This window comes from Phoenix dactylifera, unplaced genomic scaffold (assembly GCF_009389715.1).
Source record: "Phoenix dactylifera cultivar Barhee BC4 unplaced genomic scaffold, palm_55x_up_171113_PBpolish2nd_filt_p 000407F, whole genome shotgun sequence".
Taxonomy (NCBI): domain Eukaryota; kingdom Viridiplantae; phylum Streptophyta; class Magnoliopsida; order Arecales; family Arecaceae; genus Phoenix; species Phoenix dactylifera.
In genome coordinates this window covers 81,949-152,086 of record NW_024067848.1, presented here as the reverse complement: position 1 = coordinate 152,086, position 70,138 = coordinate 81,949, and the positions used below count along the sequence as shown (strand labels likewise).

General features: G+C 43.7%; 6 protein-coding genes across 8 annotated transcripts; 2 read left to right on the top strand and 4 right to left on the bottom strand.

Moving 5' to 3' along the window:
* Positions 1 to 7,767: 7,767 nt before the first annotated feature.
* Positions 7,768 to 9,790, top strand: LOC103720187 (7-deoxyloganetin glucosyltransferase-like). The gene is made up of 2 exons (XM_008809786.4): positions 7,768 to 8,570; positions 8,695 to 9,790. The coding sequence occupies exons 1-2, from the start codon at positions 8,075 to 8,077 to the stop codon at positions 9,630 to 9,632; spliced, it is 1,434 nt and encodes a 477-aa protein (XP_008808008.2). The 5' UTR covers positions 7,768 to 8,074; the 3' UTR covers positions 9,633 to 9,790.
* A 3,267-nt stretch (positions 9,791 to 13,057) lies between these two features.
* On the bottom strand, positions 13,058 to 20,974 carry LOC103720186 (haloacid dehalogenase-like hydrolase domain-containing protein At4g39970). Of its 2 annotated transcripts, XR_003388078.2 has the most exons (14): positions 20,509 to 20,974; positions 20,335 to 20,428; positions 18,210 to 18,254; positions 18,045 to 18,095; positions 17,766 to 17,840; positions 17,618 to 17,651; positions 16,752 to 16,843; positions 14,354 to 14,399; positions 14,180 to 14,235; positions 14,011 to 14,070; positions 13,871 to 13,930; positions 13,733 to 13,779; positions 13,301 to 13,522; positions 13,058 to 13,222 (listed from the first exon to the last, which is right to left on the bottom strand). XR_003388078.2 is itself a non-coding variant. In XM_026809650.2 (13 exons), exons 1-13 carry the CDS (start codon positions 20,514 to 20,516, stop codon positions 13,474 to 13,476), a joined length of 717 nt encoding a protein of 238 aa, XP_026665451.2. In that variant the 5' UTR covers positions 20,517 to 20,974; the 3' UTR covers positions 13,058 to 13,473. The 2 variants fall into 2 exon arrangements, 1 of the variants encoding a protein (XP_026665451.2); XM_026809650.2 differs by having other exon boundaries at positions 13,058 to 13,522.
* Positions 20,975 to 25,178: 4,204 nt separating this feature from the next.
* On the bottom strand, positions 25,179 to 27,904 carry LOC120105967 (EPIDERMAL PATTERNING FACTOR-like protein 1). Its single transcript, XM_039118761.1, has 2 exons — positions 26,246 to 27,904; positions 25,179 to 26,140 (listed from the first exon to the last, which is right to left on the bottom strand). Exons 1-2 carry the CDS (start codon positions 26,348 to 26,350, stop codon positions 25,895 to 25,897), a joined length of 351 nt encoding a protein of 116 aa, XP_038974689.1. The 5' UTR covers positions 26,351 to 27,904; the 3' UTR covers positions 25,179 to 25,894.
* A 104-nt stretch (positions 27,905 to 28,008) lies between these two features.
* LOC103720184 (NADH:quinone reductase) lies at positions 28,009 to 52,026 on the bottom strand. 2 transcript variants are annotated; one of them, XM_008809781.4, is made up of 7 exons: positions 51,814 to 52,026; positions 50,344 to 50,556; positions 48,962 to 49,057; positions 32,617 to 32,762; positions 32,166 to 32,385; positions 30,615 to 30,829; positions 28,009 to 28,461 (listed from the first exon to the last, which is right to left on the bottom strand). In XM_008809781.4, the coding sequence occupies exons 1-6, from the start codon at positions 51,946 to 51,948 to the stop codon at positions 30,647 to 30,649; spliced, it is 993 nt and encodes a 330-aa protein (XP_008808003.3). In that variant the 5' UTR covers positions 51,949 to 52,026; the 3' UTR covers positions 28,009 to 28,461; positions 30,615 to 30,646. The 2 variants fall into 2 exon arrangements, with proteins under 2 accessions (XP_008808003.3, XP_038974688.1); XM_039118760.1 differs by lacking the exon at positions 28,009 to 28,461 and adding an exon at positions 29,521 to 29,789.
* A 7,212-nt stretch (positions 52,027 to 59,238) lies between these two features.
* LOC120105966 (protein PHOSPHATE-INDUCED 1-like) lies at positions 59,239 to 60,378 on the bottom strand. Its single transcript, XM_039118759.1, has one exon. The coding sequence runs from the start codon at positions 60,334 to 60,336 to the stop codon at positions 59,401 to 59,403; it is 936 nt and encodes a 311-aa protein (XP_038974687.1). The 5' UTR covers positions 60,337 to 60,378; the 3' UTR covers positions 59,239 to 59,400.
* Positions 60,379 to 66,840: 6,462 nt separating this feature from the next.
* On the top strand, positions 66,841 to 68,054 carry LOC103720188 (protein PHOSPHATE-INDUCED 1 homolog). The gene has a single exon (XM_017845952.3). It carries the CDS (start codon positions 66,962 to 66,964, stop codon positions 67,904 to 67,906), a length of 945 nt encoding a protein of 314 aa, XP_017701441.2. The 5' UTR covers positions 66,841 to 66,961; the 3' UTR covers positions 67,907 to 68,054.
* The last annotated feature ends 2,084 nt before the right edge of the window (positions 68,055 to 70,138 follow it).

The window sequence follows — 70,138 nt, the reverse complement described above, 5'->3', positions numbered from 1 at the left end:
TTTGACGAGTTACACGTAATTGTTTATGGGATCATTGACCATTTGACGTGGTCCCAAATGTGCTTTTGTGGACTTTTCTTCATAGTATACCTCGTTATTAGTTATGAATGGGACACATTGTCCTGCTCTAGTGGATTTACCTGGCATCTGATGTTATTGTAATCTGTTTTTTGCGAGCATATGATCATATTAAATTCAAGAGTTTTATAGAGAAATAATAGATTAACGTACTCGTCTTGTGTTGGGTAAAACAAGTTTAGAAAGAGAGGTGCCGTGACGAGTAAATTTATCAGTTATCATATACAAATGTTCCGTTGAAGAGTGGTAGCCCAGTTGGAACGGGGCGTTTGCTTCTAACCAAGTGGTTCCAGGTTCGAAACGCACGGGCGTCGATTAAATCTGGGGACCGGATGCCCCGCGCCTGGACACGGAGTCTGGAAGTGCTACTGGTCGGCTGGTAGCCTGGGTGGTGCCAGGTGTGACGTACTCACACGGGGTACTCGTGCCAGGGCCCAGTGGGGTAACTGAGCCGGGGCCACGGGTGGGGAGGGTATGAGTAAAATATGGCTGGGGTCTGGTGAGCTAGGCCTATACCAAACGGTCATTCTGCCCGCATCGAACATGCTCCTGGCGGGGTGGGGGCCCAGTGTGGGGCTGCTACGCGGGGGTGGGCTTACCTTCCCCCCTCTTCCCCTATTTTTTCATCAAAAAAAAAAAAAAAAAAAAAAAGAGTTTCTGTTTGTCCTAAATGGAATATTATTTTCCCAAGCTTAGAGCAATTGTCTAACATGTGTGTGATAGCTTTCGTGGGTGAATGAACTGCAGAAAAGAGAACAATAATAATCAAATCAAAAAATCATATTAAATTTTATGGTGACAGTATAGCTGCAATGATCTTGAGATTGACCCACTGCTTATGTGGTTATCTTTTAACCTGTTTTAAAACAAAAAAACAAAACTTATTACTTTTGTTAAGACTTTTATGTACGTCCGTTCTCATTATATCATTTTACAACTTACTGGTCAAGGTTGGATTATTCCTTTCAAGTGATAATGATCCCATGTCACATCCTTTTTCAATTATTATGGTCGCTATCAAGTTCTCATCCACTAATATTAAATTTTTTTTTCTTTTTACTTTTATTATTATTATTTTATTGCAATAATTAATGTGAATACGAATATAGTAGCATCGATCAATATCCGGATCAGCTTAGCAAGAATAATTTGAGAAAAAATTGGTTAACATGAACCGGGCCAGCCTTTATATTCTATAGTGTTAAAAATTTTATTTTCAATCGTAAAAATCCAAACAAAATTATCCAAACAGACACTTATATTTTTTTTTTCTTCTTTGAGAAATTTGTCTTGCTTGTGTCCCTCGTTTTGAACCTGAACTGCCTCACTCTACCATGCTCGAAGAGGTAGAGGTACCTTTTAAAGGCGTAAAGCCTCTTTCAACATGCTCGAAGAAGTAGAGGTAGCCTATGGATCACAAGCACTTGTGGTTCAGTACAGAAGCTCCAGTATATCTAGCTCCTTTGCAACCTCTAGTGTATAGCTCATGACTCCATCAGCTATGAAACAACTTGTGGGAGTTGCATCCATGGACATGCCAATCTTGTTATCCAATCTTGATCATAAGATTTCTAGATGGAAAGCCAAGCAATTCTCCCTAGTCGAGATACAAAGTACTGGGATGTTTTGCATCATGTCATAATTATTGGATAGAGGCAAACCTTCTGGATGACAGCAAATTTGATTCATGCTAGCTACAATCACAAAATATGGCAACATGATTACCAATTTTTAGTGCATTTGAAATTTGAAATTTGAATTTTAAACATCAGCCCTGCAATCGTGTTCCTCAATGTTGGGATATGCAAAATTATCATTTTCGTTGTATTTTAATTTGAATTGAAAATTTGTAATTTAAACCCAAATCAATTGGGTCAAACTTTCTATATGTATTCTTATATGTCTATAAATACAATCCAATACAACAGTGGTAAATATGACCACTATTCTCATTCTCAAAATTTTTCTATTCTTTCTCCATAATCTTCTTCTTTTTCTTAGTATTAGAGCAGTATTGGACTCACACCACTTGTGCCTAAGATCAAACATCCGAAGGTCATGGAAGGATTAATTATCATATTCAGCCACTTCATTAGAAACATCATCAGTTCCTTTGGTAATCACCAACATCACCGGTCTAACTCCTATTAAGCTTGATTCAAACAATTATCTTATATAGAGTTTCTCCCAATCCTAAGAGGTCATAAATTAATGGGTATCGTAGATGGGAGCACTTTTGCTCCTCTAGAAACCATCTTAGAAGGTGATAAAAGAATAGTTAATATTATCTTTGATAAGTGGTCTGAAAAAGATTAAATGGTGCTATCCTGGATTAATACTACCCTTTCAGAAACCGCCATTACATACACTGTGGGTGTCAAGTCTGCTGGGAAGACATGGGAAGCACTTGAGAGATGCTTTCGAACCATTACCCACTCCTATATCATTCATCTGAAGCAACAATTGGGTGAAATTAAGAAAGCTCCACCCTCAATGCAAGCTTATTTACACAAAATTAAACAAATCAAGGACCAAGTAGCTGCTAGTGGGGAACCTGTAAGTGATATAGATATTCTTATATACACCCTAAAAGGTCTTATAAAATCTTATAGACCATTCCAAACTGCAATTCGAACCCATGCAAAATATGCACCAGTCACTATATAAGAACTCCATAGCCTTCTTTCAGCAAAAGAGTTAAGTCTCGACAAGCCATCCAAACCCACACAACCCAATGCTACTACATTTACTATAAATCATAATGGGTTCAAAAATAAAATAATGGTCATTGTCTATTCAACAACAATCAACAATAATGCTCCAACAATTATCAATAGCAATAGTAAGCATTTGACACTCAAAGTTGATCTCGGCAACATCATAAAGGGCCTAACAATTAGGCAAAAAATAATGTAGCACCAATCTAACAAAACACTATATAGCCCACCTATCAAATATGTAACAAAGCTGGGCATACAACTTTGGATTGCTATCACCATCTTGATCTTGCCTTCTAAGGTTGACATCCTCCCCAGCAATTAGCTGCAATGATAGCCACACCACATCTCATGAATAAGTCTACATGGTACATGGATACCAAAGCTGCTCACCACATTACTTTTGATCTTAGAAATCTGATCATCGACTCTTTATACCATGGCTTAAAATATGTTTAAGTCAGAAATGGTGAAGGTTTGGTTATTAAACACACTGGATCTTCTCATGTCACTACTTCATCCCAATTATTTATATTAAAAGATATCCTCCAATGTTCAAATGTATCGGCCAATTTACTTTTAATCAAAAAATTTACTCATGATAATAAATAACTCCTTTACATTTGATGTTAATGGCTTTGTAGTACAGGACAACACTACGGGGAGGATGCTCCACCGTGGGTTACTTGAGAATGGACTCGACATCTTTCGCCCACTCCAACCATCAAATAAGAAGATCTCTTCAACATCATTTATCCTGCGTTGGGTCTCAGATGAGGTATGGCACTATCTGCTGGGGTGTTGCCCAGATAGACAACCCAAGAGGGGGGGTGAATTGGGTTTTAAAATAATTATTGCAATTAAATGGTTTGTGAATAACTAATTAATACTTTTTGCAAGTTGATTAATTAGATGCTATGTGCAGTGAATGAAATGAAAGTAAGAGACAACAAAGCAATCACGAACATAAGGAATTTATAGTGGTTCGGAGCTAACCCTTGCTCCTACGTCCACTCCCCAAGCCTCACTTCGGAATTCACTATAACCCCTCGGATTACAGCCAGTTGTTTTACAAGCTCACAACCTAACTTGTTGTTTTACGAGATCACAACAAACTCGGTCGGTTTTCCCAGGCTCACCGACTAGAACCACCCGATTGTTTTTCCGGGATCACAATCAAACCCTTACACGTTGGTTTCAACCTAGGCTCACCAACAAACCTTTACACCCTTGATTCAATCCCCTGATTGAATCAAGTAAGGACCAAACGGATTGAAAAACAAACAGAAAAATACAGCTTCTAAACAAGCAGATATTCAGCAAAATAAATAAGAGAGAAGTTAAGAGCCCTCAAACAAGTTTATGAAGATGTAGAGGAGGGCTTCTCGAACTCTGGGTCTCCTCTTGAATGTCTTGAGGACTTGAAGGCTGAAGGAGACTTCTTTAATGCTGGAAAGAGTTGGTAGGATGGAGTTTAATGCCCTCTTCCTTCTTTTCCGTGTATGCTCTTTGAAATCAAATGGTAGCTAGAGATTTCTTGTTTTCTTTGAATGGAATGTCGCTTCTCTACCTTGCTACAGTTCTCTGTGGCTATTTAAGCCATTCCCCACGGAAACTAGCCGTTAGACACAATCTTCTAGCCGTTCTGCACATTCTGCACATCCTGACAATGTTTCCGTTGGGATCGGAGTCGACTCGCGCGATCTGGAGTCGACTCGGCTGCAGCAGGAGTCGACTCATACTTTTCTGGGGTCGGCTCGGCAACTGTTTCGGATTTTGAATTAAAGTGCAGTCTCGACTGGGAGTCGACTCGACTTAACCCGGAGTCGGCTCCCCAATGTCCGGAGCTGACCTGGCACTTTTGGAGTCCACTCATTCCAAGGATCCATAGATGTATTCTTCAACTTTGCTCACTCGAGTCGACTCGGAAATTCTGGGAGTCGACTCGCCTCTCAGAGTCCGAACTCCCGATCTTCTGTCTTTTGACTCGTGCCGTCCTGGAGTCGACTCGAACTATTTCGGAGTCGACTCGGCTCTCAGTATCCGAAAAACAGTCTTCTGTCTTTTCGGGGTAGCGCTGTCTTGGAGTCGACTCGAACTGTCTTGGAGTCGACTCGCCTCTCAGAGACGAAAATGCTGTCTTCTGTCTTTTTGGGGTAGCGCTGCCTTGGAGTCGACTCGGACTTTGCGGGAGTCGACTCGGCTCTCAGTGTCCGAAAGTTGCTCTCTGACTTTTGCCTTGTATCACATTGGGAGTCGACTCTCACTTCCTTTGGAGTCGACCTGCCAACCATCGGAGTCGACTCGAGTTCCTCAGGAGTCGACTCGGCTCTCAGGGTCCAAAATAACTTCTCTGTCTTTCTGTCTGTAACTCCCTGGAGTCGACTCGTACTACCCTGGAGTCGACTCGGCAGTATCGGAGTCGACTCGCGTTCTTCAGGAGTCGACTCGTTGACAGATTTTGAGTTGGATCTTTCTGTTCGTCTGTCTGTTCTCAGTCGGAGTCGACTCGTAATGTACAGGAGTCGACTCGAGCCTGTGCCAGTGCTTCTGATACGCTTGGAGTCGACTTGTAATCTCCCGGAGTCGACTCGAGTCTCAGACTTTGGTTCAAATTGACTTCTTAACTTATCCAAAATGTCTTGAACCAAATCTAGAGACACTTAACCATAAATTTACAAGAATTTCACTGAAACACTAGATTGAATTCATTAGAACCATAAGATATACTCAAATGCTTTGAGCTCATCAAAATCAAATAGGGTTATAATCAATCACTCCACATGGGGCATCCATCTTCTTCTCTGCAATATTTAATCTTGTCTCAAATTTCTCCTTCAATAAAGTCATCCAAGAACGTTTGCCCATCTTGTCAACTTAGAAAGAGTCACAAAATTCTCTTTTCTCCTTCTAGTTCCAGGTCTTCGGAACTTTTGGGACTAATACATTGTGATATATGCGGCCCTACTCCTATTGCTTCGATTTCAAACCTTAAGTGTTATCTTATTTTTCTTGATGATTATAGTTGTTATACATGGTTATTTCTGCTTAAGTGCAAGTTTGATGTGTGCATCACATTTGTTCACTTCAAACAGCAAGTAGAAAATCTTTTTGAAACAAAAATCAAAATTTACATTCGAATGGGGGGTGCAAATTCACGGGATATGCATTGACTAATTTTCTTAAATTTCATGGTATTGATCATCATTTAAGCTGTCCATACACACTTGAACAAAATAGTGTTTCCAAATGAAAACATCGCCATATTGTTGAAACAGCCCTAAGTTTATTGGTCCACTCTAATTTACGTTTAAAATATTATCTTGAAGCTTTTTTAACAACTACATATCTTATTAACAGGCTACCTATTTTTTCCTACAACTCGCAAATCACCTAATAAAATTTTATTTGGAAAATCACCAAACTATACCCATCTCAAAGTCTTTGGATGTGCATGCTATCCGTATCTTTGCTCTTATCGATCTCATAAACTAGAATTTAGGTCATCTTGCTGTATTTTTCTTGTTTACAGTACCAATCAAAAGGAACATCGATGTCTTGATATTAAATCAAGTCATGTTTTTTTATCAAGACATGTGGTCTATGGTGAGTCTTTTTTTTTCCATATCGCAATGTTACCACTCTTCCCTCCACCTTATCTCTATCACTTTCAGATTTGCAAACATAGCCTCAGCCAGTGGAGCAACACAAAAATGCTACCCAATGTTCAAGCTCTACTTCAAATCTCCAGCCTGTTTTAAAATACAAAAATTTATGTCTGACTACGATGAGTTGCAAAGGGAGGTTACTAGGTATAAAAAAAATATTTCAACCTAACTCTGAATCACCAGTAGTTGACAATGGCTGTAGAAGTGTTGGACCACTTCTTTGTATGGTGGCACTAAGCTTGCCTAGAAAAAAATATTAATATTTTCTAAGGTTTGTAACTCCGATCTTTGCTTTTATTTTTCCTATATTTTACTTTACTTAATGTAATCAATTGGATTGCATCATCAATGCATGTTGATATATTTTGTAGACCCATCGTGCATCGCGGGTTACTTAGTAGTATAGCATGTAGATACAGGATCAAAATTTGTGTACTTCATATCTTAATCTCTTAATAGTCTCTCAAATTAGCTGGAACCTTGAACACCCCACACCCCCCCCCCCCCCCCCCCCACCCCGGGCAAAAAAAAAAAAAAGAAAAAACCTATTTTTTTTTCAAAAAAATATTTCTGTTTAGCACTCTCTCTCTCTCTCATCAACCTTCTTTTCGAATAGAATTCTTGCCAAATCCATAAAAATCAATCTCGAAGTTGGCAGGGGTTGGGGGTGTCTTGAGTCTCGAGCTCATTGGTGCGTATAATACTAATAGATATCTTCAACGAAAGATGCTATACGGCACCTTTGTATTCAACGCTCCATTCCTCCTCTGATGCCGTGCCGGCCGTTTGAGCAAATAGGGAGAAGACTTGCGAGCACTAGTCCCCTTTCTACCGTTTTGGGCAGAAGAACATGGAGATATCTTGTCCCTATTTGCTCATCTAAGCTTTACCCAACGATTAATATAGAATTGCATGTGATTGGAGATATCTGGTCCTTATTTGCTCATCTAAGCTTACCCAGCAATTAATAGAGAAATGCAAGTGATTGGCCGAGTACTAGCGCATGGGGCACTTACTCAAATGCCAACTTACTTAAAACGAAGGCTACATTAATTATTCTCAAGGGTTCAGTCTTTTACCAATATGCCAATAGCTAGCACTACTACTCGCATGTGGTGTACATTGAGTAATGCACCTCCACGTACGCCAACCTCGCGACTTTTTGTTTTTGTTTGATTAAAACCTAGCGACTCCTAAACAAATATATGTGCGATCGATGCCGGGAGTTTGTACGTAGTATGGTCTCTCATTTATTCTTTGGCCATTTCTTTCCATGGTCTTGATTTTTTCCCCTCCAAACATACATAAGATTATGACTCATGGTTTAAATAATAGATATTATTATAATGTCAAGATATCCGTAATTTTTGAAATTTTGGACATCCCCAATCTCAATTCACATGCGCAACACTATCTAAATAACTACAATCATAAAGGCGCTGTTCTAAGCAATTGTTGCCTATGGCTCCTCACTCATGAGAAAGAACTGAAAGCCATTGGACCACTCTTCTCTGCTTATAAAGCATTACATAGGCAAGGCCCAAGGTCCCTCAAACACACACACATACACACACACGGGGGAGGGAGGGGGGGAGGGAGGGGGAGAGAGAGATGGGTTCCGTAGCATTTGAGAAGCCTCATGTCGTCTGCATTCCTTACCCGGCCCAAGGCCATGTAACGCCAATGCTTAAGCTCGCCAAGCTCCTCCACTCCAAGGGCTTCCACATCACCTTCGTCAACACCGAGTTCAACCACTGCCGCCTCCTCAAGTCTCGAGGCCCCTCTGCTCTCGACGGTCTCCCCGACTTCCGCTTCGCCACCATCCCAGATGGCCTCCCCCCTTCCGACGCGGACGCGACCCAAGACATCCCTTCTCTTTGCTACTCCACCATGACTACCTGCCTTCCCCACTTCCGCCGCCTCCTCTCGATGCTCGATGGCCCCCCACTGACCTGCATCATCTCCGATGGTGTCATGAGCTTCACTTTGGATGCTGCGAAGGAGCTCGGAGTCCCTGAGGTCTTGTTCTGGACCACAAGTGCTTGTGGCTTCATGAGCTACCTCCACTACCGCCACCTTATCGAGAAAGGCCTTGTGCCGCTCAAAGGTAAACAACTCCGCACTGCAGCTAGAAGTTGGCCCTTGCTACGTACCTCTAATTGCTTTCTTTCTTTCTTTCTTTCTCTTTTTTTTCGTCCTTGTTTCTAAAATCTTTACATTCTTGCGAACAGATGCGAGTGATCTTACCAATGGATATCTCGACACACCATTGGACTGGATACCAGGATTGAAGAATATGCGGCTCAGGGACATTCCGAGCTTCATCCGAACAACGGATCCTGACGACACCATGATCAACTTCGCTTTGCATGAATGCGAGAGGACAGCCATGGCGTCGGCGATCATTCTAAATACCTTCGATGAATTGGAACAACCCGTCCTCGCTGCCATGGCAGCAGTACTCCCACCCATCTACACCATAGGACCGCTAACCTTGCTCGCTCGCCAGGTTCCTACAAGTCCAGTCGCCGCCTTGGGCTCGAACCTATGGAAGGAAGAGACGGCTTGTTTGAACTGGCTCGCCGGCAAAAATCCCAAGTCCGTAGTATACGTCAATTTTGGTAGCATAACGGTCATGACAAATCAACAACTGATAGAGTTTGCATGGGGACTGGCCAATACTGGCCATGAGTTCCTGTGGATAATTAGACCTGACCTTGTCAAGGGTGATGCTGCTGTGCTTCCACAGGAGTTCTTGGAGGAGACTAAGGAGAGGGGTCTCCTTGCAAGCTGGTGCCCCCAGGAGGAGATACTATCGAACCCGGCAATCGGAGGGTTCTTGACGCACAGCGGGTGGAATTCGACGGTGGAGAGCATATGCGAAGGGGTGCCGATGGTAAGCTGGCCGTTCTTCGCCGAGCAGCCGACAAACTGCCGGTACGTGTGCACCGAGTGGGGCATCGGCATGGAGATTGACAGCAATGTGAAGAGAGAGGTGGTGGAAGGGATGATAAGGGAGCTGATGAGGGGGGAGAAGGGGGAGGAGATGAAGGAGAGGGCGGTGGGGTGGAAGGAGAGCGCAGTTAGGGCGACCCGGCCTGGTGGGCCCTCTTCCCTCAATTTGGAGAGGTTGGTCACGGAGGTGCTTCTCTCAAAGAAAGGGGCCTAGGATCCACCAAAATGTGGGACCTTATCTTTGGTGAATTATTTAAGAGTTGTCTGTCGACGAGCTACATGTAATCGTTCACGGGGATCATTCACCATGTGAAGTGGTCCCAAATGTGCCGTTTTGGATTTTTCTTCAAAGTATTCCTCGTTCTTAGTTATGGATGGATGGGGCTGGAATCGAATCGAATATAAATCGGATACTAGCAAATCTATATGTATATTTATTTTATTTGATAAATACAGATATGAATCAAAGATATTATTAAGTAGATTATAGACCAAGATAATAGCATATTAATGTAGTTATTTATTTTTTAAAAAAATATAATTTTTATATAAAATTAAATAGGGTTATAAATAAAATCTGATATTCGGATACGGGTCGAATAGTTGTCTATCCATATCTGTATCTATTTTTGTCTGATGGATATGGATACGAGTATGGATATTAGTCGGATGCACAAATTTCTATCCATATCCAGATAAATTCGGATACGAAAATGAATTCGGATGAATATGATCTAATCCACTTTTACCCATGGGACATATTGTCATTGCATTCTGTTTGTTGCAATCGCATGATCATATTAAATTCTAAGTGTTTTGTAAAGAGATAGTAGATCAGTATACTCTTCTAGTGTTAGGTAAAACAAGTTAGAAAGAGAGATACCGGGATGAGTAAATATATCAGTTATCATATATATATAAATTTTCCGTTGAAGAGTTGCTGTTTGTCCGAAATGGGATATGATTTCCCCAACCTTAGAGCAACCGTCTAACATGTGATGTGATAACTTTCGTGTATGAATGAATTGCAGAGAGAACAATAATAATCAAATCGAAAATTCATATTAAATTTTATGGTGACGGCATAGTTACAATGATCTTTAGATTGACATGCTGCTAATGTGGTTATCTATTGACCTGTTTTAAAACAAAGGACGAAACTCAGTTACTTCTGTTAGACTTTTATGTACGTCCCTTCTCATTATATCATTTTACAAGTTACTAGTCAAGGTTGGATTGTTGCTCTCTACTTATGTGGTCCCATGTCAAGATCTCTTTCACTAATGTTAGGATCCCTTCCAACGAGTTATATGGGCAGTTTCAAGCAACCAGTTTGGAGGATGAGGGTTCAGTAAAGCTGTCAAACTCTCATTGACTGGTTTATAGGTCTTTTCAAGTGAAAAAATTGGATTAGAAACTTCGATAACAATTGTTTATCCTTAGTTGATCTCTTTAAATCTCAAGGTTCATGACAAGAAGTCATGACTTCTAGCCAATGATTAAAATCACATGAAGAGATGAAAGTCATAGAACAGTGGCTTTCTTCCCGGATTCTGGCAATCTGTTGCTACTGTGAACTATATTGTTTAACAAAACAAGAAGAAAAAAAAAAGCAACATTTGATTGCAGGAAATGCAAGTGATTTCTAAGGCTTCCATGCATGCGGCAGGAATTCGAGGATCCAAAACCAGCCGGTTCATTATCACCACACACAGTACCATTTACAAGGTGACAAGATCCTTACGGCACTTGTTAAATGGCTTATTTGTTTACTTTTATGATATTTTTGAGGAAACAAAAAAATTGATTTTGCTTGAAATATTTTTTTTTTTTTTGGTTAGAAGATGCTCGTAGCCTCTCCCACCTGCCCCTAAACCCAAACTGGATAATTTTTTTCTTTTCTTTTTCTTTTTTTTTTGATAGAACTGGATAAAAACCATTGAAAATTTTCATATTATTCTGAGGACCCACTCTATCCTCTACTTTTTGAGGCTCAATCCTATCAGTCTATCACCGATACGAATAAACAGTTGAGGAGATATAATTTTATATAGCAAGTAGCTATCAAGAGACATTGACAAATTACGCGAACCAACAACTTCATGGGCATTTATTCTCAGTATGGTGTGAATAAAAGCGGTTGGTAAGGGTAAGTGATGGATGAATGGCTATTAATTGGAGAAGAAACTTTTTGCCCTCTCTCGGAGGTGGCATGCGTTTCTGTTTGATAAAGTGAATAGTTCAGCTGCAGTCGATGTCGATCGGCAGCTGATCGACCTTCTCCTCATAATAGACGGTAGACAGTGAGGAGGTGATAATGCCAAATATCTCATGGGCGAGCGAGTATTGGAGGCATCTTCGATTTACTTCAATCTCTAGGGGTTAAGCCATGAGTTTGGATTGTATCTTTCATGCCAAAAATTGATCTTCTTTTCTACTACATCGATCATTGGATCACATTCTGCATAGATCTCAAATGATCATTGCGTGATCTAACAGTAGGCGTCTGAGTCTACATTGATCTTTGTTGGATCACATCCTGCTTAAATCTCGAAGTAGTCATTGCATGATCTAATAGTAGACCCTGTCTGATTATATGGAGGTTAAGAAATATTGGTAACCTCGTCCGCATGTTCCATAACAATGGCATCTACCCGAGTCTACCTTGGGAATTAAAGGAGGATATAACCAAATCCCAAAGAACTTTCCATTTCACACACCTCCTGAGAAGTAAAGGCAAGTTGATTGTGTAGCAAATATGGGAGAAAACATCACAAACATAATTGAAGTCACGACTTCAACTTGCAACAAACGATGGGGGAAAGGGAAAAAAAAAACCTTGGCATCAAGCAAACCGGTCAAAGTGGAAAACAAGGCGATCAAAGTCAAACAAGACGACCATAGTTAAAGTCACGACTTCAACTTGTAACAGAGGATGGAAAAACCCTCGGCATATGCAGACCCTTGGCCTTTACCCTTAAAGTCAGAGCGGAAAAGAAGGCGGTCAAAGTGGAAAACAAAACAGCATAGTTGAAGTCACTACTTCAATACTTGGTTATTTAATTAAAATTTATGAACTATCTACTAAAGCCTATTTTGCAAGCTATCTTGCCTATACACATGTAAGTTAGCTTTTCCTAATAGTAAATTTGAATATATATATATATATATATATATATATATATATATATATATATATATATATATATATATATATATATATACACACACAATTTTGCGAGCTATTTTGAGGACCCAGTCTATCCTCCTTTTTTTGGTCAAAAGTCTATCCTCCTTTTGAGGCTCAATCCTAGTCTATAACTGATACCAATAACCAAACAGTCGAAGAGAACTAGCCGGTCCAAGTGGAAAACAGACCATAACTTCAACTTGGAACATGAGTTGGAAAAAACCATTGGCCTTTTTTTTTGTAATAAAAACCATCGGCCTTCAATTGGATATGGATAGATAGACAGACATATAAGAAAGATCGAAAGAGAGAAAGATAGATAAATTGGCCACCAGGACTTCAATCTCTCTCCACAACACTTGCCGGAGAGAAGTCCTGCCTTCAATCTAATTTCACATGATACCACATAAATGATATCAAAAAAGAATTGTGTCAAACACACTCCCAGCAAAGATCAACCAACACTTCATGTATCGATAGTAAATAATTCAGTGAAAAATAGTCCAGATTTGCAAACTAGCAGACTCTCACTTTTCTGTCTGCCTTTAGCCAAGGATAACAAGGGTGAATGCAAAAAAGGAAAAAAAAACGCAGGCTCAGTTCCAAGGAAGCCCCTATATTATACATAGAGAATTATAAAGTGAAAAATCGTACATAATAGGAAAACCAATGGGATGTGAAATAAAAATTACTATATACACTATATCAAGCTTCCGATTAGCTTGGAAGATTCAACGAAGCAACCTCGAGATCCATGACAGAAATCAGCAAATCCTCCAAGGAACTAAAATTCCATTTGTTCCTCAGCCTTCTTGCATCGCCACAAGTAGTTGAGGGTACATAATGTGAAAGTAACATGGACTTACTAGTTAGCAACCATAGCACTTTCAAGCAATAATTTAAGATCCTGTAGCCTGCAAAGATATTAAGTTATTTTGTGACTACAAGAGTCAAATAAAAGGACAATAACTACTCGCTCAGATGGCTGGCACCTCTCTCCCAAGGGCTTGCCCTTGGGAAAGGCCCAGGGTTCAGCTCTATTGGTCGCTTATTACCACTGTATTGCTAAAAAAGTGTCAAACAAATGAACAAACTGGACTCTTGGACATTTTGGGGATGCATACCTCACATTACTCAAGTCAGGGTAGGTTGCAATAGCATCTTCAAAATCCTAAGGACAAAAAGGAATTATCATACCACCTTGAACACGAATTTGTATGACCATGGGACAGAAGAATTATCATAAGGAAAAAGAATCGCACCTGTTTAGCAGTAGATGGTGTGTAAGTTATTAGACATGGCATTCCTGCTCCAGTTGCTGCCTGTGAAAGTTAAAAATTCTGATCAAATCCACTAATAATAAAGTTTCAAACTGCATTGAATTATAAAGCCAAAGACATACTTGTAGCCCGATGACACTATCCTCCACCACCAAACAGTTCTTCCCTACCACACCAAGTTTCTGGTTGGTAAACGTTCAGTGTTTCAGTATAACAGCTAGTGATATAAACCAAGCAATATTCATTGATGAAAGCCCTTAAGAAGAATGATACATATGTATTTTTAACTACCTTTGCAGCTGTTAAATAAATTGATGGATCAGGCTTCTTTGCTTTGACATCATCACCTGCAAGCACAAAGGATTATTGATAGCATTGAGAATGCATTACACGACTTCATCCTATAACAGAGGCATGCACCCCACATTCTGACACAGTTTAGTCAAATAAGTGAGCAAAACTTACACGTACTCAACCAAGTTTGCCATTGACTGTATTTGCTCTTATCAAACTGCTTTGAACAAATTGTTGTCAAATTTGTGTTGGGATGTATATATTTGTAAATGATGTTCTCTTGCTATTCTTATATTAGCTTGTATCAGTTAATATTTTTCAGAACGGGTTTTTTGTTGCAAAAATGTGTGACATTAAACAAAGACAGTGCATGAGGAAAATTATAAATTTCAAAAAGCAGTTAAATTGTGGATTTGTAAATTCGTGATTTTTAAAATTTGTCTGACTGTCTGAAATTCATCCAACGATGGAATTAATTGTACAATAACTTCAAAAATATACAACATCACAGTATATCATGATTTTATTTGTCAAAATAACCAAACACTTCTAAAGTGAACAGTAGGCGGTAGTGAGCTATATTTATGAAAGACAACAGATGATGCCAGTTGCAAAAGCATATGTTTGTAATTTGTAGAAGAAGATCAAAAAGAGAACTGAAAATAAAAGCAAAGAATTGATTCTCAGATTTTCTGCGATGTCATTCTGTTATAAAAGGCCGCGAAATAGGGGCTGCAAATTCCCAAAACATACGATAAAAGGTTATCAGATCCACTAGACATGCCAGACCACAAATCAGATAGTTCAACTGTTGTAAAAAGAGTTCTGGGATTAATATTTTGCTAGTTAATCAACAAAATATAAAAAGAAAGCCAAGGTCAAAAATGGCAGGGGATTTGAGACATGTTTGCAAAGTTGTCCGTTAACATAGACACAGTCTGGATGATGCATAGGGGTGCTTAAATGTCTTCTGCCAAGATAAAAACTCACTTCACTAGTTCATTACTAGCTGATTTTGCAAACACTTTGAAACCAGTGGAAGACTTCAAAATCAGCAGCTTGCTTACCTAATTCCCTTTAAGTAAATCAAGCAGATGAAGAAGGAAAACAAAGAACAAGCGGAAACCTGTTCCTATCTGTTTGAAGATTTTCTCATATAACTTTTATTTTCTAGTTTTTGGGGAATAAGCTTGAGCTTATAAAAATATTAAAAAAAAATTAAAAAGAGAGGATAAATGAATCAAATCCTAAGGTGCCTGTATGAAAGCTCCCAACAGAGAAAGCATCGATACAGAAATTGCAAACGGGTTCCAAACAGGTATGGAATTAAAAGACACTACTATTGATTATTGAGTTCCCAATGAATGGGAACCAACATAGATGAAATCATAAGATATGTTTTGCATTAAAAACTAATCACAAGAAAAATCAATAAAATAAAAGACCACTGCAAACCAACACTTCCCCCATAACAGATCATAAATGTCAAACTTGCTCAAAAAGGTGACAGAAATTGCAGGCAACATAAAGGTCAATCCATAGATTTAAAAAGAGCATTCAATTGAAAAGAGGATTATATGTTCTGGGCAAAAATAAATGCTAAAGAAAGCTTCTCACGATCCACAGGTAAATCCACCTCAAGATCCAGTGGTGCATAAAGTTAGATGCAACATAAATGCCAGCTTGGTTCAAACAGACAGCATGAGAAATGGTATAGAAAATCCAAGCTCAGAAACAAAATGTGACCAGAATAGACCACTTGTTTTCTTACTATTTGAAAGTAACAAGTTGACAATAGGAAACTACAGAACCAAAAGGATGATTGTCTAACCCAAAGGTCCAAACGTCTTTGTACAAGAAAACAACACCCTGTCTCGAAGTTGAGGCTGTCTAAATGAGTTATCCACAAAAACATAATTACCATGTTCATAATATAGATTAAAATACTATCCATATGGTTGTCAAGTATATCAGTTTTCCAAGAAAAGGTAGGTATATCCTAGGGTTCAGAGTACTGCACCTTCGACATGAAGAGTAAAACTTTGATAGGTAAGTTAGGAGGCAAATTGAGGGTGAAACTTCTCAGTTTTTTTATAAGTAGTTCGCAGGCATACTTTGGGTATGAAATACTTTTTGAAGAATATGTGACGTTTAATCCTAATAATACTTGAAAGAAAGAACCTTAGCAGAAATTCACTTTTTATATTTTCCTTCAAATATGCTAGAAAACCCAATTCAATTTAAGGCCATCCTTATATCATGAAATAAGTATAATCTGTGTGGTATTTGCTGAAACATATAGAAAATTGTTCAAGCTACAATTGGTTTTCCACCTGTTTTAGTTGCATGACTTCACATAATGCCCATGAAACTGAAAAGCAAGGCAAAAATTTTATAAATAAATCTCTGCAGTTGTCATGAAAGAATATGAATCCAATTATTATAAGTCATTTTAGCAGCAATATAGAGAATGACAAGCATAATGATGGCCACCTTGGCAGCCTAGGTGGGCACTTTAAATTTTTGCAATTGCAGAGCCAGAGGGCGTGGGGGGGGGCAATTGTCCCACCTGGATTTCTTGGATCGTATGTGTTGCATCCAAAAAAAAAGGGTCATGACCAACAACAGCTAAATGGGGAGAATCTTGATATGGTAGTGCTCCTACAATTAATAATTATGATTAGTTAACTGAAAGTGAAATTCTATTATAATTTCCTTTTGAACTCAGAAATGTAAGCTTGCTGATTTTACTAGAAAATAGGTATTCACTCAATCATCTCCTTCAATGCCTACATGCACAGTTATTATTAGTTACTTATTATCTCATATTCTCCACCATAATTCCTTAATCACAGGAATTTCATTTGAACACTTGATGGAGATTTTTTTTTTGGCAGAAAACAACTGGTAAACTGGATGAGAAGAACAGCACCATTTATTTCTATTGCAGCTATAAAAGAAAAGAAAAATAAATGGCAATGGGGTAGAGATAACGTTAGATCATTGTCACATTAGTTAGTGTATGTAAAGCAAGCAAAGACAGCTTGAAACATTGAGGTAGAACTGTTTGTAAGAAAAAACAGTAATAAGCAAAGCAACAAAATGAAATGAAGCAACAGAAGATCGAGGTGCAAGACTATGGTCAGCTGTCAGAAGGATTATATTTTGTGATGTCAGATTTCAAGGTGACCGAACTATTTACAACTCTATCATCAATCAACTACATTTTTTAAAAACATTTTGTCCAAGAAAGTGACAATAGCTTCAAATATGAAATGCAAAATATAACTGGTTCCATTGCTTGTCTTCATGAAAAACACAAAAACTACCAAAAATAATATAATGTCAAGGTCAGTGGTAGATTGCTTATTTTCTTCATGAGAAGACACATAAACTAGCAAAGATATTATGACATAAAGACTGATGGTAGAGTACCTGCAAGAAAGCAGTCAAGACTTTCAAACCGCTCCTATGGAAATGCACAACCAAAGAGGAAAAAAAACAAGAAGTGATATCTCTGCATAAAAATATCATTTTGGCCATTCAATGACTGCAAGAATAAAGTTTTCAAAGGCAAGCTTACTATTCCAATAAGATTCTCAAGACATAGCACAACTGAACTTTTAGTTGCTGCAGAGCAAACTGCAAGTCTAACACCCTGCAACATTAAAGAAAAATTACTTTAACTAATGCCTGACACACCACAACGTCAATTTTCAGCATCCAGTAATTTTATGCACAAGACACAAACTTTCATGTAAAGAATAAGGAATGTGCGCTACATTAACCACTTGAAACAAAAGGCTCTATCTCAAAACCTGTAAACAACTAACAGAAGAAAGAGATAGTCGAACCGTATTACCGCACACTTGGCATCATCCATTAGTTGCAAGACGCCAGGTCTAGGCTCCACCTGATCACACAAATAAAGAAAAATCTCTCATCTTTTGAAATGAAGTTCCCATGCTAAACATCATGCTTGCAACAGTATAAATATAATATACCAGGATCGAAGAAATATTCTTACAGTTCCAGATTTGATAATTTCTTTGTACCTCTCTGTCTTCCAGTCCTACAGAAATGACGACACATTATGAAGCTGCAGACATGATGATCAAAAATATCTAAAATTGATATGAAAGTAGAAATAGTATCCTGTGGTGAGGTGAAAGTCAAAGATGATATAGAAACAGCATGCGTAAATTGCCAGAATGAATGAGATTCAACGAAAATTCCATCACATGAGCAATGACCGATTTGTTATCTAAATGAAAAGGGGGTATTTAGCAAGGATAGCAGTCCAACAAAACATTAGCACAAAAGGCTAACACTTACAGATATCTATGGACAAGAATGGAAGAAATTCAGAACAGAGATAATTATGATATGGCCCCACAGTGTGATAATTCTCTGGTTTGTATATTTATCCTTTCTGCATCCAATGCAAGACAGGATTCCCATTCTGCAGAATTTTCCAGTCCTGAGTTAGCAGGTTCAGTGTATGGGATGGAAATCTAGGTCCTACTTTACGGAATGTATATCCTACGTACACATCTTCTATAAGACATTTGATGACATGCCTAAAGGCAATTTGATTATATCCAACCAAGCATCAAAATTCAAACCAAGGCTATGATACAGAAAAAGGGAATTGCAACATAAATCCTCTACTCTTCCCCTGGCACTTGCTTGCAATACCATATTTTATCCTATCTATTATGTCCAATATTTAAAAACTCAACTTTGGTTTCAGTTTCAGCCAGACCATATGAATTTAGTTTCAATAGTTTCGCTATGGGCTTACACTAGTTTTGGTACCCGTACTGACAAGCAACCAGGACACACCTAATAAGAAGTACCAGTACAGTACATACCGTGCTACCAACAATCAGTACAGGAGGTGTACCAGTTTCCAGTTACCCACAAATACAGAAAGGTATTTTGCTCTACTGTCAACAATTTTGTTTGAAAATTATAACAAATTAAATAAAATATTTAATATTAAAATTTCATAAATGAAGAAAAATGAAATTATTCAAGAATAATAAGTTAGACATTATTTCAAAATAGGATGTTGCTTAGAACCTTTTAGATTTATTTTGGGTAGTTTCATATAAAAATATCAAAATATCACTTTCCGAGAATAAGATATTAAAAAGTACATTTGGTGTATACAATATCATTGGCCGTGTATCATACAAGAACTTGAGCTCTAGGATAGCCAAACATAAAGACTTTTTCTAGAAATATCATTGAAATATAGTATGCAGTGCTTCCAAATCCTTTTGGAACTTTCAAATTCAAGTTTCGTACACAAACGATGCTTCCCAAAATTAAAAAAAAAAGAAGAAATGCAAGAAACCACAGTGAAATCTATATAGACATCAAATTTAACACCGTAAGTTAGTTCCACTTAAACTCTAAAAGTGGACCTAGTTTTTGATCAGATAAGCTAAAACCAAAACCAAAACTTTTGGTTCTAACTTCAGAGTTCCAAACAGTTCTTTAAATCATGCTCTCACCAGTAGAATTAACCAATTTTGTAACAGTGGTTGTCTACGTTATATTATTAAATTTCCGATTATAGCAACACAGACTCATATTTTGAATTGCATTGTAGACTTTTTAGTGCCGACAAACTTTCTGCTGTATATTACATAATATCTTTTAATTCTCCTTCCGTCAATACATACTGCAACCACACTTGCAATGTTGCAGAACTCAAATTTGATTTATGTTTTAGTTGGAGCAAATGAATTGTTTTTGGCCATCTCAGCCACTCCATCTAGCAATATTCTAAGATCAATCAATAAGGGAACATAATGCAGACTGAAAAGTATAAACTGGTATAAACTAGCATAAACTCCAAAACCAGTGCCAGTTTCGAATCATATCCCACCAAAACTGAAACATTTCAGCAAGGTGGACTTTCATGTGGAGCTCCAAATCATGCACACCTATTAGCTGGCTGCAATCGCGTGGACATAGTTAAATCCTTCACTTAAAATCAAGATAGATATCGTCACGAACAAATGCAGATCCCCTTAAGCCATTCGATCATGTCAGATAAAGACCCTGGCTTTCTTAAGCGGCTCTACCGCCAATACATTATGATAGGACTATTTATCAGTGATCAAGGTACATGAACTTGCCTGGAGGATATCAATCAACCTTTCCTTATCCGACTCGGTGGATGGAGGAGTCTCAGAGATTGAAGAAGAAGGCCAACCATTCTCAGTGAAATACCTATCAATTCGGGTTGGAATTACCATCAATAAAAAGAATTTCAAGCAAATTGAAAAAGATAAAGGAGAGAGGAGGGTTACCATCTCATCTTGGGCTTTCCTCCGCCGATCCGGTTCTGGAGCTCGTCGTAGAAGTCGGAGCTCCAGTAGAGGGCCTGAGAGGTGGAAGGGGGGCAGCGGACGGCAAAGTGGGCGAAGGCGTCGTTGTAGGCCTGGCGGTGAAGGTGCTCCGACTCGAGGATGACGCCGTCGCAGTCAAAGATGAGAGCCTGGAGAGGGGAAGACGTAGGAGAATGGGAAGGAGAAGCGACGGAGGCGAGCGGAGGAGATCTCGAACGATGGCTCCGGAGGTGGAGGAGGCGGAGAGGAGAAGGCGATGGAGGCGAGAGATCGGGGAAGAGGCGAAGGAAAGGAGGGCGAGGGAGGATAGGCGGGGTGAAGCGGGGGAAGGGCAGGGGAGAAGAAAAGAAGTGGAAGCCATTGGAGGTCTCGCCCACTCAATCTATCGGTCTATCCGAATTCGGAGCTTTTTTTTTTTTTTGTTTTTGAAAACAGAGGCGAGAGCGGCCAGATAAAATAAGAAAACGGAAATTGAACTAGGGGTCTGGAATCAAGCTTTGCTCCGTGAGCTGATCAAACGTCGGGCCGGGCCAAGCCGGGCTCGGACCGGTCTCAACGGCAAAATTTACTCGATGTTTCTGTCCCAATCCAGCCCAGCCGGACATCGAGCCTCTTATCTTTATCCAAGCCCGGCCCGATCCTGAAAGATCAATACCAAACCCGTCCAACAGACCAGATATTGATATATTCATTAACATATAGTATAAAATTTTATTATTACAATATATACTTAGCTAATATAAGTAATAGTATATATATTTATATATTAAATATATATAATTTTTTTGAATAATGGCGAGGTCGTAGCTGTGCTCTAAGAACACCAATTCTTAATACATGTCCCAACCATATATTCATCTACCCTGTCACTTTGAAAGCATGCACAAGTAGCAAGACGAAAACTAATGCACTCTTGGCAGAGAGCTTAAGGGGGGAGTGAAAAACTAAAAAAAATTATTATTATTATTCCTCACATCCAGAATTGCACCTTGAATCATTAGATAAAAATCCGAAGATGAAGAGAGAAATAAAGAATATCACTATTCTATAAAGAAATTGCCGCAGGAGGAGGAGGAGGAGGAGGAGGATAATGAGTGAGAGCTCGGAGGAGTCGAGGCGCGAGAAGGCAGGCGCAGATTTGATATGAGAAGGGGCAGGCCAAAGGCAAGGCAGGAAGGGGCGAGCTAGCTGAGGGTGGTGGAGGTTGGAGGGTGTAGAGGAAGAAGGACATAGAGTAGGGAGCTCAATTCAATCCAAAAGCATAGGATATTGAGCAACTCGATCTTACAGCTTGTCCAAAGATTGGTTTGGCCACAAGTTAAAGTTGAGGGGAGGCCCGAGCTATAGGAGGGTTTGACCTGCGACGTGTGGGCCAACTACAATCCCCAAGCAAACAGGCTATTCGTATCTCATAAGTGCACCTGCAAGTCTCCAAGTAGCCCTTTAAGTTTCTTTGGTGGGTGTGCACTGCTAAATTCCCTCTCCCTTCTCTCTCTAGAAATCTTTACCTCAAATTTAGACGAGTCTAGATTGTAGGATGTATCATATAAAAAGACCATGCATACCAGGATTCATATGCATTGCATGTAAATGTATATTGCTGGAGCAACCTTCTGTTTTAATTATACAACATAGTTGTGGCTTAATAATAATTGACCACTGAGAAGGATTGTAGAGTCCTTAAAATGTCTATTAAAGAGACGACCATGACTGCGTGCACTGATACAGGACGATTACAGCTCATCTCTCACATTGTTGAGTTACTCAACGATCAGCCAATTATTGCACATCCATAACATGCTCGACCTTCTCGGCTCTGTGCCTTCATCCTTATAAATATCGACATCTCGAGGATCTGCAAGTACGCTCATGCTTACTCTTACACCTAAACTGATACTTTGCTTTACTCTTTCAAATCTCCAACTCTTCTCCAAAATCTTTGCATTGGAGAAGCATGGGAGGATCTCCAACTTTTCTTTCTTATTTTCGGATCGGACTCCTAGCTCCAAGCAAATCTCTCCGTTCGAGCATAACAAGCCAAACATAACCAGTCAATCATTGTCCGCCATCTCATCCAATTCAGTTAGGTCGGATTTTGGTGGTAACAAATAGCATGAGCAAACCATCATTAGTAAATTTATATATAAAAAAAGAGAAAATATGGAACCTTGGCTGGTATTGGAAGCTCTCCATTTTTTGCTGAACAGCAGCATCCTAAACACGCCCTACCATGTTAAAGGTCGGAATTTCTATTCTGGGAAGGGGATGAGGGCTCCTTAATGAATTGGGTGGGCTATGCCCTCCTAAAAAGCCAAAATTTTTATGTATTTACCTAAAATCTAACTGGGCTTGGACTGGGATACAAGAATTTATAGGCTAGAACATCTAGAGAGGTCAACGGAAAGTGAAATAATTAAAATCGAATTCAAAATCCACTATCATTTTTCAAAACTGAAACTAAAAAAAAATAATTTTTAAAATAAAATACTATAACAACCACCCAAATAAAAACTGCAAAATCAAAGCTAAAACTAAATAACCAAGAACCATTTAATTTTTTTTATTCATTTCAAAATTTTTATATATAAATACCAAATTAAAGATATCATCTATAATTTTTAAAATATAATTTATACAAACTCAACTAATAAATATATCCAAAAATAATAACACAATTATCCAAAAACTCAATAATTCAGAAATAATAATACAACTATCCAACAAACATAATAATTCAAGTTAAAACAAGCTCAACTACATTTAAAAAAATATAATGATAAATTTTTCAATATAAGAAAATTTTGGTGAACAATGTAGGACTCTATTTTGCCTTCATCAATCCACGAATATATTATGCCTAAGAGAAGAAAAAAAAAATATAAACAAAAAGCTCAATTAATACAATAATTTGTAATATGATTGACACATATTTATTCAAAGTATACAATCTTATTAATACCAAGAAATGTTCTATAAATTACCTACGGAAGAATCATCTTCACTACTATTTCATGGACCACCTAATTTAGATTTACACTAAATACAAAAGTTATTAAGGATATTAACTATCTGATATGTTTGGCTTCGGATTTGGTGTCAAATTCAGTTTTGGATCGAGTTTGGATCAGAAAATTAACCAAAATCAAAATCAAAACCGAGCAATTTTTAATTTTTAAAATCATCACTGAAACTATCCATATTTAATTTCAGCTAAAACCGCTCTATTCAGTTCCAAGATGGATAAAATATTTGCATATTTATCCCCGATAATATCTCTTAGAATATACTTACCTCAAGCCCACAGGTTACCATAATATCAAACCCAAAAAAAAAAAACAATTTAAGCCCAACATTCACAAATTTCTTTTAAGCAGCAGATGATAGGATGATAGGCCAATTGTGCCTATCAGAACTTACCCCTAACAAAACAAATTCCTATCAATCGGCAGTTATTTTTATCATAATAACTATGAGAATAAGTGCACATAATTAGTTTCTACAAATGATGAGGGATTGGACTATGTCAAACACTTGGCAATGCACAACTGAATTAGTCTGCATCAAACTCTTGGTTCTGCCCAATTGAAGAAGCTTGCAGCCACTGAGTGACAAATATTAATGCTCATCCTATCCATGCCTTTTTTGGTACCCAGCACACCGAATATGGCAGCCAAACCATAAGAATCACCATGGTGCATGGCAGGATACTGTGGCAAACAAGCACCTACCAGAATTTCCAAAGGATTTGAAACATCTCTCATTGTGGAATAAGCTTATCTCAATTTTTTTTTGAGGTAAAAAAGAAGTGTTACGTTACATAATTCCACTAATAACTAGGTGGCCTAGCAAGGAACAGGAAATATTCTCATCTTTTTTTTTCAGTAAAAAATAAGTGTTACATTTTATAATTCCACTTATAATAACTAAGAGGCTTAGTTTGGAGTGTGTAATATAACTGAGAGTTCGGTCAAACCAGGAATACCTGGGCATCATTTGTTCTCCAGGATCCCTGGAATTTTGTCTGTTCCGTTTTTTCAATCCCTACCAATTAGCGAAAAAGATCAAATAACCTCATAATTAGCAACACTATTATCCTTTTATCCAATATGTGATCATCATATGTCAGCCATATTTTTGTACCAGGTAATCATTAAAAGGGGAACGAACAAATTATTCCGAACATAACGTTCATGTTATCCCTGATTGTCTCTTGTTATCCTCAGCATGTCTGTCCCCCAAATTGCTTATCCTGCTTCCGGACTAGGCCAGCTGAGGAGAATAATCCTCCCTATCTCTAGCGACTTCTGAGACAAATATCAGTGTAAAATTAGAACACTGTAGCCCTTATTTCCACCTGATCAATTATAGTGTGATAGAAGACATCTGATGTCTGAAAAGGAACAAAAGAACAAGAAAAGCCTGAGGCTAAACGCTGCAGCCTATAACTTTCAGCTAACCATCCTAAAGGTGTATTATGATAGTGGTGCAAGAGAAGCATTTTTTTAAAAAAATGGAATCCACATATGCAGTGACGTAGAAAAAGAGGAGGCTGAAGAGTGTAGGGGAAAGAACAAAAGATTTTTGAAGCAGGAATCAGATTCGCCTTGTGCAGGCTCCACATGGAGATTAGCTTTCATGATATAAGTTTCTTCAATTCATTTTTGAGATACAGCAATTATACTTCGGTGACAGTGTTACAGATCATGCGGCTCAGACGGATAACCAATTCAAGACTCAAGGTTGGCCATGAGCTTTTTCCATGCGTCATTTGAAAATAGGAGGCTAGCCAAAAAAAAAAAGCCCCAACTACGCCCGACCACAACTAGTTGTCAAATCATACCCACAGCGAGAGAGAGCTCTCTCACACTATTTAACACTCTGGGTTCCATCATGGAGAATCCCAAGAAGATAACTGCAGGCCCTCAGAAATGTGACAAGAGAATAGGAAACAGTAATGACTGATAAATGGGGGTGGCCTCCCATTTAAGAGAGCAGATAAATGAGACCCAGAGTGTTCCCTCACGGCTTCTCCATACGTTCAGCTGCTTCAGCATCAATTAATAACTCCTAATAAGCGTAACAAATACCACGCTAGTACTCTCAGTGTGTGCCTCCGTTCTCTTCCCAGGGACACCGCACCTCATTTTCAAATGGCAGCTGCTTCACAATCCCAGGGACACCGCACCTCATTAAACCCACAACAAAAATGGCAGCAAGTACTAAAACCAATCAAAACAGAAACTAGTAAACAAAGAATGAGAAGAAACCTATCCATTTCTAATGGGTCTTCCGAAATCCAGCAACCATTGATCCCAAAAGAGATGCCCCTTTTCTTAGTTCTCCATTTCTAAGGGTTATAGAGGTGGCTGCCGCACCGGCATTTCCACCCCAGAGGTTTGTAGTTGGAGTACATGGTGTAAGAGGGCTGGTCGGCCAATGGGCGGGCCTGCCCGACCGGCCGGCCCAGGCCGGGGTCGGCCGGGCCTGGGAGGGTGGGGACCTGGACCGCCGTACAAGGGTTGCACTCGTTGCACTTGTTGTGGCAGCTGGGTGGCGTTGATCCCAGCCTGATCTTCTCTTCCATCAGCATTCCCTACACACACACACACACACACACAGAGAGAGAGATCAAAGCTCGCCATTAGAGAAGGAAAAGAAGACTTACAGGAAACGGATAAGGAGAGGTATGGATGGATACCTGAGGGGAGGAGAGTGAGGATTTAGCAAGGCAGGAGGTGGGGAGGAGGAGATTGAGAAGTGTTAAGAGGAAGAGGAGGTCATGGGTCACTGAGCTCATAGTCATGGGACCCCTGCCTTAAGCCATGAAGTTGATAGAGGTTGCGGTTTCTAGTACTTTTTTTGAGTATAGTGGATGAGAGGCTGAGAAGGCGGAAAGGGAACTGCCTTTTTGAGTGCGCGTATGTGCTTATTTTAGTGCTTTAGAGTTCACCATTCTGAAGAGAAGCTAGGGAAATGGCGGGGAGAGAAATAAATGAGCGTGGTCTCGCCTCTACAAGGGAGAGAAAGCAGCAGTGGAAAAGAACAAGACATGAGAAATTGACAAATGAGATGGTTCCACTTCAATACGGAAGCCACAGGCGTCTGCCTCCTCTACTCTCTCTCTCTCGCGCGCTCTAAAATGACCATTATACAGAGTGGGGAAGTGATGGAAACAGCGAGGCCAAAAGGAAAGGCAGTGATTAAGATAGATTTAATACCAACAATCACTTTCATTTGGGAATATGGGTTTGACTGCCACCAAATGAATGAATGAGATGAGAAAGAGAATAGGGAAGTGGAGGGAGGGAGTCGCCGAGTGGCAGAGGCTTTTACTGTGATAGTGTGAGAGTAGAGTAAGTAAAAGGCTGCAAGGAATCATGAGGAGGTTCTTGTTTTTTATTGCGTTTTTACTCATTTGTTTGCCTCTGGGTAGATCCAGAGATTAGTCAAACAGTGGCAGATAGCAGAAGGTTGGCAGATAGCAGAAAAGAGAGAGAGAGAGAGAGAGAGAGAGAGAGAGAGAGATTATGACAGTAAAATGTGTACGTTATCTTAAACGACCGTAGAGAATAGAGAATAGAAAAGAATACAACAAGAGAAGAAAAGGAGACTGCATCAGTGGGAAAAGAAAGATGCGAGAAGAGAGAGTCTCCGTTAAAAGGACCTTTTTGATGGAAGGGAAGGCAAGAAGGGGGAGAAAATAAAAAAAAAAAAGAGGAGGGGGAAGGTGGACAGTAGAGACGGGTGCATAATTTTCCGAGGGACGTACAGTTGCTCACATGGGGGAGCACCAAGGCAAGATACGGCCTCGAATCCAGTCACCAATTCATATGCCTCGGCGTACCACCCGTTTCCAACCGTTCAAGTTACATTCCAATGGTTCTCCAAATTTTATACTTCGCACTACGCTCACCGGGCAGGTGAGGGCAATGATGAGTCCTTCCCCTACAGACATAAGAACTGGAGCCAGCCAGGGGTTGTCTACTTATCTTCCCCTCCCTCCTCGTTAGGAAATTAAAACGGACGTTATAACGGTCAAATAGTATGCTGTCCTTCATATGTATAACGGCATCTAATTAATAACGGCCGTTATGCTGTACATAAGGTCAGTGCGTAACAGAGTTTCCAGAACAGTATCATTTTATTTTGATACTCTGGGGATATGGAGTTGCAAATACAGAAAAAATTTTCAGACTAGTGAGAGATTATGACTTCTTCCAGGCCGCCCATATCTACTGAAAGACGAACAAAATTATGGGCTGAATTGCCTCCTAGGCATTTGAAAGATTTTTTTTTTGAGAGTTATGTGTCTATGCCTCCATTTCGCCAAAATTTTTTTTTTATGACTCTATTGATTATACTGATGCAAGACCCACATAGTCATTGTACCAATAATAATAATAATAATAATAATAATAATAATAATAATAATAATAAAATATCACTATAATCTGCCAGCAATTGTTGTTTAAAATAACACCATTCTTTTGCCTTCTCACAGAGTTGCACTAGCTTAAGATGGTCTATTATAAGCAATTGTCTTTAAAAAGATTTTAAAAAAAACATTATAATAAATCATGGTATACGTAAAGCAAATACCAAAATATATGTCATCGATCATCGGATTACATGTTTAACTAAATCTCACATGATCACAAATGCAGCTGTGCTATACTCTAGTAATTATCAGTAATAGTAATCATTGGGTGCTTTTGCAACTGGTTTCAGTTTTTGCACATGCCATACTCATAAGCCTCTATTTCAATTTCTGCACATGCCATCCATACTCCTGCACCTGTTCATCAATCTGGAAGAAATGGACAACTTGAATCCGATCACCAAAATCCAATTGATGCACCTTTTCACCAGTTATGACCATCACCACTAGCTGAGCTTCTTAGGCTTCTAGAAGTCCTGCAAATAACAAGGTCTCTCTTAGGGTCAGTCATCATCTTCGGCTTAAGCTATGATTCAGAAGACACCAAAATTTTGGTTATAATTCCATGTCAATGTCTCAACTGACTTGGTTCTAACTATACTTCTAGTTAAAACAAGTCTCATCATCCTCATCAACAACTCAAGGATCAACCTAGTAAAATATCCATGTCAAAAAATAAATCTTACCCACAGACTGATGCTAGGGCTACCAAGCTTACGAAGATTAGCATTTTCGTTATGCTTTTTAACATCATCGGATTAACAAATGGGAGGAAAAGAGTTACACTTCTAAACATCTTGCTAGCTTGAGTAGAAGTCCTGCTAATAAGATGCATGCAGACCTGACTGGATATAAGATGGATAGCGGAAATTCCATGCCAAATTAGATAATCATATCTACATTTTCCCTTGCAATTCCAGGCCATCCATATGAAATTCCTAAACTTCATAAGGTCCAGATTTGTTTAGAAGGTTACTACAACCACCCCGCTATACATCAAATCCCCTCAATTAACCTGTGTCTGTGCTAATGTCTACTGCATTCCACCCAAGATTCTAATAGAGTTTGATTTTCATATACAAAAGCTTAAAGTGACAAGCATCTATCAATATAAAAGTGATAATTTATCTAATCAAAGAGATTAGTAGCTTACTGGACTTCATTTTTTTTTATTTCAATTGTTTATTTTTATCTAACCATCTGAATCAAAAAGCTACTTCTATAGCCTGAACTTTTACAATGCAACCTTGGATTCAAGAGTTGGCAATAAGATGGGGGATGATATATCTAGAAGAGGACAAGCAGGTAGCAGAATCAGTTTTCTAGACTGGTCCAAGATCATGCCCCTAATGCATTGGATGGCAACGGTCAGTTTTTCCCCAGGGTGAAGAATTAATGGGGATCAAATAATAGACTCGGGTGGTCCAAAAAAAAAAAAAATATTGAGCCATTGCAGATATGAATGTGGTCAAATGTCTCCATATGGACTTAGTGCCTTACAGCTCAACTTCCGTTAATAAGCTCATTCTATGATCTCTACTGGAAGCACAACCACCCTGGTACCATGCCAATTTATTTAACACACAGAGAGAGACTTTCTGAGTTAGGTCTTCCCTAACTCTTACAATCAAAAAAAAAAAGAAAAGAAACACAGAGAGACGTACATAAACCTCAACTTTAATGAACTGTATAAAATGTGATACATGTGGAGGTGGGGATACCAGCGTGGGTAAAGAATCAGATGGTTCAGATGGTGCATACCAGCACACAGCCTAAAGCAATATGGTAGGACCAGAATGTTCATCTGAGAATAATCCAAATTAAGCTGATTAGTATTAATATCTTTGAGTAGCCAAAATGTTCATGGGAATTTGCAGCTACAGAATTACTAAATGCCGATTGCATAAATTGTCAATCGTAGAGGCAAATAGTTTATTTTAATAGCTATAACTGGTAGAAGACCATATCAGCATCGGCAACAAAAGAAATCAAAAGAGACAGAATGAGAGTGAAAGAAATGATGCTAGTAAAATATAAACTCTGAAATTTCAAGCGTGGAAACTAGGGTGACACTACTTAGGGTCAAATATTGTGTTAATTTTCTATAGAAATTCTTATTGTTTGTGTCTCAAGGCCCAAAAAATAAGAAACTGTAAGAAATATTTGTAGCACCAAACACAGAGATCTGTAACCTTCTAAGTTGAACCTTAAGCCTCTCTCATTACCGATGTTTAGCATAGTAACTTACCTGATTTGGATAGGATTAAATAAACAATTAACAAAACAGCAACCAGCTTTCCGCCACCCTCCCACATCCCGAACTCAAAATATGAACTATTTTCCATAGTTTACACCTGAAGATCCAGATTCATGTTATACCGTACCAGCTCGTGCTGGTGTGTATTACCAGTACAGAACTGGTACAACAGTAGGGGGGTGTAACGAGTTTCAATACAGCGAACTGAATCCCATATCCGGCACATCGACACTATACCAAGATGGTCTCGGCGTGGGATCCAGTACCAAGATTGCAAACCTTATCGAGATTGATCGTTCATATGGTGGCTATGCAATCATAAACTCATAAATGAATGGGACAAATAGTTTATCAAATTAGATTGACTATTACCTGTAAGATGTCATAATTGTCCAAACTCATTCTTAAGAAAATTGTTGTTGAATAATGGACTGTGATTCCTCAACTAGCCTCTTCACCACTTCACCAGCAGGCAGAATCTCCCTGATAAGCGCCACGCCTTGACCAGCATACATGACCATGCTATCAATATCACCCATTGTTGTTGCATTTGGAACAGTACCGGAAAAACGACGTATGTCTTTTTTCTGCAAAGAGAGTCTGTCAGTTTAAGAAACAACCATTATCCTATACCATGTCAATATATCTTAACAGGGCAAAAAAATGCAATGAATTTTTGAGAGTAAAAACATCATCACATATATGCATGACATCTGCTATTTACACTAATGCCAACAATATTGAGTTGAATGGTAATGAAAATGCGAATACCATGAGTTGAAAGTTGGTTTTGACATTACAAAGCTACAGAGAAAAACCATGGGGCCTGTCACAAGAATATTTTTCCTACTAAATTAAATAGGCTTCTAATGGAAGGACAGGACAGAAGTAAACTGAATTACATGATCTTTGAGCATTTGAGTGGCTTCCCTAACCACATGAACTGATAACTACTTGGCAATGTCCAGAGATTCAATTGAATGCCGTGTCTTCCAGATCCAAATTGATTTCAGAGTTCATCAGAAAAGAGGCATGGAATCACCATAACAAAGGTCTTAATCTAGGCCATTCAATGTGGGACTCCTCATAAGCTACAGACTAAAGATGACATACTTAAATCCCTTTTCATAGTAATGATAACTTCTCCAACCAGTCTTGTATGCTGAATAAGCATACCTTCATCAGAGAAAGTAACTCACATATTTTCAGTTTATTTTCGTAAAAGCAATTAACAGGATGATCTTTCTCTTTATTTTTACTGGACCCTACATAAAAAGAACCACCCTTTCAGTTGTTTTCATGTATTGTTCAAACTATCAAAGATATTGAAGTGTGGTGAGGGAGCCCTAGTACCACTCAATCATATCTGAATTTATTCCAAATTCTGTATAACATATTGTTACCCTAATTTTTCACCAATGAATTATTCCTGCAAGAAGAACTTAAAAAATGGAAGAGCCCTATTGCAATTGTTAAAGGTACAAATATAATGTAACAGGTACAAATACAACATATCAGTTGCCCTACATAACAATCTAGATATGTATAATGGGAGGATGGTTGTTCCAGCATCCACAATAAACTGTTAAGTACATCTTATAAACCATAATTTCAAAGAGATGGCCCATTATTCAATATGAACAGCTGCATAGCATGCAGGATAGAAAGATATAAGCATAACTTATGATACATAAACTAACTCAGACTTCTCATTGTACCAAAAAAAAAAACAGTAGTGCATCAAAGCATGAACAGAGTTGCTCATCTCTTTGTTCTAGGAACAGCTCCTTACTAAAAAAATTATTTTTTATCAATTGCAAGCAAAGAATCACAGTTCCTGAAATGTGTTAAAGGATACCAATTGGATGTCTCATATTTCAAATGAAAATTTTACAAATTTATCTACAGCTAAAAGGGACTTACCATGCCATGAATTACTGAATGGCCTATGACAGGCTGGTTTTCCTCATTTTCATGAACTGGGAGATGCCTCCTGTCTATGAAGAAACGTGTTTGCAGTACACGATGTGGAGCACCAGGCCACCTTGACCGACCAAATACATTGGTGTACTCAGTTTTATCAAATTCCAGTAGTTTTTGCTTATATGAAGGATGTGCAAAGCTTTCAACAGTAGCAACGAACCTGCATATCAAAGATACCATACATGGGTAAGCAAATGCAATGAACTTAAGACGACTGTTGAGCCTTGCGCGTACAAACATATGTATGCACATGCATAGGTATGTTAGAAACACATTTACACAGACACACATGCAGGCAGGCAGGCAGGCGCGCGCGCGCGCGCACACACACACACAGAGAGAGAGAGAGAGAGAGAGAGAGAGAGAGAGATGAAAACAGCATGCTGTAGACCTAGTTCCAAGGCAGACACCCTGAGCACCAAGGGCCAAAGCAGCAACATAGCCGCGGCCATCTACAATACCCCCGGCAGCAATGACTGGGATATCACAATCTGAAACCAAATCAACTACTCTTGGCAACAACGGTATCAATCCATCCTGTAGAGAAAACAGATAAAATGCCAAGAGACAATAACCTAACACTCAATGATACTGTAAGTTCTTCAAACATTCAGGAGACAGCAATAGCATTTCCATGAAAGCAAGCATATATACATGCATATGAAGATGAAGCTGAAAAAGGTCCCTCAACAAAAGCTGAAGTCATAACAGCAAAATGCTTCACAAGTGGCTAAACTTTTAGCAACTAGTGCAGTGGGATATTTATGTGATGATCAACTCAGGAGAGTCATCCCTCCCCTTTCTCTTGCATGCCCAAGCCCTTCAAGCAAACCACCCAACAGAGTTACCTGATATGAATCAATTGCAGGCAAATCTAAATTATAGTGAAACTAACTATCATCTCGACATTTGCACAGGACATGCTTTATACCTATTTAAATCTAAACAAGTATGATGATAGTAGATATCAAGCTTTTGGCTGACTTAAATTTATATGTATATATGGCAGAAGAAAACATTAATTTTTATCTCTCAGAAAAAGGCACAACCATGTCGTTAATTTCATGCACCAGGAAAAAAGAATATATATATATATATATATATATATATATGTATGTATGTATGTATAATTATAATTTTTCAGCTAATGGAGATAACATGCTTTGCCATCTTGCATTGCCTTAAGTCAACATCCAATCAGCCCACTTGGATTTCAATCATTTCAAGTGGTACACAGCGAGTTGTAGTTCTAGTCAAACATTCTTCAGAAGATAAAACTATATAACAAGCTTCTGCTGAGTTTAAATTTCATGATATTTGCAATCTGCAGATAAACATAGAAAAATATCTCCAATTCTGAACTGGTTAATAGACCCCATTTCACAAACCCAATAGTGCATAAAGCATCTCATTATACAACATGTTTTATTGCATTAATGCTGACATTAACAAATAAGCAAAAAGTTTTCATGTTACACAGTCAAACATGCCCGTAAATAAATGAGGCATCAAGTACAGACAACATGTTGCATAAATAACAGTAAAGCTTTATAGTCCAACACCAATATAGTGTATTAGTTTATCCATAACCCAGGAAGAGGGGATATGCTGGTACAATCACCCATAAGAATATATGCATGTTTCTTCTTCTTACTTATAAATGAAGTGCAGCTTAGACTTGATATTCCCGTAATCCTGTGTTGGACAACAACAAAGATAACAGGGAAAAGTTGGAATTAAAGCAATCACTTCAGGGGTCCCGGACAGAGCTTATCCTAGAAGTGTTGAAGAAAAATCAAAGCAACAATTTCTGACCAATGCTGTGGCAACACAAATTTAAAGGAATTGTCTACTTCACCTCATTCAACAATGTACCCCTCTCACTATCTCCACCACACCAGAATTCACCAAATTCATGCGTGATATCTAAAGTAAAAGGAGATCCCAGAAAACAACAAATAATTAACAAGTCTCCTTGCCTCCATTTGAGACCCATCCATGCAATGTTCTCATGCACAGACATACCATAACCACCATAATCTTCCCAATATTAGTTACATTTTATCCTCTAATTTTCTCCAAAAATATTCCAGTTAACCAGGTTAACCCAATTCCATTGTCCCCAAAGCAAACTGGCCTTAGTACAGCCATAGAGATGATTCCAACCATAGTACACCATTCCATACGACTAGATCGTATGGATCATGGTCTGACGAACAGGCCCATACCGGCCGGTTCGGGCCGTATCAGACCGGTCCGGCGTGTAACCGGTACGTCGGAGCCGTAGAAACCGGTACGTCAGAGTTGAGGAAGACGAAGTTTAGGAGAGAGAGAACAGGGAAGAGAGAGAGGGAGGAGAGGCCTCTGCCGCCCGCGGAGGGCCGTGGATGGCTGGCGAAGGCCGAGGGGGGGCGGCGGAGCCCGCGAGGGTGTGGGAGAGGCCGTGGGGGGCGGCGGAGGCCGAGGCCGCGTCTCCTGTTTCTTTCGAAATAGGGGACGCGACCGCGGAAAAAAAAATTAGGAATTTTGAAGTGAAGTCGAAAACCGATTTGCCGACTTCACTTAAAAATCCTATATTTTTTTCCGCAGCCGCGGCCTCGGCCTCCACCGCGCCCCTGCGGGTTCCCCCGCCCCCCTGCAGGTTTCGCCGCCTCCCCCCCAACCTCCGCCGGCCCCCCGCGGCCCTCCGCGGGCAACCTCTTCTCTCCTCTCTCCCTCCCCCGTTCGCTCTCTCGTTCTCTTCTTCTTCCCCGCCGGAGCCGGGGAAGAGTGTTCCAATTCGGTACCGATTAAACTAGTACGATCGGTACGCCTACCGGTAGCGGTACGACAAACCTTGTTACGGAGTAGAGGTGGGCATTGGGCCGGGCCGTGGGCGGCCCGGCACGATACAGTAACGGGCTGTGCTAGACACGGCTCATAAAAGGGGGTCGGGCTGGGTTAAGGATTTCTGGCCCACGGGCCGAGCCCGGCACGGCCCATAAGGGCCTGGGCTGGCACGATTCGTGGGCCAAGCACAGCACGGCCCGCGGGCCAGCCCGGAACGGCCCATAAGGGCCTGAACCCTTAAGCAAATGACGAGGGGAAGGGAGGGGCGATCGAGGAAGACGAGGGGGGGCAGCTGAAGGGGGAAGATCAGAGGGAGAAGGAGAAGAAAGTGAATTTTTTTTTTGGGGGGGGGGGGATCGGAGAAGATGAAGGAGGGGGAAGGGGGGCGGGGGCAGCAGAAGTGGGGGAGGAGAGGGACAAAGGGGGCTGGCTAGGTGGAGGCGGAGATGCGGGTTGGGGCGGAGGCGGAAGCGGCGAGGTGGGGCGGTGCTGCGTGCATGCAAAGGATGGCAGAGCTTTGCGGCGGCAGCGCAACAGAAGAGCTCGGGTTGGCGGAACTTTGTGGTGGAGAGCTCGAGTTGGCGGTTGCGGCCGTGGGAGCGGGCGAGACGATAATGCTGGCGGCGGCGGAAGCGGCGGGCCTGGTTGGCCGGGGAGACGGCGATCTCAACGGCGGTGGCGACGGTGCGGATGCGGCGAAGGGTGGGGGCGCTGCGGCGGTCGCGGAGAGGAGGCCACGGAGGGAGGAAGATGAACCAGAAACATGTATTTTTTTTCTTTTTTTTCTCTCTTTTTTTCTTTTCTCTCTTTATTTCCTTTTTTTGGACAGACGAGCCGTGCCTGGGGCGGCCTGATTCATTCAATAGATCTGGTCGAGGTGATTTTCGTTTACCAGTGCGTAGGTGGTCTAAGTTCCGTGCCTGGCATGGCCCGTGCCGGCCCGGCATGGCCCGCCACCCCATGGGCCTAGGGTCGGGCCGGGCTTAGCCTTTAGGTTAAGCGGGCCGTGCAGGCACGGCCCGTTTAATAACAGGCCGGGCCAGGCACGGCCCGTTTGGTCTGTGGCCGGGTGGGCCTGGGCCGGGCCGGGCCCGGCACGGCCCGATGCTCATCTCTAGTACGGAGTATACCGTATCATACCATTTTGGTACCAATATTTGGTATGGAAGGTATACTGTCACTAGGTACACCGAACCAGCCCCATACCAAGTGTACCGACACAATGACAAGGTGGCACCAATATAAGACCTGGTACCAAGATAGCGTACCTTGATTCCAACTATATTCACCATTGAATAATACAAGAAAAATATTCTTGACATGATAACCTTCATCTCTTTCAAGAGGCTTTGCCCTATCCTTTGGATTCAATGTTGTTGCTGGAAATTGGACCCGGGGGCGGCCGTCGGCTGAGGAGGAGGAGCTCCGGGAGGGCTTGGCGAACGGCGGTGATCCAGCGATGTGCGGCGTCCTCCGGGGGACCTGCAAAAAGCCGGTGGCCGGGCTGTCCGGCGCCGGCCCTCCGACGCTCAAGTCAGTGAGGGCAAGTGTATGAACGGAGGTAGAAGTAGTTAGGATTTTTCTTCCTCCCCCTCAAAATGGAGAAATTCCCCTTTTATAGAGGGGGCTGGGTTACCTGTGATGTGATGGGGCAAACAGCCTTTCGTACAATTGGGCATGCGGTAGAAATTAATACTCGATCATGTGAGTCAATGCTGTTACTGTAAGAGATTAGGCCAAAGCTCTCAAGCCCTTGTGGAGTCATGCCATCATTCGTAGCCAAGCGGGCTTGCCGTAAGAGGCTTGATGTCCGTAGGCAACTGAAGCCATACGCTTTAATTGTTGAGTGAGCTGAGTGCCTGCAGGGGCCATACACATTAATTGTTGACGAGGACAAAGTGTGGCCTTTCGGTCGCGCCGCAGGGGGGAATGTGACCTCAGCGCGTAAGTCGGGCGTCTTCGGGTTGGTGGAACCGTTCGGCTGCTTCCGGGTCGGAGGGGGTCTGCTCGGTCGGCCCCTGCTCGGAGGGGGTCTGCTCGATCGGCCCCCGCTCGGAGGGGGTCTGCTCAGTCGGCCCCCGCTCGGAGGGGGTCTGCTCGGTCGGGCATAGCGACATTTTCCCCCAACACTACCCTCCGACTTCCGAGCTCGAGCTGCTCGCAGGATCGAGTGCGGGAAGTAGTTTCGGTTATGGATTAGAAAAATTTTGAATTATCGCGCGCTTCAAGGCGCCTTTAATGGGCGGCGTCTTCTCTTTCGGAAACGCTTTATTAGAGTACCTTTTCGCTTTTCGAAGCGTCCTCGTGTCGTGGGCTCATGATGAGACCGCGCGATCCGACGAGACGCTTCTATATTCGAAGCGTCGGGTCGAATTGAAAGCAGTGCATTAATTCCCAGGGTTGACACGCGTCATGATCTGGGCGGGGAGCAGCACTCCGCTTCGCAGATCTGGGCCGTCAGAGGGGTTTATATATAAATCCCTCCTTGGCCGTTTTCCATTTCTTTCCCATTGCCTTCGTCCTCTTCCCATCTCCTTCCCAGTCCGAAGCAGCCGATTCTCCATTACTTCCGGTGAGCTCCCACAGGTGTCCCTCTCTTCATCTGCTCGGAGCCAATCTTCTCTCCTCTCTTGTTTTTTTCCTTTTCTTTAATGGGTCTTGGTCCGAGTGAAATCGGGTCATCAATGAGCGAGTTGGAGGTTGAGATGGTCGAGGAGTGGTTCTTTCCTCAGCGAGGGTTCCGTTTGGAACCCGCTGGGTTGGGGGATCGGCTAACGAATCCCTCCGTAGGTCGGATCGGAGTGTACTTGGAGGCACTCTGGGCCGGCCTACGATTTTCCTTCCATGGGTTCGTGAACGAGTTGCTCGGGGAGTACCAACTTGTCCCTGTGCAACTTGCTCTGAATGCATGGAGGACGATCATCGGGTTCCTGTCATTGTGTATGGCATACGGGATCCCGTCTTCCGTGAATGTCTTCCGGCGGCTCTTCATGTTGAAGTCCAACCCGGAAGACGGAGAGTGGCTCTATATCGCCCTTCGGACGGGTCGGCCACTCTTCCAGAGAGCTCCGTCGTCTATTCACGATTGGAAGAAAAAGTTTTTCTTTTTGGATTCCGAGCGGACGTGGGGGTTCGACCCTAGGTGGAGGCCGAGCCGACTCAAGACTGCCAACAAGCTACCCAGGCTTTCCTCGCACGAGCAGGGGATTCTTGACGCCGTTCGCGGCCTCGGGGATGGCATTCTTCTGAGTGGCCTCGTGAGTGAGGACGCTTTAGTCAATGTCGGTCTGAGCTCGGCGCGTCCTCAGGGTAAGGGCGGTAATAGAAAGGCTTCCTTCTCTTTTCTTTTTTTTTGCAATATCTTGCAACTTATCTTGCTCGTCCTTGCAGATATCGCGAAGATGGTGACCAAGAGCGAAGCTCTGTACGCTCGGTTCCGGAAGAGAGCTGCCGAGCTCGGAGGAGAACCGCTCGAACCGAAGAAGAAGGCAAAGGACTCGGCTGACGGGGCCGCTGAGAAGAGCGCTCCTCAAGTCGACCCCTCCAAAGATGCTAAGAGGGGAGGTTCGAGCTCCGAACCCGGGAGCTCAGGGGGGGCGCTGTGGCGCTCGCGTGCCCCGTGCCGGTCTCGCAGACTCCTGGTCGGCCTCCCGTCCGACCCGAGGGCTCGGCATCCGAGCCGGGCAGCAGCCAAGGGGCTGCGAGGCCGCCTTCGCCGGGGGCGACAAGGTCTGGCCTCCCCCGACCCGTCGGAGAACGAGGGCCAACAAGAAAGGTGGTCCTATGTTGTGGAGTGGACGGTGTCCGAGGGCGACTCAGCCCTCGAGAATATCGAGACGGCGCGGCAACTTTTCCGCGTTGCGCTTCTTCCAGCCGACAGGGCGAAGATTCAGGCTATGAGCCTGAACCAATTTTTGGAGTCGACTCGCCTCTTCGCTGTTCGGGTAAGTCTTTCATTTACTGTCACTTATTCCCTATGCTTTTAGCTCTGATGCTCTAATTTAATTTTCGGCCTAATTTCTGCCTTGGTCGCAGCACCTTCACGAGGTCGAGACGCTGATCTCGCTCGGGGCGGATTACAAAGAGCGGGCCCGTCGGAGTTCACGGGCACTGGACGAGGCCGAGCGAAAGCTGGCGGAGCTCGAGCTCCACAAGAAGAAGCTCTTGCTCAGAGTAGGCGCCACTGAGGACGAAATCAAGCTCCTATCGATGGCGCTCGAGGAGGAGAAGGCCGCTCATACTCTGGCTAGATCAGAGTTGCGGGCCGCCGAGGCTCGCCTGGCCGAGGCGCAATCTCTGCTCGCCATCCGCGAGCAGAGAGCAAAGGAAGCGGAGCAGAAGGCCGAGCGGCTCGAAGCTCGGGAAAAAGAGGCCCAAGAGCGGGCTCAGGATGCCGTCCGGCTTTTCCGAGAATCGGAAGAGTTTCAAGAGCTGCTCGAGGAGGAAGCCGTGAACGGCCTTATCCAGGGGTTCAATGACTTCCGCAATCAACTGCGCCAGCTCTGCCCCGATTTTGATCCCAGTTTACTTCAGCCCGGAGCTGGAGTCGAAGGCCTCGGGGCGGGGTCGTGCGAAACGGCCGGAGAGGCAGTTCCAGAGGCTGCCCCAAAGAAGCTGCTCGGGGAAACGCTCCCGAGGGTGTCGCGGCTATCCCCGAGGTCGCGCCCGAGAGCACCGAAGGCGGCGTGGTCGGGGCCACTGCCGAAGGAGGTCCGGCGGTCGAGGCCATCGAGGTCGTCGAAGTCGAGCCCGGAGAGATCTCGGCTGAAGATACCACAGCACCCGCCCCTTAGGGTCTCTTGCATTTTTTCTCTCTTTTTTTTTGTAACAAAAGGTTAGCTCTTGTCTATTGCGCGGCTGAACCTTAATTTTGTACTTAGCCTCCGGGCTTTTGAATAGAAATATTCCTTTTCAGCTTTGTTCTTTTCGTTCTTTCACAGATCACTCTTTGGCTAACGTTTCTCCAAGGCCTTTGAGCTCGTCCGAGTTCTTAAACTCGAGCTCGCCAAGTCCGTGTTCGGGATGTCTCTGCTGCTCGGGCTCTCGAGCCGCTGAGGCACTTTGAGCCCCCCGAGCTAGCCGAGCCCCTAGGCTTGGGCCGCAGTTTCGCGGTTATAGAGCTCGGGGCCCCAACTGTGGGGCGTCGTGCTCCGATCATCTTATTAGGTTGCTAGCTTCTAGCTTCCGGCTCCTATCATCGAACCCCCCGGGCTCGGGATTAAATTTCACCGAGCTGCAGAACCGAACTAGGGTTCGCGCGTGCGGGTTCGGCTAGACTCCAACTCGTAATCGGCTCGGCGGAGGACCCCGATATTTTCATTTAAATATCCAACACAAAAATAAATGAGATGCGTATCAAATAGGACATAGGCGCCGATCAGGGCGTACCTTCTCGGGGATATATGCCCCGTGCCGCGAATTGCTCAGGGGTACCTCAGCTCGTTGTAGGGGACGACCTCAAGCTTAATCCGAAGCGTGGGGTCGTAACCTTTTGGGCTCGTGCATAGAGCTGTCGCAGGCCTCAAGGCGCCCAAACCTCGATCGAGGTATTTGATTCCGAGATCAAACTTCGATAGTCGATGGAGATCGAGGCGAGCTCGGTGGATGATGGAGACCGAGCCGAGCTCGATAGATGGAGATCGAGCTGAGCTCGATAGACGGAGATCGAGCTGAGCTCGATAGGTGGAGATCGAGCCGAGCTCGATAGAGCAAGGGCTGCATCTCGAATTTTTGGATGACCACAAACATTTATTTTCGGGGAGACCGTGAGGGTACTATCCCGTCATCCCGAGGTCGAAGGGTCTGGGTACGCCCTGTCGACACTTGGGGCATCCCGACCTTGGTCGAGGAAGTGCATGTGGGGGACCGCGAAGGTACTACCCCATCTTTTCGAGTGTCGAGGGGTCTGGGGACGCACTGTCGACACTTGGGGGCATCCCGACCTTAGTCGGGGTACTTAATGGAGATCGAGCCGAGCTCGATAGCTGATGGAGATCGAGCCGAGCTCGATAGCTGATGGAGATCGAGCCGAGCTCGATAGCTGATGGAGACCGAGCCGAGCTCGATAGATGGAGATCGAGCCGAGCTCGATAACTGTATCTCGAACTTTTGGCCGAGGCGCCCGGGATTGCCCGGCGTCAATTATAGTATCCTAGCGGGATCGCATAGATTATCTAAGAGTCACAAAATTTCTTATTAGGAGAAGCACGATCATAAATAAAGGATAGCAAAAATTACTATGAAGAGGATAAATTCATACTCAGAACAAGGAACCCCTTGGGGTCCTATTGATGATACACCCGGAGGTTTTCGGAGTTCCAACTTCGTGGAATAGGGGTTCCTTCGAGGTATTTCAGCTTGTACGCTCCGGGTCGTTGGACGCGCGCGACCCGATAGGGTCCTTCCCAATTCGGGGCCAACTTCCTTTGCTCGGTCGGCTGGGAGACTTCAGCTCTTCTGAGGACGAGGTCCCCCACTTTGAAGGATTTGAGTTTGACCCTGGCGTTGTAGTATTGCGCCGCCTTTTGCTGGTATCTCGCCAAGCGAACTCGGGCGGCTTCCCTCGTCTCCTCGATGAGGTCTAGGTTGTTCCTGAGTTGCGTAGCACTGGAGTTGGCATCATAATATTCTACTCTCGGAGAAGGGAGTCCGATTTCCAACGGGATGACGGCCTCCGTTCCGTATGTCAAGTTGAAAGGAGTCTCGCCGGTGGGTACGCGGAACGTAGTCCGATAAGCCCACAGGATGTTGTATAAGTCGTCGACCTACTGTCCTTTGGACTGGTCGAGCCTGGTTTTGAGTCCCTGCAAAATAGTACGATTTGTTACCTCGGTTTCTCCATTTGCCTGAGGATGTGCGACCGAGGTGAAACGGTGGTCGATGCCGAGCTTCGAGCAGAACTCTCTGAAACGAGCATTGTCGAACTGGCGGCCGTTATCTGATATGAGAATGTGGGGGAGCCCGAATCTACAGATTATGAACTTCCAAACGAAGTTCCGCATCTTCTGCTCGGTGATCCGGGCCACCGGCTCAGCCTCGACCCACTTTGTGAAATAATCAATGAAGACGATCAGAAATTTCCTCTGCCCGGTCGCCAAGGGAAATGGTCCTAGGATGTCAATTCCCCATTGAGCGAATGGCCAGGGGAAACTGATCGAGGTCAAAGGGGCTGAGGGTCGGCGCTGGATGTTGGCGTTCCTCTGGCATCGGTCGCATCTCCGAACAAAATCCAGGGTATCCTTCTGGAGCGTTGGCCAATAGTATCCCTGGCGCAAAATTTTGTATGCCAGTGCCCGGCTTCCCAAATGGTTTCCGCAGATGCCTTCGTGGACTTCACGCATTGCGTAATTCACCTCCGACGGGCGAAGACACCTGAGCAGGGGAGAAGTAAAAGATCTTCTATAGAGCTTGCCTTCATACAGTATGTACCTTGAGGCTAGGTGCTTGACTCTACGAGCCTCACGCTCATCGTTGGGGAGGACTTCATCCTGTAGGTAGCTAACGAGCTCATCCATCCAGCTTGGCTCAACATCGATACAAAGAGCTGGTTCAAGCTCCTCTATGCTGGGGATCTAGAGGTACTCCAGTGCCGCTGCTTTTGGGAGTTCGCTCATACGGGAGGACGCCAATTTTGATAATTGGTCGGCCCTGAGATTCTCCGACCTGGCAATATGTTGGATGTGAAAAGAACTCAGAGTCGAGGTGAGGTGTCGCACTTTCTGGAGATATTTTTGCATTGTCGGCTCCCTTGCTTCGAAGTCCCCCAAAATTTGGCTTACAACCAATTGGGAGTCGCTGAAGGCCTTCAAGTTCTCGACCTTCAGCTCTCTAGCTAGCTTAAGCCCGGCTACGAACGCTTCGTATTCCGCCACATTGTTAGAGGCGGGAAACTTAAGGCGTAAAGCCTGCTCAGCGACCACTCCATCCGGACTGGTGAGGATGAGGCCCGCTCCGCTACCCCCCGAGTTTGAAGAACCGTCGACATGCAAAGTCCACATCGAGTTCGGGGTCTGCTCTGCTGGTGCAGGTTCGAGCTCGGCCTCGTCTGGCACAGTGCACTCGACTATAAAATCAGCGAGTGCCTGCGCTTTGATCGCTGGTCTGGGTCGGTATTCAAGGTCGAACTCTCCGAGCTCGATGACCCATTTTGTAATTCGACCAGCGCGATCTGATCGCTGCAGGATTTGTTTTATTGGCTGGTCGGTTAGTACGGCCACCGTGTGAGCTTGAAAATAAGGCCGGAGCCTTCGAGCTGAGACGACCAGGGCGAAGGCGGTCTTTTCCAGTTTGAAGTATCGGGTCTCGGCACCCCTCAAAACCCGACTGGTGTAATATACCGGCTTTTGGAGCTTGCTCTCCTCTCGAACCAAGACCGAGCTCACTGCTACAGAAGAAACGGCTAAGTATAGGTAGAGGAGCTCGCCCTGCTGAGGCTTCGTGAGCAGCGGAGGAGAGGCGAGAAGGCACTTGAGCTCCTCGAAGGCTTGCTGACATTCCGCCGACCATAAAAAGTTCTTTGGCTTCTTGAGAGCCGCAAAGAATGGAAGACAGCGCTCGGCCGATCGGAAGACGAATCTCCCGAGAGCTGCGACTCTGCCTGTAAGCCGTTGCACTTCCTTGACTGTCCTCGGGGGCGTCATCTCTTGGAGCGCTCGGATCTTCTCAGGATTGGCCTCGATTCCCCGCTGTGTAATTACGAAGCCAAGGAACTTGCCCGAGGTGACTTCGAACGCACATTTGGCTGGATTGAGCTTCACTCGGTACCTTCGGAGTGTAGAGAATGATTCACTGAGGTCGGTCACATGATCTTGCGCCATTCGGCTTTTCACCAACATGTCATCAACATAGACCTCCATGTTTCGGCCTATTTGGTCTTTAAAAATTTGGCTGACCGACCGCTGATAAGTCGCTCCAGCATTCTTTAGGCCGAAAGGCATAACTTTGTAGCAATAGGTGCCCCCGTCGGTGATGAAGGCCGTCTTCTCTTCATCCTCCGGTGCCATCCGGATCTAGTTGTACCCTGAAAATGCGTCCATGAAAGACAATAATTCATATCCCGAGGTGGAATCCACAAGTTGGTCGATACTAGAGAGCGGGAAGCTATCTTTTGGGCAGGCCTTCTTCAGGTCGGTGTAGTCCTCGCACATGCACCATTTTCCGCTAGCTTTTCTGACAAGGACCACATTGGCGAGCCACTCCGGATAAGATATCTCCCGGATGAGGCCGGCCTCAAGGAGCTTGTCAACTTCCTCGGCTGCTGCTCATTGTCGCTCTGGGGCGGCACTTCGCTTCTTCTGTCGCACGGGCTTACAGGTTGGCTTTACTTGGAGTCGGTGGACCACGACCTCCGGATCTATCCCTGGCATTTCAGCGGACGACCAGGCGAAGACGTCCATGTTGTTCCGCAGGAAGCTGATAAGGCGATCTCTCTCGCAAGCATCAAGGCCGGAGCCGACCTGCACGGTTAGCTCGGGACAGTTTTCACGTAAAGAGATTTGGATGAGCAGTTCACCGGGCTCTACCCGCTTCTTCTTAGGGCCGACCCGCACCTCTAAAGTTTCGTCCGAGAGCTTGCTATTTGGCGTTAGAACCGATACTTTGGCTGGTTGCTTTGCCTCATGGGTTGCCATGTAGCATCGCCTTGCTACCGTCTGGTCTCCACGGACTTCGCCGACTCCTTGGCTGGTGGAAAATCGCATAAGCAGGTGGCAGGTTGAGACCACGGCTCGAAGAACGTTGGTCGTCCAAGGATGGCATTATAGGCCGAGGGCAAATGCACTACAAGGAACTCCATCCTCACGGTACTTTCTCGGGGAGCGAGCCCGACCGTGACCAGGAGGTCGATCTCGCCCTCTACCGGAACGGAGTCCCCAGTAAATCCGATCAGTGGGGCATGCATCCTCCGTAGTTGCTTCTCTGTCATCCCCATTCTTGAATAGGCATCAAAATACAAAACATTCGCCGAGCTTCCATTATCAACCAGGACACGTTTTACATCAAACTTGTTTACAACCATAGAGATGACCACAGCATCGTCATGGGGGGTTTCAACTCCCTCCAAGTCTTCGTCCGAGAACGAGATGGTTTCGGAGGCGCGCAGGCGCTTCGGGGTGGTTCCTTCCTCTGTAGCTCCTCCGACCGGGGCTCCGCCTCGAATGGTGTTGATGGTGCCGGCGATGGGCCTGTTGGCATTTGGATCTTCGGACTTTGCGGTATTCTCCACTGGCCTTTTCTCTTCACGCCGGTTCCGTACAAACCGATCGAGCACTCCCCGGTGGATGAGCGCCTCGATTTCGTCCCGAAGTTGGAAGCAGTCCTCCGTATCATGGCCGTGGTCCCGGTGGAAACGGCAGTACTTCTGGGGGTTACGCCAGGCCCCGAGATCTCGTCTCGGGGGCGGGGGCCAGAAATAGTCCCGGCCCTCGATCTCCATGAGAATCTCGGTCCGAGGAGCAGTAAGGGGAGTGTAATTTTCGTACCTTCCGTTGGGTATGCGGGGCCGCGGCAGAGATCTCGGCCGAGGTGGGGACCTTGGTCAGAGCGGTCCCGGCAGCCGAGCTGGATTCTTCAGATGAGGCGGGTTCTTGGCACGGCGCGGAGATGGGCTTCTGGGACGGCCGCGCTCCTCACGACACCTCTGCTTTTTGGAGGTCTGCTCGGCCCCGCTCCGTCTAGAGGCAACGACTTCCTCGGCTTTCGCATACTCCGCGCCCGAACCAGCATCTCAGTGAGGTCAGCAGGGAAATTCTTCTCGATGGAGAAGAGGAATCTATAAGACCGGGCCCCAGTCTTCAGTGCTGACATGGCAATTGACTGGTCAAGCTCCCGGACTTCCCATATTGCGGCGGTGAAACGGTCTAAATATTTCCTGAGGGACTCTCCCTCCTTTTGTTTTATATCGAGGAGGGAGTCTGAGGTCCGCCGCTGGGGTCGGCTGGCAGCAAAATTGCTGGCGAATTGCCTACCGAGCTGTTCGAAAGAGGAGACGGTGCTAGGCTTCAGCCCGGTAAACCAAAGCCGAGCTGCTCCTCGGAGTGTTGCTGGAAAGGCTTTACAAAGCATGGCCTCCGAGGCTCCCTGCAGGGCCATTAAGGCCCGATAGCTTTTCAGGTGGTCAAGGGGGTCGGTTCTGCCGTTGTAAGGCTCCACCTGGGGCATCTTAAACCTTGGCGGGACCGACTCATCTTCGATTTGTTGGAAGAAGGGGGACCTCGCGGTGAACTCGAAGTCGCCATCGCGTCCCAACCTCCTGCCGTGGAGCGCCTCAATTTGGCGCTCCAGCTTCTCGACCTTCTTGTCGAGCTCGTCGCTCTGGGGGATCACCGCGGCGGTCCGCTCCGGCGCAGGTTGCCCTGAGACTGACTCGGCTTCTGACGGTTGTGGCCAGTCACCAGGACCCCTCACCGGGGGTTCCCTCCAGGGGGAGGCCTGAACATGGGGATCTTGGCCTTGGAGGGGCAGTCCACTTACAGGAGGCACCGGCTGAACTGGGGCCTGAGGGAACGGCGCTGTCGGGACACCCCTGGGCTGCAGGCCTTGGACAACAGCGGCCAAGGCCTGGACCTGCTGCACCAGAGCATCAAACTGCTCCGGCCGAACTTGGGGAGTCGAATCGGCCGGAGGGGATGAGTTCTGGACAGAGTGTCTAGGGCTAGGCAGAGGACGTCGAGAGGCATTAGAAGCTTCCTTGCTTCTGAACTTCATGGTCGCGACTCGGTCCCTTCCTCTAGCGCCAACTGTTGCTGGAAATTGGACCCGGGGGCGGCCGTCGGCTGAGGAGGAGGAGCTCCGGGAGGGCTTGGCGAACAGCGGTGATCCAGCGATATGCGGCATCCTCCGGGGGACCTGCAAAAGCCGGTGGCCGGGCTGTCCGGCGCCGGCCCTCCGACGCTCAAGTCAGTGAGGGCAAGTGTATGAACGGAGGTAGAAGTAGTTAGAATTTTTCTTCCTCCCCCTCAAAATGGAGAAATTCCCCTTTTATAGAGGGGGCTGGGTTACCTGTGATGTGATGGGGCAAACAGCCTTTCGTACAATTGGGCATGCGGTAGAAATTAATACTCGATCGTGTGAGTCAATGCTGTTATTGTAGAAGATTAGGCCAAAGCTCTCAAGCCCTTGTGGAGTCATGCCATCATTCGTAGCCAAGCGGGCTTGCCGTAAGAGGCTTGATGTCCGTAGGCAACCGAAGCCATACGCTTTAATTGTTGAGTGAGCTGAGTGCCTGCAGGGGCCATACACATTAATTGTTGACGAGGACAAAGTGTGGTCTTTCGGTCGCGCCGCAGGGGGGGAATGTGACCTCAGCGCGTAAGTCGGGCGTCTTCGGGTTGGTGGAACCGTTCGGCTGCTTCCGGGTCGGAGGGGGTCTGCTCGGTCGGCCCCCGCTCGGAGGGGGTCTGCTCGGTCGGCCCCTGCTCGGAGGGGGTCTGTTCGGTCGGGCATAACGACATTTTCCCCCAACAAATGTATAAGAGCCATTCCCCTTCTAGTTCTTGCTTACATCCAACTAATTCCCATGGGTCATCCATCTTCCCATCTTTGTCTACAAAAATACCTCAATTTCAACCATGAAGAAGATTGACTAAATCTATTACAATATTAAGCTCATCTATCTCCACCACCGGTCATCATTAGAGAAAACTCCATCCCTATATTTTTTTCCCTAAAGTACCTATAATTTATTCAAAATACTCCAAAATAAGTACCATATGATCTAACACTTAGGAAACTGAACCTGAAATCCCTTCTAAACATCGAAAAAAATCCTAAGCCACTCAAATTTTGTGTGACCTATATGAAGGATTTCAAAAGTCATGCACTATCATGATTAGAAATCCACCCTTATCTACATCCAATACAAAGCCATCAACCAAATTTGTTTTGAAAAACAACTATCCACGCCTTCTAGTTCATTTTTATTTGCTTTTCTTGTTTTTATTAAATTTTCCTGTTACATTTTCTTGCCTCACATTATAGCATTTAGTGGACAAGCTTAGGAGTCATCCTAGGGTAAGTGGTAGTAATCAGATTATTCCTTTTTGCCTCCACTTAAATAATCAAAGGAAGCATCTCCATTGCTAGGTCTTGTAACACTATTATGGTGAGGTTGCTTCCTTACTGATGTAAGACAAACAAATGTGAACTTTTAGTAGAGAATCATGAATACAATAATAATAGAGTACACGATTCTTCTTTTTTTTTTTTGATACAAATGATTCTCCTTTTCTATTCCATGGAAAATAGCTAGAACATAACATTGATGACCAGAGGTGTCTTCCATCTTTCACTAGCCTCTTGAACAAGCCTTCACTAGAGTTGCACCGCCAAGACAACAGGAATCACAACAATTGAATTAATGATGCACTATGCTTAGTCACAAAAATGCACCAATTCATCTAGCGAAATAGTAAAACAAATTTAATTGGTGTATATAATGCAAGTTCAAAAAGGACAAAGTACTTATTCTACGATGGCAACATGCTACATGAAGGGGATTGGATGTTCGGACAAAGCATTCATAGTATGAACATGCATCTTAACATGAACATAACATCTTCACATTTTGTGCTTTCTGAATTACATATTTTTACCTGATAGACAATGTACACTAAGGTTGCCTGTAGCTCATTTATTTCAGTGAAAGACTGATTAATATTCTGTCCAATTTTTAAGTTGTATCGCTCGAAAAACTTAAATGTTATTATCATTAAATTTGAGTTTTGAGCTTTTGAAAATATCATTTATGCAAGTCTAATACATACTCTTCTGCATGTATACAAGCAGAAAGATATCTGATCAACTGAAATGACTGTAGCACTGCATGCCAGCAAGTCACAGAACTAATATTTTAAGTTCTTATTCATTTTAACAAATGGTAGTTAGTTGCAGCCCTAGATGTCTGGTCATACCTGGCCAATAATGTGTCCTCCAGCCTCTCGACCTTGAACAATAATTGCATCGACACCAGCAATTTTGGCTTTCTCTGCATCTTCAAAAGATCCAACCTATATAAGAAAGCAAATAATCAAATCACGTAACTACGTGAAAACTGAAGAGCCAGCCTTAATAATCCTCTTTATTACCTAATGTTTCAGAATCTGTTACTAGCTTAAACGATATTCAAGCAATGAATTAACAACATGATTTGGGAAATGAGATGCCTTCCAAATCACAAATAATTATAAGTACTGCCTTGACAACAGATTGTAGCAATAGAGAACGTTAAACATGTAACATTACATCTCACTAGTAGAAACATTAAAGCAAATCCTGAAAATTTTGCTTAAATGTCAAGCATCATGCTCATCAGGAACATAAAAGAAACTGTAGTAATGGTAAATAATCACAAAAGACTAATACAAGTAAAGGAGTCGATGCAAGTTACAAAATGTTAAGAAGTCATTCCAAAGTCATCAAATAATACAGAGGATCTGCTGTGAGACAGAAAATACATGTGTCATTATTTCTTGAAAGGCTAATGAATGCCATAGAGGTTAATGGAATATGCTTGGAAAAGTGATGAGAAAGAATAAATGCGCAAATTCATAATTCAAGACTCAAGGAATAGATAGGTTGTATTGCAACACAATGACTGCATGACGACGCCATTAGATATGATATAGAAAGCGAGGGTGCAAAAGATAAAATTAAATGAATTCCTTTTCATTCAGATCCCCGAATGCATGCAATGAGGGAATGGCATGCACTGGGTTACAGACCAGGTATTCTTATAGCAAGCTGGGGAAAGTTAAATCCTTGCCATAAATGATTCCATTTTTTGGCAGTTGGCATTATAAATTTGATATATCAATCATTGTCAAAATTGGCACCTGAGCAGACAGCCTGTGCACTGTTTTAATTCAAACATATATGAATTTTTTAAATCTGTACTTCCATGCTCTATAGTGTTTCTGATATTGTGATTGAAATAAACTTAGGTAGATAAATTGTTAAAAAAGCCTGTACTTAGAAAGGTCTACTGCTCCTTCTAAAGAAATGTTCATAATAGAAATGACTAAAATCTGATCAGACTACAGATCATAATAGAAAACATGAAACCCTTAAACGACACCCTTATCCTGTACAATTGTGAAAGAGAAGTTTTCAACCAAGTATAGCTATAGCCAAGAGTTTCAGACAACCGGTATACTGCATAACTTGAAACTTTAAATATATTTCTTTTGTAAGTTATGAAGCATAAACCTTCATGTACAATTAGTGTTACTGGACGAACATGTACAGACGAGAATGGTGAATTCCAAAAACTGAAGAATTGGATAAGTGCACTTACCTGGTGAATGACTTTGACACCTGCTTGATGAGCTTCAGATACAAGCTCTCTTGGGTATTCTCCCCAGGAAACATGCAATAGAGCAACCCCTTCATCCAATATGGCCTTTATATTTTCCTTGTGTGGGAATGCTAGAACAATGCCAACCCCAAATGGTTTGTTTGTCAAGGTTTTTGTTTCTTGTATGAGCTCCCTCAAGTATTCAGGTGCTTCCTGGCAAAGATTAAAATATTACCCTTCATGAGATGATTACACTCTGCATTGAATCATACAGTAAATTATGAAATACCTTCTTAGTAAGCATGATAGATAATATATAAAATGCTTAGAAACCAAAATCATATGTTAATCCCTTACCCTAAGGATCAGATCATCCCGAACATAGCAGTTTTAGTAGCATAACACAATGTTTCAACTTAGTTTACAAGTTAGAAGCATCCAAAATAGGTGAATTTTGATTTGCATGTGCTTTAAAGTGCTTCGATCAAAATCAGTGATCCAAATTATCAACATATATAGCCTACCAATAGAAAAGAAAAAAGAAATCACACTTACCTTAGTGGTACTGTCCTTTTTGGAAATTTTTTAACACATAGGCTTAGATCTTAAAAAAATCTTTTTTTCATTTCCAAGTATTTATATTCAATGTCATGGATTCTGATATAGATCATCCATCACTGATTTAACCAAACCTGACTTATTACCCTCAAATTTGTCAAACAGAGACAAGTCTATACCCTAACAAACAGATTACATGTTACGCGCGTCACACATATAAAACGTAGCTTGTCATTCAATTGGAGAGCTGCACATGCACTCCAAATTAGATTCTACAAGACACTTCTATTTTCTTCATAGGAGCTTTTTCCTCTGTGCCGCCCTTTGACGAAATATTCAATACTATCAATACATCCACTCAATGTCCTTCCTAACAGCCAGTGCATGCAGTGCTGATCCTAGTGATCTATTTAGTGCTTTTTTTTGCAGATCTATTTAGTGCTTGAAATTCTAAAAGTGTAGCTATATTTGCAGTACTTACTCCCCTATTTCTTCACCTTGTCTATAGATATTCAACAAGCGATGCCTAATATCGCATTATGGATCATTATAAACCACAAAATTGGTAGGTTTCAGCCGCTGAACTCATTTCCTTCCATCATCCGTTCATCTCTCAAAGATTTTTTTTTAAAAATCAAGATTTGATTTGTACCAGAGAAATTAAATAACAGTTGCTCTAAACTAATATAGAAAGTCCCCACTTCTCGATTAGAGCAAGCCCATCAGTTCCTTCCCTCAGCCAGCAAACCAAAACCATAGATTACAACCAAAAAGGGGGGCACCTTTGGAAACAAAGGAGTTCTTTTATATATATGGGAGATGGGTCTTGATTAATCGACGATAAGTGAACAAAAATTTGGGCCAAAAACTAAAAGGAAGGGGGCTAGAAGGGGGTTAGAGGAGGAGCGATACCCAGTCGGGGGCACGGAGGATCCCGATGCCGCCGGCATTGGCGACGGCGGCAACGAGCTCGGGGCCAGAGATGTCGGGGCCGAGGGGGCCCTGGACGACGCCGTAATCGAACCCAAGAATCCCTCTCCAACCCATCTCGAGAGGAGGCTGGGGAATAGCGAACGGGAGAGAGGGGAAGAAGAAGAAGAAGGAGGAGAGAGAGAGATGGAGAGCGGAAGAATCCCAATCATGTCTGCACGTAAGCAACGACGTCACTGGCCGCGGGGCGGCGCAGGCGCCAATTAGAATACGTAAGATCCCAGCAGCCGGTTACGAAGTTTTGTCCCACCTAGGATGTCAAATGTTGCGCTGCAGGCTCAATGAGAAGATATGGGAAACCTCGATCTCGAGCCATTCGAACACCGATGGGCCGGCCCATGTCGAGATTGAGGTACCAGGAGCTCTAGAGGCAGCTGTTTTTTTTTTTTTCCTTGTAAATCGGCCGCTTAAACTGCTCTACTAAGAGCACAGCCAGCTGCATCAGAAGCAAAAAAAATGAGGACTGCTGAGTCTACAGAAACTCTTCCGAATGATAAGAGGCAGCTGTTTTTCGGTAGGCGTCATCTTTATTGCAGAGCAGTCCGCGGACTTGCATAGCTCGGACCATCTCCTTCACCATTGCAGAGGTCATCAGAGCTGAATCGAACTCTTAGATTGACCACCTCACGGTCTAGGTCCTAGAGGCATGAACCGGAGCTACTCTTATATAGAGGCACGGACGGCCCTGATCAAAACGCCGGTTCGGCTACCCAAGCAGATTCAGCCAGATGTCAGCTCAGGATATAGCCTTGATCGAGATGACGACGTGACTTCTGTTGCTCGAACTGAAATGCAGCTAGACCTCGAAAGTGGGGGGGGGGGGGGGCAAGTGATGGGGAAAATATTGGACACCTCGACCTCAAACCAAACCCACCTCTCCAATCTCGGTACAAACTGAGGTGAACGACTTCGGACCTAGCCGAGGAGCTGACCAACTGAGAAGACATTCGACACATGCTGATAACAACTAATAGTTTCGGCAGCCTCCAGCTATGGCAACAATACCTCGACGTGCGGTCAGGGTTGTACGCCGCCCATGCCGCAGACATACACCTGGTCACTGGTGCATGTTACATTAATTCAGGTAAACGACAAAAACAGACTCTCCTATATAAAAAAGTAGTCTGGGGATCTCAGGTATGCGATATCATTCACAAAGAATTTAATTTTATCGAAATTTCTTTCTTCCATATTATTGCTTCTCTATCCTAACTTCAGCATTGGAAGATCCTCCGCCGAAAACTCTTCGATAAGTAGACTTCTTGCAGGCTGTCTGCAGAGGAGACCAACTCAACCCCATCTCAGTCAATCGATTCAACTCATTTTTTGACGACCTCATGGTCATCCAAGTTGCGCTCCGATCTTCAGCTGCCCTTCAATTTTTCCAAGCCTATCGCAGGAGGTTGCTTGGGTCCAATTGCTAAAGAATTGTTGACGAGTGAGGAAACGTAGCTTTGATAGCTCACTCACAGTTTCGAGGCCGTTCACAGCATCCGGCCCGGCAACCATCACTTTCATTAAATTTTTGAAAAAACCTTAATAATATTCATTTCTCATCAAAGCCTTAATAATATTCATTTCTCATCAAAACCTTAATAATATTCATTTTTCATCCTAAAGTAACAGCAAGACCTTAATAATATTCACTTCTCACCAAAACCTTAATAATATTCATTTTTCATCATACAATATCTCTTGTTGTTAGATTCTTTCTGTCTTTTTCTTTGAAAAGAATAGAAAACAAAATGTCTTCTATTTTACGCTTAGATATTATCTGATTAAAATGATTGTCATGTTCCAATTGATAAGAACAGTAATCATTATCATACATCTTTAATTTTCCTCTAAGAAAAATTATTTTAAAAATTTATATATATATTTTTTAATTTCACTTTGTTCAAAGATATATTCATGACAACAATTGCAGCTGTCTTCTTATAAAAGCTGTTACAAAACCAGAAAAATGGACATCATTTCATATTTTTCTTTGATCAAAATAATATTTTAAAATTCAAGGATTAGTATTCATTAGACAAATAATACTTTAAATCTCATTATATTTTCACAATTTTTATAAAGATTTATATTTCATAATATATTATATATTATATATGTATGTATGTATGTATGTATGTATGTATGTGTATGCGTGCATACGTACGTATGTACATACATAGGTATTTATATATTTGCCATCCAAAATATAGAGCAAGACTGAAAATGCTGAGGTACAAGTATTGGCCACCCAAAAGCCTACAGGCTACAATAACAGTCATGCTGCATGTCATTAGCAATGATAGGCAGTTGTGTCTTAATGATCATGATGGAATCTGGGAAGAGATAAACAGCCACGTCAAGAGCTACATATGAAGGAAATCTAGCAAGGGCCCGAGCCAGAAAAGAAGGCATTATTTTTTTTCATCAAATCCTTGTCATACCACACACAAGGAACAAGAAATTAACTTTGTTTTCTCCACCTAAAAAGAAAACCTCAAGTTAAATTTCTCCGCTCAGAGAAAAAGAAAAGGTTATATATTGGAGTCCAAAATGGCCTGTTAAATTGTCTGGTCCAAGCGAAGAAATGATATAGCCTCTCTTTTGGACAATGGGATTGTGTACAATTCCCAGGGAAAGATTGCCTTAAAGCTGCATGCATACCTCAAAAGCTTGTTTGGGAATTCTATTAATCGGAGCCTACTTCCTGGCCATGCTTCTGTCGTTCTCACTGCTCTTTCGGAAGCCTTTTATTGTGATGAAATCAGAAATTCAATGGCACCAAGAGCAGCTTGTTTCTCACTCTCTCCTTCTTTCGAAGATACTGGTGCTTGATTAAGAATGATCTCCTGATCCTTCATGAGGAATTTAAGAAAGCTTATTGGATTTCAAGAAAGCCCATGAAATTCTAGCTTATTGTATCAGATCTGGGTACAAGAGTGTTCAATGCAAATTGGATTTCAAGAAAGCCCTTGACAAGGTCAGTTGGGATTTCCTATTCTTAGTGCTCCAAGCCGGAGGCTTTCCTACAATTTAGATTGACTGGATTCAAACTCTTCCTTTGTTCGCCTCGTTTGCTCTTGTAAATGGGAACTATAAATAGATCAGGGGCAAGCAAGGACTAAGGCAGGGAGACCCTTTATCTCCGACTCTCCTTAAGCAGGCAGTTGACATTGGTCTCATTGAAGATACTAGAGAGAATCAAAATTTCATTTCAATCAAAAGCTTGCTCTTTGCGGATGACATTCTATTATTTTGTGACAATAAAAGGGACATTATCATTGTAGCTAAGGCAATTCTTCTGGCTTTTGAAAGTGTCCCAAGAATGAACTGTGAGAGAGAGCATGCGAGCATGTTTGCACCAGGAGAGCGGGATGGAATGAGCATTTCGTCCGATGGGCATTTGGCGAGCAGCTGGCCGAGCAGGTTCTAGCGCTGGCGATCCCTGCATGTGAGGCTGTGGATAGAAGGGTTTGGAACCGGATAGGCAAGCCAGAGATGAAAGCCAAGGACCTACTTGGACTGATCAGGAGGACGTCGGCATGGCAGATTAAGAGGGCTGGATCTCGAGGATGCGTATCCACCCCTAAGTAGCCTTGTTTGTCTGAAAAGTGGCTTGGGCTAATTTGATGTTCTCATTGGAGCAAGATACAAATTACAATGCCAAAGACAAAATCACTAGCATCAAGTTCTCTAGCACATGCCTTAAGCTCGATCTCATGGCACGTGAGGATTTATTATTAGAAATACCCTCAACGTCTGCCTATAATTTCTTCTACTCTTTAAAAAAAAAAAATTATAGCGAGAACACAGTGGACGAGGGAATTGCTCCCACAGAACGATGCTAGGAGAGTAGGGTGCATGAACAAGCATTGGAAGAATTGAAAGGAATATGATTTCCGGCGTAGAGTTTGAGGCCAGCATCCAAATCCAAATGAATGTACCTTGATGCACAGTGGATCACGGGAATCTCCATTCCTCTCACTTTGTCTTGTTTCCGTTTCCCTGTCATAAAATTTACTTTAGCTTGCATAGAGATTGGAGACATCAAACTTTGTAATCGGCTAAGGACACAATCAAATTCGTAGATAAGGTGCATGGGGAGGCAGTGGGCCTTCATGTTCCGGGACATGATAGTACTCTCCGTACCCAATCCATTTGGTATGAAATTTCCCTTCACGGGATATGGGAACCAAACGCATACCCATCCCTTGCCATCTTTCCCAAGTCCAAAACACTACGAGTCCAGAGGCTACAAGCATTTAAGTGAGAGACAAACACCTAGGGCCGGCCGTGCTGCTCTGGGGTGGATCTAAGTGCTTGTCTTGTACTATCTGGCCTTGGAAGCCATGAAGTATGTCTTAGACTTGCCAACGTTTAGGTTTCCAAACGAAACAATGGTGTGCACCATGTTATGTGTTGGTTGGTGAGGGTCCAAGTTGAGGTTTTAGAAAAGCTTGGCTGGGAAAAGAAGCTTGGCTGGGAAAAGAAACTTGGTGAGATCTCCACAGATTCAATGGCGTTGGATTACATTGTGAGCTTCGAAGGAGATGCATGAATGTGGATAGAGTTCGGCAGAGTTACAGAAGCATTCTTAGGGGAGTGAAGTGTTTTGGAGGATGTGGACGGCAGCAGAGACGAGGCTTTGGAGGGTGGGGAGGGTTGCAAACAAACGCATGAGGACTAGGCTGCTGACAGCAGAATAGGGCTGGAAGTGGGCTCGGGCCGGCCCGAAGCCCATCGGGTCGGGCCGCCCGCGGGCCGGGCTATGGGCTAGGGCCAATGCATTTCGGGCCGGGCTCGGGCTGAATAATTAAGCCCATTTCTATTTCGGGCCGGGCTCGGGTATCTCATTGGCCCGGCCCGGGCCCGACCCAAGCCCGCGCCCATACTCAGCCCGAACGCGGCCCATACTCAGCCCGAACGCGTTTGCATTTCGTTTAAAACCACTCTAAAAAATGTTTGCAGATTGTCTTCATTTTTTACTTGGGATGTTACCAGGAGTGAATACTCTAACACCAGTTCTTTCGTTTGCTGGTTGCTTCCCTGTCAGCATTCCATGTCCCTGCTGGCAGATGGTTCACATCTTAAGTTTTTTTTATTCTAATACATTGCAGGAGGAGTGCGCAAAAAACCAGAAACTCCGAAGCTTGACTTGTATATAGTTCTCGCAGATTCATCTCCTTGGGTAATCGAAATATGTTTTTTTTTATTTCACCCCATTCCCTGATAAGTTTTGCAGTTTCTGGATTGATAATACGAATCAAGTGTATTTAGCTTTTGGAATGAAGGGGACACCTTTGTTGTATTGTATATTTCAAATTTACAGAACTGTATCAAAAGTACCAAGATTCTGTTGGTGGCATCATCCCTGTGCTCTGATGCTTCAAATTCATGTGCGAAGTGAGATTATTCATAGCTGTTAAGCACAAGATGCAATTACTTTTAGCCACCTAATGTGTCAGGTTTCCGAATTTATTGCAGGTTGGTGGACAAGAATTTAAGACACAGCAACTGGCAATAGGTCCATTCAATTTGTTGGAGTTTGGTAAAGAGCCTTATCTTCTAGGTTGATAGTCTCATGCGTTGTTTGAGGTCCTGGCTTCCCTATGTTACTCAAACGGGCCAGCCCAGGTTAGGGCCCAACTGGGCCGGCCCAAATGGGCTCGGGCCGGGCTCGGGCCGGGCTCAGGCCGGGCTCGGGCCTTGTTCCTTAAAAATTTTTCGGGCCCCGGCCCGGCCCGAAGCCCGGAAAAAAAATTAGGGCCGGGCTTGGGTAGGGGTTTGGCCCGACCCGGCCCGGCCCACTTCCAGCCCTACAGCAGAAGAAAAAATATTGCTTTGAGAAAGGTGCTCAGAATATTGTGTTTCAAATGAAGCACGAGGACCAAAAAGGAATAATGAGAAAGATGAGAAAGGAACGATGTTTAGCTGGAGATCTTCAATTTTAATTTGCCTGTTTCTTTGAGCCTTAGTGGAGTTGAATGCTTAATTAACTACAATCTTCCTGTTGATGTTGGCCGAGCAGTGTAGAACAATGCATAAATTGCTCGAACAAGATGGAGAACTAAAACTTGTACAATATTAGATAAAAATAAAAAAAATTACAAATTTTTTTTTACGATTAAGAATAAATTATATTTACATCCAATTGGATAAAAATTCTACGCTTACTCTCCTAAAATTTATTTTTTTCTAACATTTTAATCTAAACTTAACAGAAAACCATTAACTTTAAATGGGATTCAAATGCCATGTAAGAAAATTTTAAAAATAATCAAAATTATCTTACATAATATAACAGCCATCCAAGAATATAAAAAAATGTATGTATTGTCTTCCTCACTCGAGCAATTTTGACTTTTTATATGAGGTAAATTAATTCATTAACAAGGTCAATTTAATTAGATTTAAATGTATATTTTACAGATTATTGAGTGTAAATGTATTAAACGTAAACCACAGAAAGATTTTTATAATTTATTCAAAAATAAAATACAAATGATAAGGCTAAAATCAAGAAAAAAAGGTTCTTTGTTTATTTGCATGAAAATATTAACAGCTTGTTTGAAACTACATTAGATAATTTGATGATTGAGGATACAAGCATCAAATTGCAGTATATGTTTGCAATATTCTTTTGTCATTCAATTCGACTTCTGTAGACCCTATAAAATTTCCTTTGATCATCATAAAAGAAGAATTGTGTATTAGCAAGGGATATTCTAGATGTTGATCTCATATATGTCAGAAGTTTTTGAATTCCCGCAATAATCATAGGTTAAGGCCAGGCTTGTCCTCATGGTATATCACGAGCTCTCCTGCAACCAGTGGCCATATTCAAGGTTCTCATAACATGAACAAGTGAAAGGGACAAGCATATGAAGGAGGAATCTGCACAAAGAACAGTAAAAACACATGGCCTCAAAAAAAAAATACTCCAAATTCGGGGATGAAACTATGACCAAGTGAATGGAAGCAGGCCATGCTATGAATTGCATAATATTTTGACACTTCAACAAAGCAAGCCAAACAAGTTGAGCTGCAAGCAAAAGATCTGACGCAAATCAAGCCTCTTAAGATGAACTAAGTTATATTTTTTAGTATTGTTCTATGGGCAAAATCAGGCCAACCAAATTGTCAGTGAGCACGTACAGAGCTGAGATGCTGTCAAACGTGAACTTTTTTAAAGCAGAAGTTCATACTTCGTTATATTTCTACAGAGCCGGCTTTCCTTTGGCCGCTAACATGTCAAGCAATAGTCCAACTTCCTAAAATCTGATACCAATTGATAGAATGATAGTAAATGAATCATAGTAGTGTCCTTCAAGTCTTCTTCCCAAAGACAAGATCAAAATGATAAACTTTTTTCTCTTTATTATATTTATTTTCCAAGATAGAGAGATCATCAACCAATGAAAGAATTACATTTTTCAAACTTCTCTTCCATATCTACATACAAAACCATGTCTCAAAATCCCAAATCTTCCAATTAGAAACAACTAAATCCCAATCCTAAACCAAGGTGGAGCAGGAGGACGTCGAAGGATCAAACAAGGCCGGGACAAGATACTTCCTCCCGCGGGCCCCATTCGCGTTGTAGCTTGCCCCCGTTGTAGGGTCCACCAACAAATCCCCGGGATATCCCGGATACGCCCCCTTGGCATAAACCCCCGGGCACGCCGTCGCCGCCTCCAACGGCGCTTCCTTCGGCCCCTGGTAGAATCCGTCGCCGAACGGATTGGTCACCGTCCCGGCCATCATGCTTGCCAGGTTCATCACCATGCCGTCAATCCCAATGTCGCCGTTAGGCGCCACTAACGGCGGGGTCTGTGGCCCGTAGACCGGCTGATGGAAGGGCCAGGCGCACTGACCCGGGCACTGGGTCGCCGGGTTGCCGACCCAGATGTAGGCCGAGCCGGACCTCCGGTCCGAGCCGTGGAGCCCGCACCGGCTCATGCAGAACCCCTCGACCGTCACGTCCGCGGCCGTTAAAAGCAACGCGATCCCGCCCTTCTTCGGGCCAGCCTTCGCCGCCAGCTCGGAGATTTGGTCTCTCGTAAGGGACTTGCCCAAAGAGCACATCTCGTCCGAGACTTGGCCAGCCAAAAGGATTTGGGTCATCTTTGAGCTCTTGATTCCAGCCTTGCTCAAATAGACCGCATCTATGGTGTTCCACCACTGAGACACGGAAGGACTTGATAGCTTTTGGTGGGGTTGCGGGGTGAGGGAGAGGAGGAAGTCGGAGATGATGGACTTTTGGGATGGGGTGAACTTGCCATACCAGAGGATGGCGATGGGGACGTCACCTTGGAGCACTGCTCCATTGTGGTATTCGAGTGGTGTTGGTTGGACCAAGGTGGCTAGCTTTCTGGATCCCATGCACACTTGGGCCAAGCACACTAGTACTAGAGCTAGAAGGGTGGCGCTAGCTATTTGAGTTGAAGCCATTTGGGAATGGGGAAGGTTTCAAAAGACGGAAGAAAGGAGAGGTTTTTGATGGAGTTGGATGAGTGGTGAAAGGAGGTATATATATAAGTAGGTGAGTAGGGGAGAGTGCGTTCAATAATTGGTCACTCGGAATAAAATAAATAAGGTAAAGAGGGCTTCGTCTCAGCTTCGTGAGACATTGTGGAACGCACTATGTGGAGTGGAATTGGGATCCATTCTATACCCTTCTCTGGTCTTTTGTGACTATCTAAAGTTCAAAATCTTAGACCAATGGCCTCTTAAATATTGTAGTTTAATAGAACAGAACGTGGAGAGGTGGCCGGGGAATTGGGTAGGGATGGGTTCCTGGCTTAGTCTCAGTTGGATGGCTTAATGGGTCGGGAAAATTCCAACTTCCAAGATAGACTCAAAATTGGATGGCTAGCTTTCAACCATCTCAGCCGATCATTAAGCGAGTGCATGTGCCCCATTCCCTTGGGAGTCCACAGTCTATGTCAGCGTGCGATGGCTGTTTGTCTCGAGAACAGCTCAATGTTTCCCACACGTGTCAGGGAGCAAGTCTAAACAGTGGGACATGTTTAATTAATAATGCGGGTTACAATAATTTTTCTTTTTTTTTTGCGCTAAAGTAGATAATTCATATATTTGTAGTACGATACATCCAACAAAGTTAGAAAACAACAAGAACGTAACCAGCGTGCTCTCAGCAACTCTCTCTCTCTCCAACTCAAAGGGCATTCTCCAAGTGACTAGCAACATACGAGGACATCTAGTCCATGACTTCATTAGCCTTTTTGAATACGTGCTTGGCCTGAAATGGTACACCACCACCGTTACAATGACTTTTTTGACTCGTGGACTCATCAGTTATATATATATTTTTAATTTTGGAATATTTGCTCTACAATTTGATTGTTAGTTAACAAATCAATGGAAATGGTTTTGATTAATTTGAGTTGTCTAGATCAGTTACGTCAAAACTCAGACGTTCGCTAAATTGATTGGACCGGAGCATTATAGTCGAGTGAGGAGTTATCGCGTTAGAGTTACCCACACTCAGTTGTCTGCAGTGAGTAGATATACTCATGATGCCAGATATAGTAGTAACATTACAGAGTCTTGTAGTCTGAAGGTAGCAATCAGAAAGAGATAAAGGAGATGAGTTTAATAATTTATATTACTTTATGATTTTTGTATTCTCAACTTCTAAAGTATTTATTTTTTTCTTGTAGATTTCTAATGCTTCCAGTAGTCATAGAGATAATGATGATACTGCCCCTTGATAGTCCTTAGACGCTTTTTAATATAATCACTTCAGCGTAGGCAATTAGTGGTGCCTATAAACGTCGTTTTTTATAACTCACGATGCAAAATAAAAGCATCATAAAATTATTTTTCCACGGTAGAATTGTCGACGCTTTTGCGACGTTTTAGAAAGTGTCAGAAATTTTACTAGTAGTGCATTTTCATGTTGGCAAATTCATTAAAAAGCGTCGGTAATGTCAGATATTTTTGTAATAGGTATTACTAGCTAGGGAGAGAATTTGAAATTCTAAAAACTCTCCATGCATCTCTAGCTTTAATTGATCGGTCTGCCATGGTCGATTTCGAGGCATATCAATGGTAATATAATATTAGGAGAATGAGAGGGTGCTTCCTCTCAGTTTCGTGAGACATGATGCCAAGGGTGGACCGTGGAATTCTGGAGCAAACATTGGTGGCGAACAGCTACTGGGATCCAGGTTATAAAGTCTCTGGTATCTTTAGCCAAGGACAACTTCATAGTAGTTTAATATGTCGTGGCCTAGAGACGGCTGGAGACCTCTACTACCATATAGGTTATATGGTCATCCGTGGGGCTGTCGAAAAGCATAGGACCCGGGGAGGCCATGCCCTTGGTATCGGGTGGGGAAGGTTCCTTAACTAGAGTCCTTAAGTTGATGGCTTTTTGGGTGAGGACGGTTCCAAGCAAGTCCCAGAAGTTTATGGCACTTCAACCCTCTTCGGCGTTCATTCAGCATGTGCACGTGCTCCCTGGCTCTAGGGTCTCGTTTATAAATGAGCTGATCATTAAATAAAACTTGAGCTTTGTCTGCTTTCAATCGAATGCACTTGGTGGAGCCAACTACTACACCGAAACCATTAATGTTCAGGAAGGACTTGGTTTGTTTATAGTCCTAATCGTTGTCTCAAGCCTAGCTACAACTCTTAAATAGATTTAACAAACATATACTCTATAATTATGCATGGAAAGCAATAACCAAATTATGGCAACTTTCTGAGTTGATAACAATAATACTTATTTTGAAGGTTCAAGTTGTTTGTCATGCCACCATTAATGGCTAGCTAACATGTAATAAAGCATACAAATTACATCTGCGCACAAAGTACATCAAATTTCTGAAGTCATTTTGGTGGAATGAGATTGCTTAACACTACGAATGCCACTCGTCCCTAAGTTACAAAACCAGAAGGCCGAGACACCCATGAGACACGCCGGAGCCTAACAGAGCCCACTTATCTCCTCCAAGGGTGACAGCTTTGGAACCGAACCCACTCCATTATCACTTGCAAACAAGAGAAACGAGAAGACAGCAAAATAATGTAGCAAAACAATCAAATGCTTGGGCAGCGAATAATTCCTTGGTTTTTATAAAGGTTGTTGTCGGATATACCAGAGACTGCGGACTGCGGCCAGAGGGACACGGAGAGCAGCGATTGCAAAGGGGTTTGTTTTCTTCTTTCTGGAAAGAGGAAAGTGGGGAAAGATTATAAAGAAAACGGGGCAGCTGGGTACAGTTGTTACTGTTGGGGTCAGTACTCGGACTTGGACCAGTTTGTAGAGATTCGCTTGGGTCTATTTTGTAGCTCAGATCTCGTTACCACCCAAGTGTGACATACCTCCTTCCACCCTTAGCTCATGCTGTGATAGGCAGGTGTGGGCGGCAAGTGGGTCAGCTAGAATGAGGGCAGCTGATGTATAGATGTTGTTGGAGGGTGAGCCGGCCAGGTGCTGTGAGGGCAGGTGGATTTGGAGGATGCGGGCTCATCTGTGGGTGGCACTTTTCATTTGGAAGGTAGTCTGGGACTGCATGCCGACCAGGAGGATATTGGCCAGGAGGGGGATAGAGGTAGTCTGGGATGTGCATGAACTGTCCGGAGGCGGTGGAGACTATTAGCCATGTGCTTTTTGAGTGCCCACGAGCAGTTCAGGGCTGGAGGAGGGCATCCTTCCCTGGGCTTACCTTTGATTTTTTACAGCAGGTGAGGATTGCCTTACGATCACCGAGCACTGCTGGATGGGGTACTGCTGTTGTCTACCTGGCATATCATATCTGGCTGAACAGGAACGCCAGAGTTTTTGAGGGGAGGATGGCTCCCCGGAGGTCCATTGTAGAGCGGGCTCTCTATCAGGCAATGGAGATCTTGAAGGCCACTGAGCTTGATTCATCTGGGATAGCTAGGAATATCTGAGACCCCCTCTTCGCTACCACAGCGTCCGGGTTTGTCTTTGTCTCTTGGGAGCCCCCACCTCCTGGCTACCTAAAAGTGAACTTCGATGGAAGCTTGCCCGGCGGTGGCGATCTGGCGGGAGTAGCTTTTGTCATCAAAGATCATGGTGCCAGACTGATTGCAGCAGGGGGTTGCCGCTCCTTCGAGGCCTGGGAGGGGTTTTCTTATGCGAGTTATGTTTTGCAGGTAGGCTGCATCATTCTGGAGGAAGACTTAACTTCCCCGATAGCGCGCCTCAAGGAGAGGGGGCGGGAGGTGGTGGAGCACATGCTTCTGAGTGATATTTGCCGAATGCTACGGGAGTGCCGGATTCTTCAGGTTGGGCATGTCTTTCGGAAGGTGAACCAGGCGGCTGACTGGATTGCCTCCTTCACTGTACATCACTCTGGAGAGTTTCTCTAGACTCAGCAGTTTTCTGTTTCTTTTACTTTATGTTGCTTGCTTGATGCTGATGTAGCTGGCTGTACTCATGCTAGGATAGTATGAGCTGTCGATTCACCAAAAAAAAAAAAAAAGTCCTGTATTTTTGAAAATGAATTACTGCTGGGCATGGTGTGGCTTGCATATCTAATGTGAACATAATTTTTTATATAATGCGCGTCATATGCATAATGCTATAAGTCCTTTGAGTTCATAAAAATAATTGTTTAAGAGGTTGATACATCAATCGAATGCTCATGTGTTAGTTAAACCTATTACCACTTTTTTTAAAAAAAGATAAAGTGAGAGGTGAGAAAAAGCATCAATAGATTGCAAACATTTAATTATAAATGTCGCATAGTTCGACAATGTCATCATATTAAGACTTAAGAGCAGAGGGTATTCACTTTTTATAAGTAGTTTTTCAGATGACGGACCTCTTTTCGATCTATTTCATGCCTTCAATCTTCATCATTTGTTTATGAGCTCTCAAAAAACCGAAGTCTTAGAACAATGGATTAAACTGGTCACATAACGGACACAATTGATGATGCAGTTCAAGAACATTTTAAGAGTGATGGGGCATTGGAAAAAGTAGCAGAGTACTCTTATTTTCTCATTCAAGTTAGTCCTTCAGCGCTAGGATCTGCATGTAAAAATTTCCGCCTCAACCGCCTCTGTGTCAAACATAGAGGCAGTATGGGATCCGATCAGGAGGGGTTGCGGGTGTGCGATCTCCTTGTACCAGGAGGGGCAGTATGGGATGAGGCCAGACTCAGGCTATTGTTCGGGGTACACCTAGCTGCGAGGATCCGATCCCTCCCGTTACCAGGATGTGGGGGGCCAGACGTCAGGGTGTGGGGCACCTCGAGCCAGGCCAGCGTTAGGTTGGGAGACATCACGCGCGCCATTCAGCCAGGGCATGAGCCGGGGCCGAACTGTACCTGGATGTGGAGGTCTGGACTTCATCCGAGGGTTGCTCTCTTTCTATGGAAGGTGTTCTGGAGCCGACTTCCTACGAGAGCAGAGCTGAGCAGGCGAGGTTGGGGGGTCCCAGCTGAGTGCGGGACGTGCGGTGCTGAGGAGTCAGTGGACCATGTGCTCTTCCAGTGTACATGGGCGCGGACGACATGGCAGTGGGCTGGGATCCCGCGGGGGGCCCGGAGTGAGCGGCTACAGTTTCTCAGGGTGACACGGCAGTGGTTAGCCAGTTTACGGACTCGCGAGGAGGGCATCAGAGCTACTTGCACAGCGCTTCAGATCTGGCTGGCAAGGAATGCCCGCACTCTCGGTGAGCGCAGGGTGTCACCGAGGTTTGTGGCAGAGCTTGCTCGAGCACAGGCTTTGGAGTTCAGACCCGCCCTTTCTACAGATAGACCTTTGATAGCTCGGGACACCTGGGGTTCCCCCCTGCTTCGGCAGCTTCCCAGTTGGTGTTTTTCACCTGGGAGCCCCCACCCCTGAGCTTCCTCAAGGTCAACTTCGATGGGTCGGTTCTGGATGGCGGCACGCGGGGCGGTGCAGGCTTTGTCATACGAGGCCCACACTCCAGGGTAGTGGCCGCAGGTGGCTGTCAGTTGTTCGATACATCGGTGCCTGGAGCAGAGTTGCATGCCGCCTGGGCAGGCCTTCGACATGCGAGGGCAGTTTTGCGGGCCAGTTCGGTTATCTTGGAGGGGGACTCGGCCACTGTTGTCCGATGGATTCAGAGGGGATTGGGGGGTGAGACCACAGACCATCCCCTGATTCGCGATATTGTGATGATGAGTCAGGGTGGGGCCACTTTGGCCAAACATGTATTCAGGGAGGCCAATGGGGCAGCCGACTGGGTGGCTGGCCATGTGGCCCACCACTCGGGGTACGCCCTTTGGGTAGGAGAGGCGGAGCTGCCATTGGCACTCCGTGAGGTCTTGTATTTTGACTTCATTGGGTGTATTCGTACCCGCACTGTATGAAACACCCGCTTTCAGCAAAAAAAAAAAAAAAAAAAAAAAAAAAAAAAAAAAAAAAAAAATTTCCGCCTCTGCATATACGTCAGTAGACCACCGGAAGGTGACCAGATCCAGAACTCACGAGTTTCTGGTGAGCAGGTGGTGTCCGATACAGCGCCCACCGAGCTGGCACGTACGCGCATCCCTATCCAAAGCATCATTATTAGTACGCGCACTGCCCTTCACGCAACCAAACCTTGTACGCATTTCCAAGAAATTCCAGCCTGTGCCCCCCTCCTAACGTTCTAAAATTTCAAAACCCTTATCCCACTCTTTGCCCAAAATACCCCGTTCTCATCCAAAACGCTCCCTTCCACCCCTGTCACTGGCCTGGTTACCGATGCAGGGCCATTGTAGGAAGAGAAAACCTTTCCTAAATGTTACAGCTGTTAATAGCACGCGGCAGCCAGCTGTTTAGTGACCGTTCTGAACCCAGACCGCGTCGCCTTCATGACCCTAAAGCTCCTCCTTGGGGCCACCACCTTTGTCCCCTGTTTCGACTCACCTTCCATGAATTATTTAATCAATAACACCATCTCGTAACCCTCTTCCCTTCCCTGCCACTATATAAACCCCCCCTAAGCCCACCCTTCTCCCTCACCCAGCTACAAACAAATCTCCTCTCTTCCTCTCGGAAAGAAGCATATAATATAACCCGAGACCTCTCCTCTCCCTTAGTGTCCTCTTTTAGTTCTATACTAATGGCTTCTTCTAGTATTAGGCCTTGTATCCTTTGTATTATTATAGTAGTAGCTTGTCTTCTGTTCCAGTGCTCCTATGGTGCTAGAAAGCTCAATGTCTTAGTGGAGGAACAATCTCCAGTCTTAACCTACCACAAGGGGGCTCTCCTCACCGGTCCTGTATCGGTGAACCTCATCTGGTACGGTAAGTTCGCCGCCTCGCAGCGAGCCATCATCTCCGACTTCGTCACTTCCCTCTCCACGAAGGGCAGTGACCAGAAGCAGCCGGCGCCGTCGGTGTCCACCTGGTGGAAGACCACCGAAAAGTACTACGCCCAGTCGAAGACCAAGTTCCCTGCGCTCACTCTCGGTGAGCAGATCCTCGACGACTCCTACTCCCTCGGCAAGTCGCTCACCGACGCCGACATCGCCAAGCTGGCGAGCCGCGGGGCTCCGAAGAACGCCGTCAATGTCGTCTTAACGGCGGCTGACGTCGCGGTCGAGGGGTTCTGCATGAGCCGGTGCGGGACACACGGGTCCTCGCCCCGGTCTAAGTCCGGCCGGTTCGCTTACATCTGGGTCGGCAACTCGGCGACGCAGTGCCCGGGTCAGTGCGCGTGGCCCTTCCACCAGCCGGTCTACGGGCCCCAGACCCCGCCGTTGGTGGCGCCTAACGGCGACGTCGGGATCGACGGCATGGTGATCAACTTGGCGAGCATGATGGCCGGCACGTTGACCAACCCGTTCGGTGACGGATTCTACCAGGGGCCGAACGAGGCGCCGTTGGAGGCCGCGACGGCGTGCCCGGGGGTTTATGCCAAGGGGGCGTATCCGGGATATCCCGGGAATTTGTTGGTGGACTCCACCACCGGGGCGAGCTACAACGTGAACGGGGCCAGCGGGAGGAAGTACCTGGTTCCAGCTTTGTTTGACCCGTCGACTTCCTCCTGCTCCACCCTGGTGTAGAAGTGGGGGAAAAGTTAATGGTCGTAGTGGGCTCTGGGATGTACACGGATAAAGAGATAGGGGGGGGTCACTTGAGTGTTACTATAGATATATATGGTTTGTAATTCTTTCATTCATTCGATGAAATTTAAATTATGTCTTTCTATTATTTTTATTGACTTGATGCCTAAAAAACATCACTAACGAGGTTTAGCGATCGCTAATCGCCCAAGGTGATTGTTGCCACTGGAATTCGAGGCGAAGGTTGAATATCCTGTGCTATATCCGGCGAAGAATCCTCCAATATTCAAGTTAATTGATTTTGAGAAAAACAGTTGAGGAGAGATATGCCGGATCAATTGGAATTTGGTTGTCTAATTTTCTTCTGGTTTTCACCATTTTATAGAAATGTCATGGTATTTTTGTGAAGCTCGTATGGGATGGTAAGTATTTTAGAGAAGAATGTTTAAAGTGCTCCAACTGTATGTTTAAACTGCCATTATCCAACGCAAACCATGGTGTACCTTCAAATAAATGACATCTTGCATAAAATTTTGGTGGGTTTGCAATATGCGATCACTAATCCACGAATTTGATGTTAATTAAAACATAATTAGATTTGAAACATAATTAGCTTCCTAAGTCTCTTCAACTTTAACATGAAAAGGCAATGCTGGGACCGATGCAGCATCTCAATCCCCCCATCGCTCAATATTTTCTCTATCGGATCATGCATGCCTCAATTCAGGATCCGCTCTCTTAACTTTATGTATTCCTTGTCATTTATGAAAGATGAAGACCACACCCCTTCTTCTATTTGATAGTCTATATAACCATCAGCCGAACGTATTAGAGCTTGAGCTCAAGATTCGAACCTTAAATATTAGCAGAAGCCATGGTGTATTTCTCATATAATAATGACCTTTCTCCAGTAGGATTCATTTTATGTTCTTATGAACCCTACAACAGTAGTTTTTTTTATTTTTCTGAGAGAGAGAGAGACCCTGCATTATAATTATCCAAATCTAGATTTTAAGGATGCACCATTCAAAAATCGAATCTAGAATCTCTGGTTATGGGGAATGACCATTGAGACACATCCTAACTTGCGAGTAAACTAACCATTTCTTGTGGTCATTGTTGCTGGAAATTAGACCCGGAGGCGACCGTCGGCTGAGAAGGAGGAGCTTCGGTGCTGGAACGGCAGGTGGAGGTGGTCCGTCGGCGGGCGGCGTCCTTCGGAAGACCTGCAAGAAGACGGTGGCCGGGGTTTCCGGCGCCGGCCCTCCGATGCTTAAGTCAGAGGGGGCTAATGTGTAGAAGGAGAGAAGAGATATGTTTTTTTTTGGATTTTCAGAGTCCAACACCCCTAAGATAGGAGGGTTCCCCTTTTATAGTGGGGTAATGGATTACCTGTGATATGACGGGGCGAAGTTACCGTGTGATTGAGCGTGTCGTGCGGATTAATGCACGATAGTGCGAGTCAATGCCTTGCCGTAGACAATCAGGCCGTAGCCCAGGAATTGTCATGGCTGATTTAATGCTGCCGAGCAGATTTGCCGTGGAGGGCTTGAGATCCGTAGATAGTTGGAAATACGTGCATTGATTGTTGAGTAAGCCGGAGGTCTGCAGAGACCATGCGCATTAATTGTTGAGTAAGCCGGAGGTCTGCAGAGACCATGCGCATTAATTGTTGAGTATGCCGGAGGTCTGCAGAGACCATGCGCATTAATTGTTGAGGGCGGCGGCAGGACATGGTCCTTGGTCGTACTGTCGGTGGATGTGACCATAGTATATAGGTTGGGTGCCTTCAGGTCCGATGCTGGGCCAGGCGCCTTCAGGTCGGACACCTGGCCGAGTGCCTGGACGAGCGCTTCCTAGTCAGACGCCAGGACGAGCGCCTGGACGGGCGCCTCCTGGTCGGGCGCCAGGCCGAGCGCCTGGACGGACGCCTCCTGGTCGGTCGTTGTCAGGTACATGCTGACCGCATACCCTCGTGTTTCGGAGCGGCTTATTTTTCCCCCAATACAACCCCACGACTTCCGAATTCGAGCCGCTACCAGGCTCGGGCGCGGGAAGTAGTTGTTTTTTGCATTAATGCGGGATGGGAGATTTTGAATTATTTCGGCGCTCCGCATACTTCAAGGCGCTTTTAATGGGAGGAGACGGGGCGACATCCTTTTGCTTTTCGATGTGTCCTCGCTTTGTGAGCTCATGATGGGGCCTCGCGATCCGATACGGCGCCCCCTTGAT

Excerpts from the sequence above, each read along its gene's own strand:
- LOC103720187 (XM_008809786.4), top strand. The coding sequence starts at position 8,075 with ATGGGTTCCGTAGCATTTGAGAAGCCTCATGTCGTCTGCATTCCTTAC. Across the intron at positions 8,571-8,694 it reads AGGCCTTGTGCCGCTCAAAG|ATGCGAGTGATCTTACCAAT; the intron begins GTAAACAACTCC and ends TCTTGCGAACAG.
- LOC103720186 (XM_026809650.2), bottom strand. Across the intron at positions 17,652-17,765 it reads TTGAGAATCTTATTGGAATA|GAGCGGTTTGAAAGTCTTGA; the intron begins GTAAGCTTGCCT and ends GCATTTCCATAG. Across the intron at positions 13,523-13,732 it reads CCTGACTTGAGTAATGTGAG|GCTACAGGATCTTAAATTAT; the intron begins GTATGCATCCCC and ends ATATCTTTGCAG.
- LOC120105967 (XM_039118761.1), bottom strand. The coding sequence starts at position 26,350 with ATGACTATGAGCTCAGTGACCCATGACCTCCTCTTCCTCTTAACACTT. Across the intron at positions 26,141-26,245 it reads CCTCACTCTCCTCCCCTCAG|GGAATGCTGATGGAAGAGAA; the intron begins GTATCCATCCAT and ends GTGTGTGTGTAG.
- LOC103720184 (XM_008809781.4), bottom strand. The coding sequence starts at position 51,948 with ATGGGTTGGAGAGGGATTCTTGGGTTCGATTACGGCGTCGTCCAGGGC. Across the intron at positions 49,058-50,343 it reads GTGTCAAAGTCATTCACCAG|GTTGGATCTTTTGAAGATGC; the intron begins GTAAGTGCACTT and ends TTTCTTATATAG. Across the intron at positions 32,386-32,616 it reads GGTGTCTGCCTTGGAACTAG|GTTCGTTGCTACTGTTGAAA; the intron begins GTCTACAGCATG and ends TTTGATATGCAG.
- LOC120105966 (XM_039118759.1), bottom strand. The coding sequence starts at position 60,336 with ATGGCTTCAACTCAAATAGCTAGCGCCACCCTTCTAGCTCTAGTACTA.
- LOC103720188 (XM_017845952.3), top strand. The coding sequence starts at position 66,962 with ATGGCTTCTTCTAGTATTAGGCCTTGTATCCTTTGTATTATTATAGTA.